Here is a 63142-nt window from a genome sequence, read left to right on the forward strand (position 1 = left end):
TAGCGTCTCTTCTGGAACTCTGGGAAAAGGCTATTTAGGGGCTGGACCCCAATAGCTTTTGATACTGTTTGCTTTTGGAGACAAAGTCTTTCTGTGTAGTCCAGGCTGGCCTCCAATTCAAGATATTTCTTCCATAGCACTCCACACCAGGTAGCTGGGATGCAGGCGTGCACCACCGTATCCAGCTGACTCTAGATTTTTTAAAATTTTATTTTATTTTATTTTACAATATAATTTAGTTCTACATATCGGCCACGGATTCCCCTGTTCTCCCCCCTCCTGGTCCCCTCCCCTTCCCCCCAGCCCACCCCCCCATTCCCATCTCCTCCAGGGCAAAGCCTCCCCTGAGGACTGAGATCAACCTGGTAGACTCAGTCCAGGCAGGTCCAGTCCCCTCCTCCCAGGCTGAGCCAAGCGCCCCTGCATAAGCCCCAGGTTTCAAACAGCCAACTCATGCACTGAGCACAGGACCAGGTCCCACTGCCTGGATGCCTCCCAAACAGAACAAGCTAATCAACTGTCTCACCTATGCAGAGGGCCTGATCCAGTTGGGGGCCCCTCAGCCACATAGTTCATGTGTTTCCATTCGTTTGGCTATTTGTCCCTGTGCTTTATCCAACCTTGGTTTCAACAATTCTCGCTTATATAAACCCTCCTCTTTCTCGCCAATTGGACTCCTGGAGCTCCACCCGGGGCCTGGCCATGGATATAATAACGCAATGGCAGCTACGGATAGAACTGAGAGTTCCCTTCTGTCTTCGGTAGGGGGCGCCCTGTCACTACAATTCTCTTACTGTCCCAGATCCAGCAGGGGGATCTCAGGAGCTTTTTCTTTTCTTTTCTCTTCCTCCCTCCCTCCCTCTCCTTCCTTCTTTCCTTCTTTCCTTCCTCCCTCCCTTCCTCCCTTTTTTCCTTTTCTTCCTTTTTTTTTCTGTTTTGTTTGTTTTTGTTTCTGAGCCTTAAGGGATAGAGACTGGGTGGTGGCTTCCTGTCTTCTCCACTCAAAACTGGATGTGCTTCTCATTTGTGACTGGAACCAAGCAATGTTTCTTGTCCTTATATTGCTAGTAAATAACGCCTTTAAGAACTGCCCAAACTCTCGGTTCTGAAGTACATCTTCTTCTTCTTTTTTTTTTTTCCGAGGCAGCGTTTCTTTGTGTAGCTTTGCACCTTTTCCTGGAACTTACTTGGTAGTCCAGGCTGGCCTCGAACTCACAGAGATCCGCCTGGCTCTGCCTCCTGAGTGCTGGGACTAAAGGCGTGCACCACCACCGCCTGGCTCCTGAAGTACATCTTAAAGGTATAATGCTATGGCCAGGACAACAGAAAAGTGCGTTATAAAGCACATCTACATCAGCACCAATTGCAACAGGATGGTGATGGGGCCCAGGTCATTCAGAGGGCAAAGGGAGTTGGTGAAAGTTGGAATTCAGCACTGTAAATCTGGTCAAAAGCCTGAGGCTGCGGACGTCATAGGCCTTGATGGTGAAGGTACTGCTGAACAGATGTGATGTGCCCATCAAACTGCCTTCTAAACAGCTATGTTTATCCCCAAAGATCAGCACTGCTCTCAGCTTTGGCCAGAGAAACTTCCATTTGCAGCAGGCAGTGGTTACTGCAGAGACTTTTAGCTGGTCACAGTGCTGAGAACTAGAGGCTGTCGAATGTTCAGGCCTAAAAGGGACATCCATGTCACCCCTTGAAGGCTCAGGGAGCACCAGGAAGGGACACAAAGAGAGTAACAGTGAGCGGAAGGAGAGGGATGCTGTGGAATGCCATCTTCCAGGCTGCTGCACTCTCAGACTCACAGTAGCTTTGGGTATCTGTGCAGCAGGTGTACAAGACTGGGCCCACCAACATCTGTCACGGAGCGGGGAGAGGCGTACCAGGACCTGCCCCTCCCTCAGGATGTATGGACGCTTAATGGATGCTGGGAGAGGGAGAGACATTTTCTTCAGTGGTACAGTGGCTGGTAAGCTGTCCAGGCTCCAGCAAGCCTCTCACTCCTGCTCCTGCAAGCAATCCTAATTAAACTCATCAGACTCATTGGGTCACCCCCCCCCCCACAGCAAAGACACAGAAGGGGGACTGAAGGAGAAGAGGAGGTTAGTGGGAGTGGGAGGAAAGAGAGGGTAATGAGAGTGAATGTAATAAAAACATGTGCATATGTGAAAATATATTAAACCTATTTTAATGTATAATTCTATACATTATTAAAACTGCTACTTAATTCTTTCTTTTTGAGACAGGGTTTCACTATGTAGCCCTGCCTTGTCTGGAACTTACTAGACCAGGCTGGCCTTAAAGTCACAGAGTTTCATCTGTCTCTGCCTCTGGGGTGCTGGAATTAAAGATGTGCATCTCTAGGCCCAGCTTCAGTTCTGTGACTGCTTCGTTGACATTATTTCAATTAGTCTTTTATAACAGAGGTTGACACACTGTGACTCAAAGATAAAATCCAGCTAGCCGATCCTGTTCTGCAAATAAAGTTTTATTAGAATATAGCTATCCTCGCTTGTTTACGTATTGCTCAAGTGCTTTCCGCCATGCACTGCCAGAAAACTGTGGCCTACAGGAAAGAAAATATCTACCATCTGGCCCATCAAAATGAAGCTGGCACATTCGGGCTTCAGAACTGTGTGTGATGGGAACTGCTCACATTTTACTCATGGATAAACTGAAAGAGAAATTAAACAAGTAGCCCACAGTCACACTGCTGGTTATTGGCGGAGCTGGGATTTGGTTTGAAGTCCCCCTTCTCTCTGAAGCTCTTAGTCTTTCTGCTTGGGTTGCACAACAGCCTCCAGAGTTGTCAAGGCCCTACACAGGCCCTGGGGTGGGCACCGTTGTTCTTGTTTATTGTAATGAAATCAAATGGCCATGCCCTGTGTTTAAGATCTGCACCCTCTGACCTTGGCTTGCCCTTCCCGGACTCACCTCTCTAGGCTCGTTGTGATCAACCTGGCGCTTTATCTCCAACCACCCATTTCATGATCCCACTACTCCCAGATAAATACCTCCTCCAGTCCAGAGCCTGACTTCTCCACAGTGAATGCTCCCAGCTTTCTTTCCTTGTCTAGTACGAAGCACAGTCAATTTCATGTTGCTTTGGTTCACCTTCTAATATGCATAGTTTCTTTTCTACAATCAGCTTCGAATCCCCTGCCAGTGAGGACTGTACACACCCATGCTGTACACTGGTAGAGCTTCGCATCTGCACTGGGCTATGTAAGAGCAAGTTGATGAAATTGATGGTTATCCCTCCCTGATTGCGCAGGATCCAAGTGCAGTGCTCTCATCTGGATGAAGGGTGGAAAGCATGATATAATGAGGAAAACCGAGGGGTCAGACACCAGGGAGTAAGCATCACGCCTCTACTTTGACTGCTTAGCCTGCAGGCTTTTACAATGCCAGAGTTTCCTTTCTTTCCCGCTCTGTGAGCTGATGGTGTCTTTCTCAGGACAGTATCGTGCCATGTGGAGTCAGACCTCTCTGTGTTGATTGCCAGCTCAGGTTCCTAAACTTCTCTGGCCCCCACTGTCCTCGAAGAAGAGAAAGTCGCAACTGCTGGATCTGATGATGGTGGGGAGGGAGGGAAAATTAGGAAGGAAATTAGTGGGAGAATAAGAGAGTTTGTAGTGGGGTTGAATACGATAAAAAAAATATGCATAAACGAAAATGTCATAATGAAACTTGTTTTGTATGTAATTAGATATGTTAAAATCATTAAAAATGTTATAATGGCTATTTATTTATTTATCTATTTATTTATTTTTGAGACAGGGTATCACTACATAGTCCTGCCTGGTCTGGAACTTATTATACAGACCAGGCTGGCCTTGAAGTCACAGAGATTCTGCCTCTGCCTCTGGCGTGCTGGATTAATTTATTTCACTTTTAGCTGAGACTCTAGAAGATATGAAGCCCTTCATAGTTACTAGACATCCTTTTCCTGAAGCCCTGTCCCCAGACAGACGTCAGGACTAGACATTGAGGACAGGTGGATTTGGACCCTGCCCAGCTATGGTTGTACGTTAGCCCTCTTGCCTGGCCGCGTCATCGGACCACAGGACTCCAAAGCGGCCCATCGGGGCTGAGGGCTTACCAGGAAAGTTGATGATGAATGCCCTGCCCACAGCACCTGCACTTCAATGGTGACATGGGAAGCCCAAAGCCAGGCATCTCACCTCTTCCCCTTCTTCCCAAATACTACTTCTGGCAGACATGGGATTCCAAGCTGGAGACAGAGTTAAGAACTATCAGACCGCCTGGTCGGCTATGGAAGTGCCCCCAGGGTATCTTGAGTAAGCTTAGTTGAGGACACATTCCTTCACCTGCCACTTTGTAGCCAGTCCGGTACTGCTGGTTTCCTGGGGGCTTCCCGAGAGCCTGGCTTATTTACTCTTTTCTTTCAGTTAAAAAGAAAAAAAGATACGAATTTATCACACATTTTCAAACATGATCTGTTTTAAAAGCGAGAGTTAAAGTATAACACCTAGACACAGTTAAGCAAGGCACTGAAGTCCAAGTGTACTCTCAACAGATTAATCCAGGGGCCAGTGGACTGTGCTGTCAGGGTCCTGGCCCTGGCCAACTGCTTTTGTAACTAAAGCTTTATTGGAACATAATCATGTAGATTCATTTTTTTATTGTCATCTCTACTTCTGCCCTTAAAATTTCAGAGTGAAGGAGCTGGCAAAGACCATGTGACTACAAAGTCTGAAACATTTACTGTCTGGCCCTTAACAGAAAAGGTGGTTGCTTCCACTTCCTCTGTTCATCACCGTGATTCACTAAATGTCAACGGTCAGGATACACTCACAACTCCTGGAGCCAGGGATGCATACACTGGAGCTCCAGGCTCGAGAACTAAGCACAGATCAGGATGAGGAATGAGGGTTGATGTAACAGCGTGCGGGGAGAGCAGCTGTGGGAACTGACCAGAGGTGGTGAATTAAGCCTGATTAGCAGAGGTCTGGCTTTTATCTCTCTCCATCATGCTTGGTCAGCCAGCCTTCAAGAAGCTCATTGGGAACTTCATTTATTATTGTTATTATTAATTAAATTTCTTCATTTATTTTACATCCCAACCACAGTTTCCTCTCCCTCCTCTCGTCCCATTCACTCCCCCCACCTCCTTCCCCCCTGCCCCCCAATCCAGTCCTCCTCTGTTGCTGTTCAGAAAGAGGCAGGTCTCTCATGGGTATCAACAAAGCATGGCATATGAAAGTTGAGGTAGGACTAAGCTCCTCCCCTTGTATTAAGGCGGGGCAAGGCAACCCAGTATGAGGAATAGGTTCTCAAAAGCCAGTCAAAAATGTTAGGGACAGCCCCCGCTCCCACTGCTAGGAGTCCCACAAGTAGACCAAGCTACACAACTATAACATATATGCAGAGGGCCTAGGTCAGTCCCATGCATGTTCCCTGCTGTCGGTCCAGACTCTGCGTTCCTATGAGCCCAGGTTAGGTGATTTTATGGATTTTCATGTGATGCCCTTGACTCCCCTGTCTCATACAATCCTTCCTTTGTCTCTTCAGCAGGTCCTGAGCTTGGTCTATCCATCCACCCCTCTACCCAATCCCTCATGTTTCCATCTCCACGTGCCCCCAGTCCACCTACTAGATATCTTCTCTTTCCCTTCCCCTGGGAGATCTGTGCAGCAACCCCCCTCCCCTTCAGCCCTCCTTGTTACTTAGCCTCCCTGGGTCTGCGGATTGTAGCCTGGTTATCCTTTACTTTACAGCTAATATCCACTTATGAGTGAGTGCATACCATGTTTGTCTTTCTGGGTCTGGGTTACCTCACTCAGCATGATCTTTTTTCTAGTTCCATTTGCCTTCAAATTTCATGAAGCCATTGTTTTTAAAAGCTGAGTATACTCCATTGTGTAAATGTACCACATTTTCTTTATCAGTTCTTTGGTTGAGTGGGTGTCTAGGTTGTTTCTAGGTTCTGGCTATTATGAACAAAACTGCTATGAACATAATTAAGTAAGTGTCTTTGTGGTATGTTCAAGCATCCTTTGGGTATATGCCCAAGATTGGTATAGCTGGGTCGTGAGGTAGGTTGATTCCCAATTTTCTGATAAACTGCCATATTGATTTCCTAGTGGCTGTACAGAAACTTCATTCTCTGTGGTGGTCTCATCCTGTGATTTCGAAGATCCCAGCTTTGCATAAACGTTTTTCTAATTTCCGGTCTCTTTATATGGAGGAGACCTAAATATCACAGCAGATGTGGCTAATGGCAGAATCTTAACCACTTGCCTCTTGATTCACCCTGTAGCCCTTTCTCATTAAAAATGTCCTCCGTAGAGACAATAACTTCTATTTATATTTAACAGGTATACAGGTGGACTGGTTCCTTTTTCAGCTGACCTTTTGAAGTTGTTAAGCTGGTTTATTTAACAATGAACATGAATAAAACCTCACACCAAAAGTGAAGTGTCCATGGAAAACATTCTGGTGTGACCCAGAAACTGACCCAACTCCTGGGACAGGAATGCCCTCTGTGTGGGCCTGGCTGGCCTCAGTAACCATATAACTAACAGAAATGTTAATAATGAAAACAACCTTTAAAGAGCATGTTGGCAATGGTTAATGTGTCTGGAGGCTGCCTACAGAAATGAATTCATAGAGTGAGCTGAGCCCTGGGGTAGGAAGGCAAGCATGATTTATTAAGTAAGAAAGTGAATGTGGTTAGAGCTGTGGCTAAGGAAGGATTTCTGGTTGAGAATAGCCAGGAACTGAGGGCAGTCGGGATGCTACCAAGAAGACTGGAGATCGGGGCCAGGAAGAGGTTTGAGGGGAGGAACATTCCCAGTGGCTGAGTGCCAAAGGCTTCTGCATTTCATAGACAAGAAAAGGGAGGAACAGACTCCTTGTTCTAATTTTTTGTATTTATATTTATGAGTGTGTGTATGATTATGTGTGTGTGAACATGCACGAGAACATGCATGTGTGTGGGGTGTGTGTGCGTGTGTGTCTGTATACACCTGTGGAAGTCAAGGACAACTTATGAGTTTGTTTTCTCTTTCCACCGCGTGGAGCCCAGGAACTGAGTTGCTTTTATCAAGCTTGGCAGCAAGTGTCTTTATCCACTGGGCCATCTCACTAGTCCAGGAACATGTTCTTTCAGGGTCTTGGAAACTACTCCACTACCAAGCAGAGTGGAAAAGGCAGGCAGAGGTCAAGCCTGGGGCAGAATCCTTTACCACACATTCCTACTCACGTGGAAGCTGAAACAGTTGAGCTTAGAGAGGAAGAGAGGATCGTTGTCCCTGGAGCAGTGGTCCTCAGCCTTCCTAAGGCTGCGACCCTTTAATACGGTCCCTCATGCTGTGGTGACCCCAAACCATAAGCTTATTTTCGTTGCAACTTCGTAACTACAATTTTGCTACTGTTATTAGTCATAATGTAAATATCTGATACACAGGCTATCTGCTATGTGACCCCCGTGAAAGGGTCATGCAACCCCCAAAGAGGCTGAGACGGGAAGCAGATGGAGGGAGGCGGGATAATGGGTGGCAAAGGTCATTCCAACAGGGAGAGTGAGTTCTATACCTTAGAAGGGCAGCAATAGTTTGTGTCACCTATTTGTTTGTTTGTTTACTTGCTTATTTGGGCAGTGAGATGGTGGTGAGCAGGTTCTCATGTATCTGTATCACGGGCTGTCTTCAAACTTGCTCTGTAGCTGAGGATGGCCATAAACGCCTGACTTCTTGCCTCTGTCTCCCAAGTCCTGAGGTTACGTATCCGATTCATGACAGTTTTATTATGTATTCTGCAAGGAACTAAAAGAGAGGAGTTTGCAGGCTTCAGACACGTGTCTGACTTTTCGACAGTTTATTATATATTACAATACAAGAGAGGGTTTTGAAGTCTTCAAACACAAAGAAAGAGAATACATTGTAGGAGATGAAAATGCCAATTACCTTGATTTGTTCATCAGACATTTTACACGTGCGCTGAATGGTCATATTAGAGTCTGTAAGCATGCATAATTATGATAGGTCGATCGGAAACAAAATGAAAAAATGTACAAGACAGCTTTGCGTCCAGTTGGGGAGATGAAAGCAGAACATTGCAGAGAACATCTCACAAACCAATGGAAAGAGGATAAAATAGAACACAGTGTTATGTGGTACAGAAGATGGAGACTACAGGCATCTATAGGTGTGGGAGCCCACAGAGGTGTCCTATTGAGATCTGAGCTTGCTTTACCCAGTAGGGCTGCTTAAGAGGATGATTAGACCGCAGGCCTGGGTACCAGGTGTTTGGAAGGATCTACACTTGGTTGTATCTAGCAAGGGGGAGGTCTTTTGCCTTGTCCCAATGCATTGTTATAAGAAGTCCTTTAGAATAAAGTTCTGGGCCGGTGGATAAGAATCCTCCCGAGGCTATCCTGTGTTTCTATCTTTCTCTCTCCCTTCTATATTTCTATCTAAATCTCTTATTCCTCACTCCTCAAGAGTACCCAGGTAAACGTGGGGGTGGGCCCCCCACAATAGAGTTTTGAAATACGTTTATAAATCATCACAGAAGTAGAGGGGGAGAAAACAGTAAAAGAATGGAGGTTCGGCCACTGACAGATGCCTCATGAGCCAGAGCCAGACCCTGGCTGAGTGAATGACTCTTCAAATTAATATCCATAAACACAAAAGGGTGGGGCTGCCGATGACCGTTTCCATCAGGAAAAACAAAGTTTCCCTTCATGATCACATACTGACTTTACATATACACTAAGTCCCCCACAGTGTTCTGCTTCTTTGGTATTGTCCTTTGTTTCAGTCTCTCCAGCACTTGTAGCTGGAAAGCATGAGTCACTCACATTCACCCACAGTAGAGACAACCTACCTGGATGTAGTTACTTAGTCCTGTTCAAGATCTGTCTTCTTTGAAAAAGGCCGTTTGTAGGTCACCAGGAGGACAGGCAGACTAGTGCTGTGAGGACTGATGTGGTAGTTTGAAAGAGGATGGTCCACACTGGTGAACATGTTTGAAACCATCGATTAAATGCTTTCTTTTATAAGTTGCCTTGGTCATGATGTTTTGTTACAACAGTAGAGAAAGAACTAAAACAAATGGCTTCTAGCATTTATTCCACATGATTTTTATAATTCTTTGATAGCTGGGATATGTTATACATACCATTTGTGTAATTATCTATCTATCTATCTATCTATCTATCTATCTATCTATCTATCTATCTATCTATCTATCTACTCTTCCATCCATCTATCATTGGTATTTTGAGGCAGAATATTGTTTTGTAGCCAAGTTGGCCTCAAATTCATGATCCTTCTGCCTCACTTTCCCGAGTGCTGGGATTATAGGCATGCACTCCACCCATACCCAGCAAACACTGGCCAAATACTTGGGAAGTGGAAACAGGAAGATCAGGAATTCAAGGCCCACTTTGGCTATCCCACTGAGCTTCAGGCTAGTCTGGTCTGTAGGAGGTGCTATCTCAAACAAAACAAAACAAAACAAAACAAAACAAAACAAAACAAAACAAAACAAAAATGGCCATTTTACATCTTAAATGTTTGCTCTTGAAAAACAGAAGAAATCAAACAAAGCAATGAATGAAGCTAAATTCCTGAAAATTCTGAATTCAAACATTAGATGCCTTTCTATTTATGGCAACCTTTTTTTCTTTTCTTCTTAAAACCAAATTCAGAGGCTGGAGAGAGAGCTGAGTGGTTAAGAGCATTTACTGCTCTTGCAGAGGATGTGGGTTCAGTTTTTAGCACTATGTCAGGTTGTTTACAACAGTCTGTAACTCTGGTTCCAGGGCATCCAATACCACCTTCTGGCCTCTGTGGGCACCAGCATGCACATGGTGCACCAGGCATGCGTGAAGGCAAAACACTCATTTATACACATAAAAATAGAAATAAACACTTCTGAAAATGACGTGGTAGTCACCTGTTAAGCTTATGAGTTAATTTAGATAGGTCTTAGAAAAGCTGTTTGTTTTTTAGGGTGTATTCTTACTATTTATCCTAGACCGGCCTCAAGTGCTCATTCCTCGGGAAGATGGTGAGTTTGTGTTCCACAGCAACACTGGCTCTCAAAAAGCCAACAAAACACCCAACAGCAATGAGAGAAAGACAGGAAGACAAAAACCCCATTCACTTTTACTCTGCTCCCTTCTCACCCCACCCCTGCCTCTTGGCCTCCTTTTTTTTTTTTTGCCTTCCATGATGCTCTGTAGTCTTCTGTAAGACAATCTGCTTCTGGGCTGGAGATCATTGCTCATAAGGTTCCTTTGGCTCAGAATCACCCCGCTCCCTTCCTCTGTGCCTAGCTCACAGCCTCCCAGGCTCAGTTTAAAAGCTTCTCAGAATGTACTTCCTGGCCCCTACAACTCAGGGGCCAGAGCACCTTGGATATTGCTCTACGGAAAGTGTCCTTGTCAGGTCTTTCACCACAGTGGACTGCTGTTCAGGCCATCACTGGGGTTACAGTCCTAGGGGTTCAAGCCAACTGCAAGGTGACCCAGGGAAGGAAGATAACGATAGGAACTACTCCATGGGGTGGCTGGGGACAGAAAATGACTGAGGGGTTCATATGTCCCAGCACATTCACAGTACTATCAAATGTTCATGACTCCTGTTAGTGTAAACCGCGGTGGTCAACTTGAGCCCGCAAGCTCTTTGAGAACAGGATCCATGTTTTGTTCACTGACATATTTCTCACATGACGCATGCTTATAAATGTCTAGGGAATGAACAGGTTTGTCTTTTCTCCTGTGCAAAAGCTGTAGCTAGTGGTAAAGTAACTGCTGAATGAGATGACTGGCAGACGGTGGGGCGGGGGGGGGGGGGGGGGGGGAGTTTTACTCAGAGTAGGATCCGGTTTTGGTGACACCCGTGAAAAAGCTGTGGTCAGGCTGGCGTAAACTACAGGAAGCTAGCGTGTTGACACACGTGATAACTGACACCACCGAGTGTAGACACAACCAAAGAAGCAGAAAACAAAGTGTGTTAACTCTACCTCCCCACTCGACCTACAGGGCCTGAGTCATTTACCTGTCAGCCTGTCTGTCAGCGCAGGTATTTCCTTTTCCAGTCAGGGTCTTATTGCAACACTGCTGTCTCAATTATTCACACTTCTTTCCTTAACATACGATGGCCTTCTGAGTCTAGCCCGCCTCTCTGGTCTCAAGCTCTGCCATTGTGCATGTATAACCACTTTGTCTCACGCCCCTGCCTTACGGTATCTCAGGGTTTTGCCATTATTTGAGATGTCCAGAAAGCCCAGTTCCACCCTGTATGTAGATCCATGTCACCACGGGAGAAAGCTGAATCTCTGAAAGCTCCAAATGTCTTGTGTGGCCCCTAGCCGGCCCTGGCAGTTCACTGACAGCACCGAGGGCTCACAGGATTATTGTTCTTGTGCGACTGCTCTCAGGCCACTGTCTTTCATAGTGGGGGCCCCTGGACCGCAGTGATGCGCAGAAAAGAGAGAGGACGCAGGCTAACACAGAGAGTGTCAGGCTGTCGAATGGATGGGTGGATGACAGGGTGGGTGGATGGGGCTTCCTGGATCTCCCCTTCCCACTCCCGTCCTGAGTGTCCCTATACCAGTGATTCTCAACCTCCCTAATGCCGTGACCCTTTAATACAGTTCCTCACGTTGTGGTGAGCCCCCACCATACAATTATTTTCATTGCTACTTAATAACTGTAACTTTGCTACTGTTGCGAATTGTAATGTAAATCTGATATGCCAGATATCTGATATGTGACCCCTGTGAAAGGGTCGTTTAACCCCCAAGGGGTTGTGCCCCACAGGTTGAGAATCGCTGTCCTATACAGTAATAATTCTTGTCTTGTGTTGAAGCTCAGTCCCCAATGCTTATTGATGAGCAGCCTGGGGTACACTCAGCTTCTTAGAGCCCATCTCTCCTCATTTTAAAAAACAGCAAAACTCAAGACTGTTTGTGAAAATTCAATAGATGAGCGGGCGTTTGGCTTACGGTGAGTTCCACGCAGATGGCCCTGGCTTCTGCAAACCACAGCCGGGGGCTCTTCCCTTCCAATCTCAGCATCTCGAGGGTCTTCTCTTGTTGGGGTGTCATGGATTTCCAACACAATTCCATAGCAATGGCAAGGGCCATTCTTATCCTGAGCTGCCTCTTGGTGGCAGAGAACCTCACGTTCCTCCTTTTAAATCAGATAAAGGTTTGTTTTTAAGACCCGGGAATCGAAATACATTTAGTCTTGGGAGTGTTGAGTCGAGAGGAATCTCTGAGTCTGGCCTTTCCCGTGACTCAGGGTTTCCTCCTCTTCCCAGCCTTTCAGATCCGACATCCAAACGGAGATGAAGCCCACCCAGTGCTGGGCATTTGCTCTGGGAAACAATGCGGGCAGGAGGCTATTTTAGGGATAGCCTTTAATCAGCCGGGCACATCCCAGTGATAACATTCTTCACCGACAGCCCCGCCCAATTCCTTTGACCACGTGGGAAATCTTTTCAACTTTCCATTTCCCCAAAGTCTCTGGGGAACAAGATATACTTTAAAAATATGAACATGTTAATGAAATACCCACCTTCATACCGTGCACTTCAACAGGAAGCTTACTTCGGGAAAGCATGGACAAGACCAGCTCATGCCTGTGGGTGAAAAGCGACGTTCCTCAAGGCTGCTGATGCATGAAGTCATTGTTAGATAGAGTCCATCAGTGTTCTTGGTTTTATTCTTCAAAAGCTACTCTGGACAGAAGCACGAGTATAAGACATAGTCACAAATCTCATTTCATCAGAATAGCCGATAAAGTTGAAGTCGTTTCAAATATGAAGAAAACAAAGGGCTAACAAAGAGTGAGAAGATCTCAGAGGCGATGATGATGCTGCTGAGCTTAGTCACTCCCTTCCTCTACCCCTGAGCTGCACTCTCCATCTGGACGTTTGGGTGGGATGAGAAGGAACTGCCCACAGAAAGGCTGGCCTGCAGTTGGAATGCTGACATCAGGCAGAAGACAGGGGTGGGGGTATGCGTGTCCTGGTGTGTCACAGAATGCTTGCGACTCTTGGGATTTAAAAGAGAAATGCTAAATGCCTCGAGGAAATAAACAAAGCCTAGGCTACATATTACTCACGAATAAGCCAGCCAAGAGAACAGGAGCTTTAAGGCTTAAACTGAATTTTTCAGGGGCTGGAGATGTAGCTCAGTTGGTAGAACGCTCAGTATGCTCGAGGCCCTGTGTTTAAAAAAAAAAGAAAAAGACTTCCTTTAAGCAAATGAAGTGATAGGATATACGATAGTGAAAACACAGCCAGCCGAGCTCACCGAACAGCTAGGCTCTGGCTGATGGCTCTCACATCATTCCAGTCCCTCATGGTGGCCGCTGAGTGGTTCACCACACGCAGCCGGAACCCTCCAACGCTGAGCTGAGTGTGTCTCCCAAGGAAAAGTGCCTGGTTGGTGGCTGCCTTCACGTAAACCCATCCTTTTGTGCCACCTTGTTCTTCCTCCCTCTTTTGTGAGGAGCATTGCCACACACACACACACACACACACACACACACACACACACACACACACACAGCGTAGTTCAAACTCTCTTAGGTCACGTGGAATAGTTCCTGTTGATAGTAGATTAAAAATAAAATGACAGGGGAAGACACTGACTGATTCATGTGACTGAAAAGGGGGACAGATAGGACAGGTGCGTTGAACTCAAAGGAGTTCCTGCTCTTCCCTTCTCCTCTTGACTCTGCACACAGGCTAGACCTTCTGCATGTTCAGCCACATGTTATCTTATGTTTTTTTTAAAGTAAGAGTACAAGTACTCCTTTTTGAAAACATGGTATTTATTTATTTGATGTGTGTGGATGTTTTGTCTATATTTAAGCATGTGTACCATGTGTGTGCCTGTTGCTTGCAGAGGCAGAAGAAGTTGTTACATTCCCTGGAACTGGAGTTACAGGCAGCTGTGAGCCGCTGTGTGGGTGTTGAGAAGGGAACTCGGGTTCTCTGAAAGAGCAGCCAGTGTTCTTAACCACTGATTCCTCTTTCCAGCCACTTGTGTCATAGTTTTGATTAGCATATTCAACATATTACAGAGAGAGGGAGGGAGGGAGGGAGAAAGAGAACGGAGGTGGGGGAGAGAATGAGGGGGAGAGCAAGTGGGAGAGAGAGAGTTTTCTTTGACTTGGCTTCCTGGTCACTTGACTATCCCTAATCCCATCATGGATGAGAGTGGTCAGTGCTAGAAGTCAAGCCTCCAGTTGAAGAGAAGTGACTCTTTAGAGAGGAAAACTTAAGCCACTATTAACAAGGAAGAGGAGAATTGGATGTTGAACCTTCAGAAAACAGTATCCGCCAGCTGTGGTCCACTTCTCGACTTCCCCTCCACTGTACATGTACTTTTAAATATGCCTGCATGGGACAGCAAGCTTTCACGCTACATGTGCATGGAGTGCATTCACTCACACTTGAAAGGGAACCCTCTCATCTTGTCCTGGTGTCTAGGCCCCCTGACAGCCTAAAACTAGACTGCAAGGGCAATCACTCTGCACATAGTCAGTGGAGGGAAATCCTTTTTGTTTTTCCCCAACAATACTAGATAACCTTCCATGTGCTTCAGCTCCTTGGGACAATGACAAGCACACATGTAACAGAGTCAGGTGTTCTAGTTGTTTCCTTTTGACTAAGAATGATGAGGATTTATGCCAAGAGAACTCTTGATGGAGATGCAGAAGCAGACCAACAACCAGCAGACTCTCCCACAGGAAGTCTTTCAGGCCACTGGGAAGAAACAGTGAAGATTGCCAGGTGTAGTGCTGAAGGGCTGTGGTTCTTATGTTTGGGAGGCAGGAACAGCAGAGTCTTGAGTTCAAGGTCACCCTGGACTATATAGTGTACTTGCTTCATACACACACACACACACACACACACACACACACACACACACACACACACAGAGTTAGAATACAGGTGGAGTTTCTCTGTATCTCGGCAACAGCTCCCAAATAATCATTCGGAGACTTATTATTAATTATAAATGCTCGGCTGATAGCTCAGGCTGGTTACTAGCTAACTCTTACATTTTTAAATGAATTCTTATTTCTTTTTTTCCTTTTATTTTATTTTACAATACCATTCAGTTCTACATAACAGCCACAGATTCCCTTGTTCTCCCCCTTCCTGCCCCCTCCCCTTCCCCCCACCCCACCCCCCATTCTCACCTCCTCCAGGGCAAAGCCTCCCCCAGGACTGAGATCGACCTGGTAGACTCAGTCCGGGCAGGTCCAGTCCCCTCCTCCCAGGTCCTGTGCTCATTGCATGAGTTAGCTGTTTGAATTCTTATTTCTTATCTACCATCTGCCACATGGCGATATCTTCCTTCAACACGGCATGTTCATCTTGCTTCTTTCTGCAGCTCTTGAGACTCCTGAGACTCTGCCCTTCTTCTTCCCAATGTCCTCTGTCTTGTCCTGCCTATAAAGACACATCTTCAAGGTGTACAAAAAGATTATTCCATAACACAGGAGAGAAGGCTCTGTAGTTAGGAGCACTTCCTGCTCTTGCAGAGGGCCAGGGTTCAGTTCCCAGCACCCACATGGAGGCTCAAAACCACCTGTAACTCCAGTTTCAGGAGATTTAACACCCTCTTCTGACCTTCATAGGCTCTTACATGCATGTGGTGCAAATGTACACTCAGGCATACGCACACCCATACACAGAGAGAGATAAAACAAATAAACTTTAAAATAATAATAAAACCCCCCACACAAAACAAAACGTGACACAAGAAGAAAACGAACAGGAAGCCTGGTGACTCTCACCTAGAATTCTGTCTGCTAGGGAGACTGAGTCAGGAGGATTATAAGTTCAAGTCTGGGAAAGACAGTGAGATCCTGCTTCAAAATAAAACATAACAGAAGGGGGTAGCCTGGTAGACTGCTTGCCTAGCATGTGCAAGACCCTTGGTTCAATCCCCTACAACACCCCATCCCATCCAAGCAAAAATTACCTACCCCAAAGAGAGAGGTTTCTGGCCCATTTCCAGTTTACCCGTAGTCTTCCTCTCCAGAAGGATCCTTGCCACATTCTCTGACTGGACTGTGATGGGGACTTCGGAGAGTCCCCTTCTTGGGAGGCATGATCTCAGCCACTACTGGCCATTGCATTTCAGAGTACAGAACTCATCTGCACTCTAACCCTTAGTCCTGGCGCTGTCTCTTATGGAAAGGCTCAGGGCTAGTTCCTTCTCCAGTCCTTGCCGCCATCTTGGCCTCTACCAGGGCCAACCAGAAACAATTGTCTGGTGGTGAGGAGGACTATGGGGTTGGCTTTTTGATGTGAGACTATGTCCTAGTGACAGCCCTTTTAATTAGGGTGACCTGCTTTGGCGATATCAGCTAGGTCTAATTATTAATAGTACCCCCTTCACACTCATAATTGCCTCATTTACATGACAAACCATGTGGCCATCCTACTTAAAAGGGGGTCAGCTCTTCCCCTCCTCGGGCATGGATGGCACAGAAGGAGGAAGTTGATTGAGACCAGGGCTTCTCAACCCGTGGGTTGTGACTCCTTTGAAAGACCCTTTCACGGGTGTTGCATATCAGATCTCCTGCATATCAAATAGTTACATTATGATTCGCCACAGTATCAACATTACAGTTACAAAGCAACAACAGAAATAATGTTATGGTTGGGGTCACCACAACACGAGGAACTGTATTAGGGGTCACAGCATTAGGAAGGTTGAGAACCACTGCTTTAGACCCAGGAGCGAGTCTTTCCAGGATCAGTGTTTACTCTCCTATCATTCCTGTCATCGCAGGGGGCGGAGAATGCTTTGTAGCCTGGCTTGGATCAACGTATTTGACAGTTTGCCGCTTAGGTTTTCTGGGGACAGGAAGACAGGGCACCTTGGAGCCAGGCTGTCCTTCCTGCCTCTCTGCTTCTACAGCAGCCAGTTTCCCACGCCCCTTTCTTTAGCTTCTTTGTGAAACCATCAGTGACCAGCTCCTCTAAAATTCTAACATCTGTCTGTTGGGACGGCTCAGACTCACCTCTCAAATGTTGGCTTGATGCTCCTCGTTCAGTCCCTTGGTCCTCACATCACAAGGATCCAATTCCTGACTCCGGCACAGAGAGAACCTTCCTGTTCTCACCTATCCACCACTCAGCCAATTGCTACACTACGACCTCCCATGTCCAGCTACGTAGAACTCTCAACTGCAAGGCACAGGACTTTACTCAAAATAGCTGGAGCCCCAGGTTCTGGCTCAAGAAACCAAAAAAGCCAATGGATGTGTAAGCCTCAGGCACAACCCAACAATATCACAAAGACTTCCTGGGGTCTTTCTCTCTCCCTTGCCTCAGTTTTGCTTCTTCTTCTTTTTTTTTTTTTTATCATTCTGTCCTTGTACAGCATTGAAGCTGGTGCATCTTGGTCACATTCTTCCATTGAAATGGAAACAGGCAACGTCTGCCTCTCTCTCAACTGCAAGGACTTGGGCTTGGAAAGGGGTCATTTCTCAAAGGTGCTGCTATCCAATTAAGGGGAGATGGTTACTTCCTAGGTTCAGAAAAACAAGGCATCTCCCTTATACTTGCAAGCTTCTAAGGTGTCTGCACCCTGGCTCCTTTCCTCTTTACTGGGTGTTCTCTATGCTATGGCTACAAAAGCAGCCTCTTTGGTCATGCATTCAACCCTTCGCTGGAATATGGATGGCTGCCCTAAAGGACCTCAAGACCACCCTTGAAGGAGATGTGCATGTTTGATCTCAGGCTGTTCCCAGTCTAGAAGCCAGACAGGTAGACAGTTGCCTTTGGGAAGCCCTGGGGCACAGTGGCCAAGGTTCACATTAGCTATGTCATTGTGACTGTCATCACTAGGCTGCAAAACAAAGAGCACAGGACAAAGCCCTATGCCTGGGTCCTAGTCATTGTCTCTGGCCACCAGAAGACTCACATTTCAGAGAAATGGGGTTTACCAAGTTTAATGAAGATAAATTTGGTAATGTGATGGATGACAAGTGGCTTATCCCCAATGGCTACGGGATTAAATATATCCCCAGTTGTCATCCCTTGTACAAGTGTTAGGCCCTGCATTTGAGAAGCCACCTCCAGCAACCCTATCTTTTATAACCCTCACCACCAGTAAGCCCTACTTCCTGTCCACCTAAAATAACTATAACAATAATGATAGTAATACAAAGCACAAGGGCTATTTGACCTAAAAATGCTGTTGGCTAATCTTTCTAAGCTCAACTCCCCTCTCTGAAAGGCAAGGATGAGAATAGCGATTTATTGTACTTCAAGGTGGTGAAGTAACAAAATGAGCAGGGACTGGCAGCACAGACTGGTTATCCCAGATTGTCTGGAGGCTGAGGCAGGAGGACCATAAATGTTCAAGGCCACGCTGGGCAACTTAGTGCCAGACATGGCCTTGAAATCAAAAGGGAAAAGAGTGTGCTGGGATGTAACTCAGTTACAGAACTTGCTTCATATTCAAGATGCTTTTTCAATAACCACAACCAGAAAGAAAAATAAAAGGCAAGGGTAGGGTGAAATATTTATTTAAAGATAAGTAAAATAAAAATCCCGAGGCTTCGACTGATCTGAAGTTGCTGTGTCCTTTTTAAATCTATCCTTAAATCAGAGAAGGCTTGTCCTCCAGCACCAGGGAGGCTTGAGTCTCTCCCTCATTCATCATCTTCCCTTGGGGATGTGGAGGGCAGAGAAGGGAGTATGACCAGGGAGAAAGGAATGCCATTTCTGTCTGGTCTCAGACTCTGTGAGTCTCAGTGGGAATGTGCACTTTGTCTGTTTCAATGACAACATCACCAATCACACTACTTTGCAGGAATTTGTTAGTTCAACGAGTATTTGTTGGATGCTAATCCCTCATCCTTCCTCTCTCCCTCTGTCTTTACCATCTGCTGTTCCTTTCCAGCCAAAATCTGAATATCCCCTGATCTGTGCATGTTGAAAGTCAAACAAGGAAAACTCCGTGAACAACACTTAGTTTGGAGCCCACTCCCATTGATGTCACCATCCTTCAGAAACCAAGTTCACACCTCGTCTGTTTCTTCCTTCCCATTTCTATTCCCACCTCAAAGAGCAGCCATTCTCAACCTGTCCATCAAATGACACTTTCACGGGGTCACCTAAGACTGTCGGAAAACACAGATATACATAACGATTCATAACAGTAGCAGAATTACCGTTATGAAGTAGCAACATATAATTTTGTGGTTGGGGGTCACCATTACATGAGGAACTGTATTAAAGGGTCACAGCATTAGGAAGGCTGAGAACCACTGCCTTCGGGAGACAAAAGGGCTTATGGGAAGACCAGAATCTTCTGAGAACACAAATTCCTATATAGAACTTCTTGCACCACTGGACTTGGATGCTGCGTAGTGATTGTGTGAGCTGTATCATGTCAACTGGGGTGTGGGATCTGGAAGATAACACATACTTTTAATTACTCAGTAACCTACAGAAGACCTCACAGACCCTTGTTAGTCTGGAAGCAAAGATCCAGTTTTATGGCTAGTGTCCTTCCCCTCACCTCTCAGAGCACACACACACACACACACACACACACACACACACACACACACACACACATCCCACACCACACCACACCTTACATGCAGTGACCACAGGTTTCACGGGACTCAGTTACAACAGAGAGATCACTGTTGAAAGCTATAAAGGCATGAGTATGTTTAAAAAGAAACTTTCCCAAAATAATGAACTAACTACATTGGAAACAAACAGAGAAGGGGCAGGTGTGATATGGCGTGGTGGAGGCAATGAGTCAAGTTTCAGCATCATCAACAAAAGTGAGAAATGTAGGAGAGAGCAATGTCAGAGAAAGGGGAGCAAACAGCTTTGGCGAGGGGGGAGTAGCCAGTGTTCGGTGCCGCCGGCAAGCCTGCTGCCTTCGGACCGAGCACTGCAAGGCTGCGTCCGTCCGTGATGTGATGAACGGCTATGAGTTCTTCCCTAGGGGGAGAGTGGGAAGCTTTTTTTCCACTGGAATGGTCCAAGGCTACAAATGTGAAGGGGCAGCACTTTGTGCGACTAATTTAGATGGATAGGCAACAGATCCACCCGGACTTCTGGGAAGTAAACCATCTATCGGTTTGTCAGCAGCTCTACACCTCGAATTAAACCAGCCATCCTATCCCTGTGACTAAAGGGCTCTAGAAGAAGGATTGCAGTATTCTTAGAAGAGAACTGTTCTTTACACAGACTAAAGCCCTCACTCAGATGTCCCTACTTAGGCAGATTCGAAATGTGAGATGACAGATGGAAATGACGGGTAGTTGTGACCTTCTGATGGTGTATGTATGCGTGCATTACCTATGGACAGGGTCTTGCTAGGTAGCCCACATTAGCTTTGAACTCTGCACCCTCCTGCCCCAGCCTCCTGGGTGGTGCTATTGCCAGATTATTTTTCAAGTTGTCTAAGGAGAGCTCTTAGGACTTGTCCTTTCCTGGACTGGTTCATCATCCCCTTCACACCATCCTTTGGGAAGCACAGCTTTTCCTCATTTAGTTTTTACGTTGGTCTACCTCAACTTTCCCACAAGGTTCTGAGCCCCACAAATCGATGGCAACACATGGAAGACTCACAGACCTGGCCAGGCTGGAAGTGGAGTCCCTTTCTGGCTGCCGCTGTCCTTCCTGCCCAAACACACATTCCATGGCATGTTCCACTGGGCTGAGAAAGCTGAATCCTAACAGTGAGTGAGGGTAAGACAGAAAGTCCAGAATGTTCCTAATTCAGGGTTTTCACATATCTAATTCATGAAGTTTATTTTCTATCTCTCAGTTCAATTAATTTTCTTGAAAAGAAGCCTGGGCGGAGGCCAACAGTGAAGGAAAGGAATGTCACCGGGCCAGGATCTGGGAATGATCAGCTCCTTATGGTTTTAGGGACAAAATGCCAAGACCGTAAGGATCTGGACTCTAGGAGGGCAGTCCAGTTCTTTTCTTTAACGTGCCGCAGCTGAATCCTGACTGGGTAGCACAGTGGTTCTCAACCTTCTTAATGTTGTGACCCTTAAATACAGTTTCATGTTGCAGTGACCCCCAACAATGAAATTATTTTTGTTGCTACTTTGTAACTGTAACTTTGCTACTGTTATGAATCATAATGTAAATATCTGTGTTTTCCAATGGTCTTAGGTGACCCCTGTGAAAATGTCGTTCGACTTCTGAAGGGGTCGGGACTCACAGGTGGAGAACCTCTGGGTTAGAGACACGGGGAGGTGGAAAAGTTGGTAGATCGACAGAGCACTTGCCTAGCATGTAGGGGGGCTTTAAGGCAGAGCCTTGGCACACTAGAGAAACAATCAAAACAACAAACTCGGTTTGGTACACGCCTGAAGCTGAGGAATGAGAACCGCGGTGAGTGGTCCAGGTGAGTTCCAGGCTACGCTGGGTGTCAGAGTGTGTCCCCATCTCCGTCTCCCCTCATGGAAGAGGGGGGAAGTCTACTTAAAGAGAACCCATCGCAAACTTAATTTCTAAAGAAAAGGCCGCTCGCACGGCGCGCACAGCACAGTGAACCCGTGCACGCAACACACATCTGCAGGACCGCGCGACTCTGCCACTGGCGCCCGGTGGGTCAGCCATGAGCCACGCACCATTCCCGCCCAGCAGTGTCCAGGGACGCAGTGAGCACGTCTCCTCCAGTCCTGGGGTCTGAGTAGGGGACCCTGCTGCTGCTGCGGTGGCAGGAAGTCCCCGTGAACTACAAATCGAGGCATGCTGGGAACATTCCCCCGCTCCTCCCAGGAAATGTCCTTTGTCCAGCCCCACAGGAAGCCCCAGCGAGGAGGCAGCGGGCAGCTAGCCCGAGTGCCAGCCCGCGGCCGCACCGCCGCTGCACCCGGCAGACGCGCGGGCGCCAGGCTCCGGCATTGCGCTCGGAGCCGCCCGGCGCATCGCAGGTAGGAGCGCCGCGAGGCTGGGCGCGCCCCTTCGGGGATGGGGAGCTGGGCACTGGAACTGACCACCTTGGGGTTGGGGTGTATGCTGTGGCTGAGCTGCCGCGCGAAGCTGTGTCCCACACACCAGGTCGTGGTCTGCCATCCCGTGGGCTCAGGAACCGTGGACGCACGGGGAGCCCTCGCGTCCCTAAAGCCCAGCTGAGCTCCCTGTGGGCTCAGTGATGAGGGGCGGGGAGGAAGAGGTTGAGACTGCGCTGCTAGAGCGAGTCGGACCGTCCCACAGACCACCGAAGGGGGCATCAGAGACCCTAGGAGACCAAACCCAGGGAGGAGCTTCCAAGGCGAGCAGAAGGTGAAGGGCTTTGTGTGCAGCGGTTCACAAGCTTAGATCGCGCTCCCTTTGCCTGCTCAGTCAGCGCCCCCAGCCCCACCGCGAGGAAAAGGGATGAGGGTGGGGACTTTGCGAGGGGCAGCAGGTTAATTTGGGTCCGTGTGAAATGTGTGTCTGTACCTCTCCTCTCATCTGTCTGCCCGACTCGGATTACCGTTTAGGGGCTGCGACCAGACGGGGCAAAAGGCACAATAAGGACCTGCGGATGGAAGAAGGCTGGGCTAGGCAGCAGCTGGTGGCCCAAGAGGGGTCGTTGTCTGACGTTGCTAGAATTCCCAGTCACAAATGTCCACGTTGGCTGGCCCTGGGCAGGTGGTGGACAGAGCTGGAGCCTGCAGCCAGAGGGCTTACTCAGGTGGCCTGGGGTGAGGCATATGTTTGGATAAGGGAGGGTGAAGAGGAGCCGTAACACAGGGGCCTTGGGTGTATCTTACAGCCAGAGTACACAATAACAGGACTCTCGAATGTGACTTTACGACTTCCTCTGGGACTTTCCATGATTAACCATTTTCTTACCCCCCTCCCCTCCCCCAGTGAATCGGCTGCCCCTCTACATGAGCATGAGGCATACTTTAATTTGGTGGTGCTGTAATCCTGCCTGTTGAGTCAGGCACAGTTGGCTGTCAGCATTCCCGTACAGTGGGTCTCTTCCCAAGAGACCGCTGTGGTAAATGCGGTGAGGCAACGGCTAGCAAGCTCGTGGTCTTGGAGAGCTGTGGTGGACAAGTGGGCAAGTTTGAACACAGCTGGAGTGTGACTCTTGCTCTTCCACGTCTATCCAAATGTATCCCTTCCCTTAGGGAAACGCTTGGTTGTTACTTAATGTTCAACACACTTTAAAGCCAAGTGACTGTCTCTTAAGTAGGGAGAAGGGTTTACCTAAAGTTCACAGGAGGAAGGATGCTCTGGACCCCCGGGCAAAAGGCTTGGAGGGGGAGAAAGGTTTCCCACTGGTGTTGCTAGTTAGATAAAACATGGGAACTAAGTTGGAAGGAACTAACTGGCGTTGTCCAGGCAGCTAGAATTAGAATATGAAATGAAGAAAATGTTCAAATGGAACGAAACGCATTGAAAAAGGTCTCCAGTTGCACACACTGGCTGTGTGTAGGAGGAGGTAGGATCCTTGGAGGAAATTGATGGCTCAAGAGAGAGTGAGATAACCTGAGATTGAACCAAGGGAAAGTCAAGCTGCCTTCTAGGTCATGCAGGATACACACACACACTGGCATTCAAAAACTACAGGAATAAAGGAACGAGTGACAAGAAATCAGAAAACTCAGAGGATGCAGCCAGATGGAAGGAACCAGGGTGACCTCACTGGAGGCTGCATGTCTGAGGCTGATGAATTTGCATAACATTTCCTCTTCCTCCTGCCAAAAGCTCTTTGGATTTCTGCAGAATCTACTTATCTGCCTAATTTTTTTAGTGTCCTGGGAAAGGAAGGAGAAAGTGTAAAAGTTGGTTACTAAAAAGGATACAGCCAGACAAGAAAGAACTTGTCTCCTTCCAAAGCAAGAACACAGAAAGCCTCATGAAGAAGTCCAGATCGCAGCCGTGTGGGTGCCTCGAGTGCCGTTTGAGAAGTTCTCTCTAAGGCGTTGTTTTCCCTTTCCTTGCCTCTTGGCAGGTTTCTGGGTATACCACATGCTACTTAGTGTTAATGTAACTGACAAAGGTTAAAAACTTAAATTTGACATTCAGAGTTCTTGACATATCCAGCGCCTACCCCTTTCTCTACTGTATCTACGTTATCTACTGGTCCTTGCAACAAACAGCTTTCATCCCAAGATACAACACACATTCTTGAGCATTGGTTACTCAGGTCACACCACATGCCTGTAGCACATTCCTGCGCTGCCTCTCATTATTTTTGTTCCAATCCACAACTCCCTCATGGGAGCCTTTCAAGAATTCCTAGTTGGTATTCGTCTTATCCTCGTGGCATTTTGGTGACATCTCTCCCAGTCTGTCGTGAGAGCTGTTCATCTTGTTCTCCCTCTAAATTGCAACACCCCCCGAGGACAATGATTTTTTTTTTCCTGCCTGATGCTTTATAACAAACTAGCAGATGCACAAAGGATGTTTGATTTGAAGTTCATAAATAAATGAAAGCAGTGAAAAATTACACACATCTTGTATTTATTTATAGATCAGGTCTCATGTAGCCCAGGCTGGCTTCCAACTCACGGTGTAGCCAAGGATGACTGAACAGCAACGCGGCTCCCATCCTTCTTGCCTCCATCTCCTGAATGCTGCGGAAAGAGGTGTGCTTCAGGACACCTAATTTTATGCTGTCCTGGGAATCCAACCCAGGCCTCGGTGAAAACTTGGCAAGTACTTTACCAACTGAGCTCCATCCCCAGCCCACGTACGGCTTATTTTATCTCTTACTTGGTTTCTATAGTAAAGCCATGGAGTCTTTCTCATAGACTTGGGAGGACTCATCACGATGGGAAATAAACCCTCTAGTTCATGGTGTACCGAAACTCTTCCTTTTCCCCGGTTTTACAAGACCCTAAAAGCATTTGTCACGGTGTCTAGTAAAAGATGTTCATGGGAACCATGTTACTGAGCCTCTTTGCCAACCTGGATTTCAAACTCTAGCAACATATGGAATGGATTAATGCAAGTGCATAGTCAGTTATTTTTATAGGTCTACACCGAAGAAGGTGATTTTCTTCTCAGTATTAAAGTGTTTATGAGAAGGCAAGATGCCAAGGACTATCCTGCTCTTTGCCACCAAGTCAGGCATCGAACATGCCTCTTCCCTTTCACAGACTAAGCCGACTACTAGGGCCAAAATATAGCAGTAGAAGAACAGGGCCGATTAAGTCCTCAAACTTTGTTTCCTTCCAGTTCAGTTTTTGTCCCCACTGGTGAATAATTGAATATTTTTCTTGCTTTCTTTTCATGTGATTCATAGCCATCACCATTTACGAAATACATTATTGAATACGTCAGTGATTACAGTAAGACATTTGGGCTGGGGACATTCGTGCCTTAGTTGGTATAGTGCTTGCTTTGCAGGTACAAGGACATGAAATTGATCCCCAGAACCCACGTTAAAAAAGCCAGGCATGGTGGCATGTGCCCTGGGGAGGCAGAGGCAGGAGGATCCCTGAAGCCAGCCGGCCTAGCCTACTTGGTGAGTTTCAGTTTTACCGAGAGATCTGGCTCATAAACAGATGGGTAGCACCTGGGTCATGACACCCAAGGCTGTCCTGTGGCCTCCATATTTATTCACCTGTGTCCATGTGCACCTCTGCACGTACACAGAACAAATTAGACAGCTTACATGAGTTGCCTCATTTCATCTGGTAACTGCCGTCATCTCCATTCTAAAAACGAGGAAACCGGAGGTCAGAGAGACGTCAAGAAACTTGCCTGGAGCCCCGGATTCTGAACTGGAGATGCATTGGAATGTAGGTCTGCTGATCGGCACAACTTTCAGAACTGCTTTCTATGGGAGGGACTTGCTCCACATTTGCAGGTTTCCTGCTGGGAGCATCATCGGGCTTCTAAAATCATCTGACTGGCTCTCATTCTGAGAAGTGAAGTTCTTTCTTTACAAACAAAACAACAACAACAACAACAACAATAACCAACCACATTTTCTTCAAGCCTTTAATTTCCTATGGCCATCAGTTGGAAAGACCAAATTTAGAATCCTTAAGGCCTTTGGGCACAGAACTTTGCCCTGAATTACTGTTCTTTTTTGTTTTATGTTTACTTCCAGCCTATCTGAATTTTTTTTTCTGTTCTCTCCAGGCGAAGTCTCTTCTCTTCCAGGTAGATTGTCTTGGTCATGCCAGGCCATTCTTAGCCTCTCCTTCAGTCTCTGGCATTGCCTGAAATGCCCGGGTTTCATTGACTTCTTCATGAAAATTCAACTGCACACGTGGCAGGGACTGTCTGTCCAGAACACAGCATGGCATTTGGTGGACTTTCAGAACTCTGTTCACGATGAATCATTAGTCATGGGTAAATGCAGACATGGAGGCATGAAACATCTTAATGCTGGCAGTTGTCTTCTATCGTAGAAGGAAGACAAGAAAGAAACTGGTTTTCTTAGTTATTGTTCACGTTTTTTCAGTGGGACTGACTGCTAAGCTCCAGCTGGAAGATGCAGAGCTGCGCCGTGCTTTGGTGTGGTTGTGCTAGCATCCTTGCTGAAAGGTGGTGGAGGGTAATGACTTCAGGTTGTGTGGGTGGGGCCACTGCCTCAGCTATGTCCTTGCTGGCCTGTCCACCCTCACTGGAACTAGGGAGAGCCTTTTTACTGTCCATGTAAGAAAACCATAGGGGTTCCCTGAGTGCCAGTAGGAAGGGGAATAAAAAAAGAGAAAGTCTGGGGTGAGGAAGCATTTCTGCTAACACCTCTGAGAGAGTGAAGAGGGATTTGGGCTTTACTTCAGCAAGTATGGATGGCGGAGCAGCCTCTCCTCCTAGAGTGGACAGGACCGTCAGCTGTCATGAGGTCGAACCCGACTTCCGACAGGCGGTTCATGGGATAGCTGTGTCTATCTACACAGCAGATCATGTTCTGTGCATCTGTCTCCCAAGCTAGGTGTGGCCATTCTTCAAGGAGGCATATTACATCCCTGTGGCCTTCTGAGACCTTTGTCAGGATCCTGCTGTAAATCACAAGGCAGCAACCTTTATTTCTGGGTTTTATTTCTAGGAAATGTCGCAGTTTGGATTCACTGCCGTGCACTGCCGTGTGGTGAGCACATTTTGCTTGATGCTTGATGAAGGGCATTACTGAAAAGTCTCCCCTTTCCAATCGACTGTTTTGCTTTCCTGTCATACTTGGGAACCTTGGTAAAGAGTCACATTTTCTCCCTGCGCCTTTGGTAACCCCTCAGCAGATATGAATAAAGATTTCTGACAATGGTAGGTGGTTTTGAAAACTGAACTGAAATATAAATCCGATAGATAGACCTAATCTCTAGCAACACAGAACCTGGAAGAATGGTAGCTTATGGCACGTTCAATAGATATTTTTGATTGTGCGTTTATTAAACACATAGCCTATTTTTAAATATTTCATTTTCCTTCTTGCCTAGTATGAGGGTACTACCAACTTTCTACAAGGTCATGTGGGGAAGAGCAAATGCTTGTAATCTGAGCTGGAGCAGTTTTCCGGTTCCTGGGAGAGTTGAGCAGAAGGTCCGGGATCTCGTGTGCCTCCTGTCCCACCACTCTCAGCGCCCTGTACCAGCACGGTGCGTTTGTTACGCTCGGGAAGCCCCCGTTACTGCCTCTTCACCTAAGGTCTCCTGTCCACTTCTGGCTTCCTCTTGGTGGTGTGCACTCTGTGAACCGACACATGTATAATGACCTGTGTACCACTGTGATAGTGTACAGGACAGTGTGACGTCAGCTCCTGAAGTCACCGGCGCTCTAATCTTTTGCCCATCACTCCCTTGAAATCCTTGGCAACCACTGGTTTGCTTTTTGTTTTGTTCCAACTCTCTCTCCATAGTTTTGCCTTTTTCCAGAGTCATAGACATGGGACTGAAGTGTGTAGTCATTTTCACATTGTCTTCTTTCGGTAGTACACATTTTTTTATAGATTGGTAGATGTGTTTGTGTGAGTGTGTGGGTGAGTGTATGTGTGTGTGCCTGTATACTTGCATGTGTGTGTAACATTTCATTGGAATGTCATAGTTTATCTAGTCACGTCTTCAAAGACATTTTAGTCGTCTCCAAGTTTAAGATCAAAGCTGCTGTAAGGGATTTATGTGCAGTTTTTTTTTTTGTTTTTGTTTTTTGACAGACTTTCATCTTGTTTGGATAAATACCAAGGCATGTAAATGTGGGTCTTATGGTAAGACTATGCTTAGTTTTGTAAAGAATGTACTGTGTTTTCCCCCAGAGAATGCAGTTCTCTGCAGTTCTGTTTACATCAGCACCAGGTGCAGGAGTTTTAGGTTTGCACATCCCTGAAGGTGGGAGCAATGTCTCACAGCTGGATTGCCATTTCCCAGAGCCCATGATATTGAACACTTTTTTATATGTGCATCTGGCATCTGTTTGGATTTTTTTTGATAGATGTCTGTTCAGATCTTTTGTCCATTTTTAATCCGTGTTGGTAATTGTGTGTGTGTGTGTGTGTGTGTGTGTGTGTGTGTGTGCAGAGGCCAGAGGTGGATGCTGGCTGTCTTCCTTAATTGTTCTCCATCTGATTTATTTTCTTAAACAAATGTCAGTGATGGCTTAACATTTATTTATTGATTTTATGTGTATGGGTATTTTATCTGTATGTCTGAGGCCCTAGGACTGGACTTACAGATGACTGTGAGCCACCATGTGGGTGCTGGGAATAGAACCTAGGTCCCCTGAAAGAGCAACCACTGAGCAGTCTCCTTTGTCTCTTCTACCTTAATTTTTGAGACAAGGTCTTTCACTGAGCCTGGAGCTCACTGATCTGACTAGGGTGGATGGCCAGAGTCCCAGGGATCCTCCTGTCTGTTAGATTATTTAAAAGATTATTCTGCTGGACAGAGCAGAAGGCCAAAAGGGGGGCTTGGTCTGACCTTAGGCGGGACCATGTTTACTTATGGCAAGTGGGTGTCTTTGTCATCCGTATGTGATGATGGCCAAAATGCCCTCAGAGGAAGATGGTATGTGGGCCCCTTATAGGGGCAGAAAGACTTCAGTAGTCCATAAGGGGAACTGGGAAGTGCATTTCTTCAGCAGAAAACTAGCACTCCTGGCTCCGAGAGGATATAAACAAAATACAGGGTAGGGATACTACAGTTGTGTTCTGCTGAGGAGGGTCTTTGTTGGAGGGGGTAGTTGTGCGTCTATTGAGACGGGGTCCTCAGGTCACATAGCAGGGGGAGTCTTAACCTGATCAGCTGCATTGGATCATGCTATTGTTGTCCTGCATTCCTGTGGAGACGTGGGAAATAATTCTTAGAGGGCTGGAAATAGATGATTTGGTTACAGAGTAAAACTGAGAGATTTTTCTGGAAAGGTTAAGGGATAGGGAGGAGCAGAGGTGGGCCAGTGAGAGAAAGTGGGCAGAGAGCTGATTCAGGTTGACAGTGACTAGCTCCATTGTCGTCAAAATGAACCAGGAAGAAGCAGCTTCAAAGGAAGGGGATAGGAGGAAATAGAAGAATCATGTAACAAGTTGTATCTGGCTTGGGGTGAAAGGATGAAGGGCCCTCTTACCTAGAGTTTCTCCACAGCGTTTAAAAGGTCTTTTTGCAGATGTATCAGAACAAATGGAGCTGTTGTAGGGCGAGAGCTATTGTGAGAGCTTACATAGGACATTTTGTTTGGGTAGAGGATGAAGTTCCATAAGTAAAACACTTTATAGAGACAGTGTAAAAACATAAGTATGGGGTTAATAGGAGGGGAAGAAGTGATCAGGGGAGGAGCCAGGGTGGGAGGGAACCAGGAGCCCTTACATAGGAGGAGGTTTGTGGTTGATTTTTTCCTGGTTCCTGCCTCTCCGCTCCATCTCAAACCAGTTAGGATTCGTTGGTGTGGAAGCAACATCTTTTGTGGAGATGGCACAGACCTCACCTCAGTGGTCCAGATCCAGTCCTTTTTTAATCTTAGAGGATCTCAGCAGGCATGGAGTCTGCAGGTCCTGAAGGTTCTTGAGCTGGTCTGAGCTGGTGAGGCTGGGGGCGGGGGCGGGGAAGGGGGGGGGCTCATGGATGAAGGGAGACTCCAGTCCAGCTGCTTTAGTTCTGAATTCCCAAAACAATGGCCAGAGTGACAAGAAGAGGGACGAGTTGGGTGGCCCACGGCCCATTAGCCCCCTTTTAGAGGTCACCTAAACTGCTTTTAGGGATTTGGGGGTGTCGATCTCTAAGTAAGGCTGACGGAAGGGCAGCGAGGGGAGGAGCAGTTAGAGTGTCCATCCAAGGGGCCATGAGAAAACTTTAACAGTTGGCAAAGATCCAGAACGTAAGCCGGGATGTGCAACTTTGTGGGGAACGTTAAGAGACAAAGTTACCTGAGGAAAACTTTTGCGTCAAGATTAACAGGAGTTAAAAGGCAGTTGTACCACTGGCTGGGCCATGCACTAGAGCTCTACTGAAGGACAAGGTGACTGTAAGCAGCTGTTTGTCATGGCTGACTTCTGCCTAAGCAACAAGCACCTGGAAGCTGTGTATGAGAAGTCAGTTAGAGTCGGCATCCAAGGGATGAATCTGAACAGAATGTGTCTAAGAGATATCCCTTGCTTTTTTTTTTTTTTTTTTTTTTTACATATGATGAACTTGATATATTTGTTTTCAGTATTAACAATACCAGCCATTATTTAATGAACAAAAATAGTATCTTAAGTAAAACAAAAGTCTTGGTTAGAAACAATTTGATAAAGGTAAAATTTTTAAAAATTTGGACTGGTACTTTAAGTGGCCATAGCTGGTATTTGAAACCATGGTAATACATATTTTTGTTAACATCAAATTGTGAGACCTAGAGATAATTTAATTGTAATTTGTATTTCCCCCAAAGAAATGATTTTTCATTTCCAATTTAAACATACTTTCAGCGACAATGACTGCCTTGCTCTATCCTCAGCAGGCACATCTTTAGAATATTCGAGAACAGTCATTCTCAACCTCCTAATGCTGTGACCCTTTAGTACTGTCCCTCATGTTGTGGTGACCAGCGACCATGATTTTTTTTTGTTGTTGTTGCTACTTCATAACTGTAGGTTTGCTATTGTTTGGAATCATAATAAAAATATCTGATATGCAGGGTATCTGATATGTGACCCTCAAAGGGGTCGGGACCTACAGGTTGAGAACCCCTGTTGTAGAAAGCATCCTAAGTTACCACCCAAGTTAGTGACTGCTGTGTCAGTAAATGATTCACTTTACAAAGTTTTCTAAAACTAACCCTATTAACAGAACTGTTAAAAACTACTTTCTCATTCCATGCACTCAACCAACAGATGACAGATGAAAGCAGTCAGTCATGTCAAATCTGTAAGAAATAATTTACACCATAGACCGAATTAGCCACGAAGGCTAAAGCCAGCTCTTTGCTCCTTCTCCAGGTCACCACACACTGACCGCAGTAAGCATATTTCTTAACACCATTCCATTTAAAGATAGATTGGTTGTTCAGAGGCATAATTTATAAAGCCAGATAACCAAATTAAATGAGCTATGGCAGATATTGGCTTTGGGAATTGCTTAGAAAACATCCACAGACTTCACTGTCAAAGCCTGTGTACGCCTTGTAGGCTTCAGGTTGCAGGCTCCGGCTGTGGAGCTCTCTGTCTGTGTAGAGACTAGATTATGCTCTCAAAGCGCCACAGGTGAGCCCGGGTTGGAGCGACTCTCCTCATCTAAGTTATCTCCTCCGGAAGAATCTAAAGGCTTGGAATATCATTCAATAGAATCATTTGTTCACTCTACAGATATAAAACCAAACTGTCAAAGACTCTGCCAGGATGTTCTGAATAACTTTCCAAAGTTGTGAGTTTGGTAACAGAGTATCTGGCAGCTTCTTTTAATGAGGGAACATGAGTGCTTAGGGTGTAGATGCTGGAATTAGCTTTTGCTAAGAAGAATTAAATGCCAGGGTAAAGGGCATGACCAGTTGAATTAGCATGCAGATGCCTGCCGGATAGCAGGCTTAGGTACAAAGTTCTCCTGTTCACAGCATCCTTGCATGTCAGTTTGGGAGACATTGAGGGCAGAGCGATTATTATTTGCCTCTCTGTTGTTTTGGATGTAGGTGCTGACTCTGAGATCCTGGTCCCTTTACAGTGCACTGCTCCGTATGTTAAATTATCTAGAGGCAGCTGTAGAGGACGGAAAGGGAAAGAAAGAGAGTCTTGATGTGACCTCAGGCTCAACCATATTTGTTGACAGCAAGGGGGTAACTTTGTCACCCAGGTGTGCTGATGGCCAAAATGTACACAGAGAAATATGGGGTGCGGCCCCTTATGGGGTGGAAACGACTTATGTAGTCCACAGGGAAGCTGGGAAATGTAGTCTTTCAGCAGGAAACCATCTGGGTTCTGCCTCTACAGTGTAGTTAAGGGAGCATTCCAGCCTCTGGCTCTCATATGTTGTGCTGGGTACTAAACCCAAGCCCTTGTGTTTGTGGAGCAAGGATGTTACTGACTGAGCCATCTCCTCAGACCTATTGTTGAGAACTCTATGTATTTTGGGTGATGGTCCTTTATCAGGTACATCTTTGCAAATATTCTCTCCAAGTATAAAGCTTATCTTTTTTTTTTGTTTTGATACATCTGTACCTGTATCTATATTTGTATCTGAACATTCCTCATCTTTTTCTTCTCTGAGAGTGCGGGTGTACCAGATACAAAACCTGCTTTATTCTAGAAACAGGAGACAAAACTGTGAGCTAGACTTGAAGAAATACCTGCTTCTTACTCATTTTTGGTTTTTTAATGATGGTCTGGAAGGATGGCTCAGCAATGAAGAGCACTCAGTGCTCTTGCAGAGGACCCAAATTAAATTCATGTTGGCTCACAATCCCTTGTAACTCCAGTTCTGGGAGGTCCAGTACCCTCTTCTGGCCTTCCAGGGCACCATACAAGCACATGGTACACATACATATATGTAGGCAAAATGCTCAGACACTTAAAATAAAATAAGAATACCAATGGATTGTAACCACCCAGTGGTTACCATAGGAACCTTTTGTTTCCATTTCCCTAATTCCTAAGGGATGGTTGGGTTTATTGGTTGAGTCTGTAGTTTGTTGGCTATTTCCAGTTACCACCTCCTCTGTGGCACGTAATCTTTTCACACTTCTTTGAGAGCTTGTGGTTGCTGCACTGCTGGTCACTGCTGTCCTCACCATCAGTGAGACTCAGAGCATCTGCATCGCCACAGGCACCTCTGGCATCAGAGCTTAATTCTAGACCCTTGGGAGAAGGGTTTTCTTGATTGGCAATTGGACATAGGAATGTGAGAAATTAGGACATCCATACCTTTGTAATTGTAGTAAGACAAACAAAACAGAACTGTCAGAGAATGGCTTCCCTTCACACAGACACTCCACGTTAAACACAGGTGCCTCCTGGAGTTTGCATTGTGCCTGTCCTCTTCCTCGTCCCGCGACTTTTTTACTCTCATCGTTACTCTGGAATGGTTGTGTGTTGGTCTCTTCTCATTTGTCATCTGATTGCTGCTGTTGCTTGTCCTATCTGTTCATGAGAGAGAAGCAGCTGAGTTGTCAGGGCTGGGGAGTGTTGGGGCGCTTTGCATGCTGGGCCATTTGATATAAGCAAGAGGTGATGGACTAATGATGCAGAGTTCCTTTTGGAGATAGTTCTGTCATGTTTTAAGTTAACTACCAGTCTCTGTAGCGACTGCCTCTGTAGTGGGGTAATTTGACATGTTTGGCTCCATGTTTGGATCTGCTTAAGAATGCCAAGTTAGCTGGGTATCGTGGCACACACCTTTAATCTCAACACTTGGGAGGCAGAGGCAGGTGGATCTCTGTGAGGTTGAGGCCAGTCTGGTCTTTATAATGAGTTCCAGGACAGGCAGAGCTACATAGTAAGACTCTACCCCAGAAAACAAACAAAATGAGCTTTAAAAAAAAAAAAAAGAAAGAAAGAAAAACAGTTGTTTTCATGGTTCTAGCTTACTTGATGTGATCTTGGCCAGGTCACTGGATTTCCTAGTTTTTTTTCTTAGTTTTTCCTTTTAAGACAGAGGCAATTAGATAATTATACCAAATTTTATATGTTTCAACAAACATTTGTGAACTCCTGTGGAGGAAGCACCAAAGTGAATAAAACCCAACTTGTTTACCCAAAGAACTTACAGCTAGTTGAAAAGGCGGTAGGGAAAGGAAGAGCCAGCAGGTAGATATGACTCGTTATAAATTTATTATATATACACGTTCATATATATTTGTTGTTTTGTAGTGACACTGAGTGTCAGTCCCCAGTGCCCTTTGCCTGATAGCCAATTATGCTGCTACTAAACTACATCCTTAGTCAATTATAAATATGACCATAATTAACAACGGATGTTAGGCAGAATAAGACAAGGAAAGGTACTTCAAAGAGCTGGTGTCAACTGTGTGAAGTTAGCATTCTACAGAAATTAGCGGCCACGCTGGTCTAGAAACATTAAACATCGTTTTCTATTTGTAAAGTGGTAACACCTTATCAAATATGCAAGGTCTTAACTATGTGGGTTTGGTTACAGAAATAATAAAGTCTTCCCTACATAAAACAAGAGTCAGTCATAGTGAAATAAAAACCAGTGAAATAATTCTGTCTGCACCATTACCAATAATCCTATAAGGGAAGTTAAATGTGTTTTTCCTATTTTATAAATGAAGCAAACAGAGGCTCAGAGAGCTCCAGCCGAGGATGTGACTCTGTGGTAGAGCGCCTGCCTGCCTACCAACCTGCCTCAGGCTAGCATTAAAGGCTAGATTCCCATGAGCAGTCTGGCTGCAGAGGCAGAGCTCTGACCACTACAGGTGGGAAGAAAGAGAGAGACATCTCTTGTGTTTCTTGCAAAGGGCAGCATGCGATAGCACACAGTGAGAACCTTCTGCGGGACTCTGAGCAGGAGTAGAGTCTTGGGCTCAATCATTGAGCCCTAGAATCTGTGCTCTGCTGTGCCACTTAGGGGTTTCTGAGCCCAAGAATAAACAGTGGCAAGTGTGTTTCGGATTGATTCTGCAGACTTGTAGGCGTGTGTATCTAGTGTGAGCGTCCCCTGCCGTGACAGTGGCACCAAAAAGGAGGAGAAAGGTCAAAGAAAGGAAAGGGCAGCTGATTTGATTGAAGGGCATTAGGGATGGTGAGAGTTGGCTCCTCCAGGTTTTGAGGCTGCCCGGTGAGAACAAAGGCAGCTTTGACAGAAGCAGCTCTGTCAGGAGGAGCCGGCTAACAAGGCTTCCAGAAGTGCTTTCTGATACGACCCAGCCTAGATATGTGAATTACAAAATGGAAATTAATTTAGTCTTTATAACCACTTTTCAAGGTGACTGTTTTTCATGAAAACATTTATACAATATATTTTGATCACCATCTTTCTCTTCCCCCAAATCTGCCCAGCTCCTCCCCACCTCCCTAGTCTCTTAACTTCTTTCCCTCAAAAGAAAAACAAAACACACACACAAAAAACCATGAAAACAAACAAAAACCATAACAACCATATACATGTATACACACACACACACAAGAGGAAAAAAAGCACATAGGAAAAAAGTCTGTTTTGTGTTGGTTATCTACTTCTGGGCAAGGGGGGCCTGCCTTGGACTGTGATTGACATATCCAGTGTCACTCCATTGGAGAAAACTGGTTTTCCCTTTCCCAGTAGGTATCAATTTCAAATGACTTCTTGGTTAGGGATGGGAATTTGTACCACTTCCCCTTCTCAGTGCTGGGATTTTGTCTGGTTCAACCTCTGCAGGCCTTGTGCGTGCCATCCCTGTCTCTGTGACTTCATGTGTATTGGCTCTGTTGTATCTAGAGACACCGTTTCATTGGAGTAATCCATCACCCCTGGCTCATACACTCTTTCTAACTCTGCTTCTCAATAAGTCACTGAGCCTTGAGGGGAGGCATTTAGAGCTGAGTCCTCACTCTTTGCACATTGCTCAGTTATGGGTTTCTGTGTTAATGCCCATCTACTGCAAGAAGAGCCTTCTCTAATAAGCACTGAGTGATACCCTGATCAATGTGTATAGCAGGATGTCATCAAGAGTCATTTTACTGCTCTGTTCCTTTAGCAGAATAATAGTAGATTTTCCCCTAGGGCCCATGACCTGTCTAGTCTCATGTTCTTGGCCTCCACAAGCCAAGAGTCAGAGGATATTAATAGAATCAGATGTGTATCCCATCTCATAGAGTGGGCCTTAAATTCAATTTTTAAAAAGGTGGCTGGTGACTCCCATATCATTTGCACCACTAGTACATCAGTATATCTTGCTGACAGGTCCCTATTGTAAGTCATGAGATTCATACAGCTGGGTGAGTTTGATGATTACTTTTCTCCTCTGGTAACTTGTGTAGTACCTTTTAGCACAATGAATGTTAGTCAGCAGGGATAAAGCTTCTAATATGGCACCAGCTCAATTTCTTCATGTTTGATGACTTTAGTAAGTGGTGCCTACAGGTTGTGGAGGCTATCCAATAGCATTGGTAGTAGCTTTATTTGGTTTGTTTGGTAGGTTTATGAGGCCCCTTTGCCAACAACTCAACAAGATATAACCAATTCCTGAACCTGGGGTTTCTATGTGGTACGATAGAACGTTTAGTAGGGGCGTTGTCTCCCCCATTATATGTTAAGTCCATAACTCCATTTAAATTCTTTTTGCATGTTGTGTAGAAGAGGGGACCGAGTCTTAAAGGCATGAAATAGTAACTGTCCCACTGTCCCAGGGCTTACAGTGTGAACCCAGGCCTGTTGATTCCTCAGCTCGTGATTTCTCCAGCACATGGGCCATGTTAGGCAGCACTTCTGGACTGGAAGGTGCTTCAGGTCCCTTAGCTATAACACAAGAGCATGGTTAAGGCATGGCTGTGTAGGGCAGGACAGGGTTTGGAGTGAAAGACCCACATCTGTGCCATCCGTGATTTACAACTGGGGGAAGAAATGAACTGATTGGGCCGAGTGACTGCAGAAAATATAGGAAACACCATCAAAGGTTGCTGTGGCATGTTAGGAATTAAGAAGAGTATTGGTGAAATTATTAAGGCCACTCCACGTAGTTAAAAGGGAGGTTTATTTTGTGGGGTAACTTACAAGTGAAGGGATAGGTAGGTTGCAGGGTCTGGGAAAGGTGTAGCGCAGTCCGGCAGTGTTCTCTGGAGAACTCTGCTCCGTCTACCTTCTGCATCCAGGGTCCAGGAACCAGGAGGGATGGCGCATATGGATCTCGGGTCTTCAGGGGTCCTCTCTCGGCCCCGCCTTGTAGGCATGACAGTTACCGAAGCCTCAATGGGGGTTGGAACTTCCAGATCAAAGCTGGAATGGCTACCCACTACAGAAGAGCAGGTGGGTGGAGAGTGAGGCGTGGGGATAGTGAGGGCAGTGCAGCTTCACAGACGCCACAAAGGAAGAATTTCCAGGTAGAATTCAGCAGGAACCCAGAGGCCGGCTATTGAGTCCTGGTTCCAAGGTAAGCACTTCGTGCTGCTGGTGAGATGGAAGGGCAAGACCCCACTGCATCTGGAAGACAGCAGAACAAAGCTGCTATCCTTGTGAGCCTGCCCACTCGGTGCTAGCAATTGCTGCCATGTGCCAAGCCAACTCACACCTGAACACCCAAGCTCCATCTGGGGAACTAGGGTGCGTGGTAGTGATGCTAGCTGTGAACACGTGCCTTGGTAATGTTGCTTCATCTCCCAGTGGGTAGTGTGCAAGATTTGTTTTTGGAAAAAAAGAAGATGCTTTAGGAAGATGTGCAGTGAAGTTTGATGACTGGTTTTTGGTAAATGATACTGCGGAATTAGGAAGTTCTCAGCCCCCTTCTAATGAGAAGAGTTCATAGTTTGAATGGAAGAATGGCTGAAAGGTTCTTTTGGATGGGGCTGTGTGTGCAGCTCAGTGTTGGGGGCGCTTGCCTAGCATGGTTGAAGGCCTGGGTTCAATCACCAGCATTGAAGCAGGCGGGGGCGGGGTGAGGGGGGGGGGAGATATGATCTAAGATGGCCTAGCCAGCACTGTTTACAGATCTATTCTCTCTATGGTTATATTCCAACCCCCCAACTTTTCTGTCACACATTACACAAAGGACTTAGAGTTTACCGTAATACTTCTGTAAGTCAATGTCAATTCAAATAGCTTAACAGTCAACAAGACTTGTTTCTTGAGTGTTGATAATCCAAAACCTAAGGGTTTGTCAGAGCCCGTTTTAGAGGTTCTCATGAAACATTTAAAATTATTTCCTGTTTTAATAAATAGGAAGTTAAGCCGGATGGTGGTGGCACACGCCTTTAATCCCAACACTCAGGAGGCAGAGGCAGGTGGATCTTTGTGAGGCCAGTTTGGTCTACAAAATGAGATCTAGGACAGGCACCAAAACTACACAGAGAAGCCCTGGCTCAAAACAACAACAACAACAAAAAGTTAATCATGATTATAATAGGAACATAAAAATAGAAGTTGGCAGAAGTCTGGAAGAGAACATGAAAATAGAAAGAACAAAGGTGTTGCCCACAAAATGTGGTGACTGCAGCTAGAGTACCAAACCGTGAAGATGACCGACGGGGGTCAGGAGAGAATCCGATGCAAAAGAGATTGTGAAAGAACCAGGTGACTCTGGGTGGCTGTCTCAGTGCCTCACCTACCCACTCACTACCTTTGTGTGTTCAAACCAAGAAGTTTCTTTGTTGGGCCTCCTTTTTCTTCCCTGGGAAATAATGTTTTTTTTTTTTTTTCTCTCTTTTAAATGTAGGAAATGTGGCAGGCTTTCTCATTACCAATGAGTATAGTCATACTATAGTCATAGAATTTAGTGTGTGGCCATCTGCCCTTGCCCACTTACTTACTGCTCCGGAACCTCCCAGATTGGGAGGAGCTTGCTATTAAAATGGAAGCAAAAAGATGCCATGAATCCGAGGTGAATCCAAAGACTTGTTCATTGCAGATTGGACGAACTCAATTCTTGATCTGGTGTATTTTCTAGTTTATGGTCTTGCTATCTTGAAGGGTTTTGTGTAGTTCTTAGAACCCCCCTCTAGGGGCTGGAGCGATTGTTCAGTGGTTAAGAGGTCTTACAGTTCTTGCAGAAAACCTGAGTTGGCTTCCCAGCACCCTCACTGGGTGGCTCAGAGCTGCCTGTAACTCCAGCTTTAGGGGATCCACCTCCTTCTTCTGAATTCCATGGGCACCTGTACATCCCCACCCCCAGACACACGTATGCACATAATTAAAGAATAATAAAAATAAGTATTTAAAAAACAATCTCCCTCTTGACCAGGTATCTCAGGATGTCATTTGCAGGTAAGATGATTTGTGCGGAATGAGTTGGTGACGTTGGCAAGATTTTAATTCCTTTTCCTATGACAAGGACGGAGATTACCTATCTAAGGCATCTATGTGCTGGGTAGACTATGAGTTGATCCATGTTATCTGACTCACTGTCAGCAGCTAACAGAAGCTACACATTCCAGGGCCACATTTGTAAATTTGGTTTATCCCAGAGAGGTAGTCAGTTAGGGATGCGGGGAGCAGCTTTCTTCTCGGAGGGCACCTGTTACTCAAAAGTGATTAGGAGGTGAAAAGCGGGCACGTCAGTGGTGCTGGAAGGCTCACTTCCCCACTGCGATTAGCCAGGGAACACTGGTGACATTGGTGGAGATTCAAGGGTGATTGGAGCCAAAGTTGATGTGCCAGGCATTTAGGCTCCTGCCTGCTCGTCGGTTGTGTGTTCCCGGACAATTCACTCAGCCTCTGGATCTCCATTGTCTGGCTAAGACACCACAGGCTGCTAGCTGAGGTTTCTGGGAGTGCTCAGGCAGTTCACACTTCCTTGACTCTTCTTTCTCTAGCCCATTTGAACCTGCTGGTATTTTTGGCTGTAACTGTCTGGATTTGGATTAGCTGCTATTATTTTCCCTCTTCCACTAGCCCAACCAAACATCTTGCTGAACATCATGGTAAAATTGTTCCCCCTCTTCTCCAAACCACCCTTGCCCATTTCTGAAATATTTTAAAGATAAGAAATGTATTAGGAGGCTTTTGGAGTAGTGGTGGTGGCTTATAAGAGGGTTTTATTTTGTTTTGCTTTTGTTCCATGCATCCTTTCAGAGTCCCAGGAAAAGCTGTGGGCCTTTTCACTAGATGAAAGTATCTACAGGGGACTCATGGACTCTGGTGGACTTGGAGGGTTTCTAAACAATGCCCAAGAATAAAAGCCGTTACCATGTTTATGAGTTTGTGTAGTGCTGTTGCTCCCCTCTGGAATACAAAGAGCCGGGGTAGTAGAACATGAGGAACCCAGGAAGACACAGCCTGCTGAATGAATTAGTAACTGTGGTGTTCGAGTTGTGAATGAGCCCTGAACACTCTGAGACAGATGCATCACTTCCTGGAGGAGAGCCGAGTCCTGTGAGCACATCTTCGCACCAGAAACTGTGAGCTTTCGCTGTCTACAGTGGGGACATACTTTCCAACCGCTTTGTTTGTGACACAGAAGGATTCAGTCTGGTTCATAGCTCCTAAGTGTCTCCAAGGAGGACATGAAAAGTTCCCCCGGAGTCAGGCACGGTGGTGCACACCTCTAATTCTGGCACCCGAGAGGCAGAATCAGGGGAGTCAAGAGTTTGAGGCTAGCCTGGGCTACATAGTGAGAGTCTCAGAAAGAAGACCAACAAAACCCCCAGGTTTAGCTAGTAAAGTAAATGTGCCCTACTAGGGTTTGTCTCATGGAGATCCTGTTTTTCACAAACTGCTTCTGTAAATTTTCTTTTCTTCTATGTATGCCTTTACCATCCACTTAGAAGATCATTCTGGAGACGACCAATTATTGATGGACCTCCTCTGTTGGACACTCACATCAGATCATCAGTTTGACAGTCTCAGGGCTAAAGCAATCTCTTTGCACAACTGTCACCTGTACTCATAACCCAGTTTACCGCCCCTGCCCCCCCTGCCTGCCCCTCCCAACTCCCCCCCCCCCCATTGGTTTTGAGTACAGAGTTGCTGAGTGCGTGGTAGAGGTAGTAAGCTCCGAGCTGACAGCATTCTTCTCTGGATTGTTGAATGATGTAAATGTAGCTGAAAGTAGGAACAGGGTCCCAGTACTCTTTTGTACACAACAGCTATTAAAATTTTTTTTTTAGTTTTTAAAATTTTTATTTGTGTATCTACGCGTATGCTGTTATGACGTGTGTCCGGATGCCTGCAGAGGTCAGAAGTGGGTGCTGATTCCATTGGTGCTGAAGTTATAAGTGGTGGTGAGCAGCCCGACATGGGTGCTAGGAACTGAAGTAGGGTCCTCTGAAAGAGCAACGAGTGCCAATAACCTCGGAGCCATCTCTCCAGCCCAACAATACCAATTTGTATATCTCACGAAAGAGGTCAAAAAGCGTCAGACTCTTTTTCCTCCTAGTCTCTTTCCTTCGCTGTCCCCATGCCTCAGTTCCCAGGAGCTCTGTTCAATAGCAAGCATAATGGTCACTACTGATTTGCCACAATGTTTAGAAACAGACCATTCCTTTCGTGGAAATCTCTGACATTTTATTATGTTTGGCTCTTAATTTGAATGACTATAACCCTATCTCAGTGTCAGAAAAATGGTCTGTTTCCTTTTATGATAGAGTATCTTTTATGTATTTTTTGACAGTTTCATACATGTAAAGAAAATGCATCTTGATCATAGGCACCCCAACTTCCCCTTCTACTCCTCCAGGAACCCCCACCTCTTCCCTCTCCCCTTCTTGTCCTCTCTTTTTGGTTAATAACCAACCGGGTCCACTTGGTGCTGCCCATTGGGGATGCTGACTGGTCTTGTTAACTTGGTCTTGTACAAGTAACCGTAACTGCAGTGGGTTCATGAGGGCAAGGGCCAGGTCATGACCTGAGACAGCATTTCACAGCTCTCCCCCACATCCTCTGGTTCTTGTTTTCCACCCTTCTTCTTCAGTGTTCCCTGAGCCTTGATGGGCGGGGCTTGATACAGGTATCCCATTTAGGGCAGACACTCAGTAGACACCTGCTCAGCACTATGGTCAATTATGAGTCTGTATTAACGGCTGCCCACTGGAGAGAGAAGCTTCCCTGGCCACAGTCAGCAGCAGCACTAACCTATGGGTATAAGCAGGTTTTCTTTCTAACAAATACAAAGGTAGGTAGAATAGTGTAACAAACTTAGATAATATTTTACCAGTGGCTGATACATGGCCGATGCTGTTCGTCCGCACCCCTGCCTAATCCTCTTTGCCTTGGAACTGTGTGTGTTGAAGCAAATTCCAGATGCATTATCTCATCTGTAAATACTTCATATATTGAAGATAAAGAACTCTGTAAACATATCCAAATACCAGCATCGTGAAAAATGAACGGTTCTTGATATCAAATACCTAATGAGCATTCACAGTTCCTTAGTTGTCTCAATTTGTTTTGTTTTTGGTTTTTGAGAGTGTTTCACGGTGGAGCTCAGGCTGGCCTTGAATTTTTGTTCTTGTTTTTCTTTTTTTTTTTTTTTTTTTTTTTTTTTTGGTTTTTTTCGAGACAGGGTTTCTCTGCGTAGTTTTGTGCCTTTCCTGGAGCTCACTTGGTAGCCCAGGCTGGCCTCGAACTCACAGCGATCCGCCTGCCTCTGCCTCCCGAGTGCTGGGATTAAAGGCGTGCGCCACCACCGCCCGGCTTGTTCTTGTTTTTCAAGACAGGGTTTCTCTGTGCAGCCCTAGCTGTCCAGAACTATCTCTGTAGACCAAGTTGACCTCGAACTCTCAGAGATCCACCTTCCTATGCCCTCTCCCCCAAGTGCTGGAATTAAAGGCGTGCATCACCACCGCTCACTGGCCTTGATTTTTAATGTCCGTCTCTTCATGTAACTCACCCAACCACTTAGAACTTGCTTTTGTCGCTTGTTAATTGAGTTGGGGTTCTGTAAGGAATGTATGTGGAGGTTGGTTGATATATTACTTAAGTTTTTGACCTTTGGAATTCCTCCTTTCTGCTTTTTATTATCTTTTCCTTGCTGTTTTTGTCACTGTTGTCTTGGTAAAGAAACTGGATCGTGTGTCTTTTGCAGTTTCTTATGATCTGGGTTTTGTGGACTCTGATAACTTTAAGGAAATAAAAGTAAAAGTGAGTCATGTTTTTAGAAGTGTTTCCCAGTGTATGCAAGGGTTTTTACTTTGAGTTTAAACAGTCTAGCTGTGGAGTGTTAAGACTTGATGAGGCAGGAGCATTTAGGCATCACAGAGCGTTGTGTTTTCTCTCTGTTTCCCATGGGTTGGACACTCCCCTGGCTGATTATACATAGAGGTGTCACTGACCCAGCTGAAAGGCACCCAGCCGGAAAACGACAGCCATTCCTCATCAGCGACACCGCGCAGTTATTTTGGGCAGTGGAGTGGAATGGCAGTTTTTCCTGTTGAATCTGCATGGGAAGCTGAGTGACAGAATGTCTACCCACCTTTCCTTCTTTACTGTGAAGAACACTTCTCCCATAACTGCTCATTCCAGGGGAAACAGGATCACAGAATCATCTGGATTGGGAAAGACTTGCTGAGGTCACCTGGCCTCACCCAGAAACCTTAACATGGAACCCCCAGCACCAGTACTTCCAGAACAAGGCTGTTGATGAGCAAGTCTCATCGGACACACACCTCCTGCATTCCAAGGCTGCTCTGCCCTGAGCAAAGTTATTTATTAAACTGTGCCTCTCTCTGCTTCGTACACCATGCACGTCTAGGAAGCTGTCCCCTACTTTGAGGATTTTTGTTAGTTTCGCAACCAAGTCCTGCTCCATGGTTCTGCCTAGCTCGGCTCTTGCTATATAACCCACGTTGGCCATGTTCTTTTGCCTCAGCCTCTCTTAGGTTGGGCTTACAGGCCTGTACTACCAGGCCTGTCTGAGGATCTTTAAGATTAATCTTGAGTCTCCCTCCCTGTCCTTTTTATCACATGACACACAAACCACACCCAAGGGTGCATTGTGGTTTTCCGTGACAAAAACAATGCTTTTATAGGAAGATTAGAAGTGTGAAGGGATTATGTCAGATGGCTTTGTAGCTAGGGCCTGTGGTAGTTAACCATATGTGTCAGTTTGTCTGGGCCACAGGGTGTCCAAGATACATTATCACACGTTTTTTATGGATATTTCTGTAAGGATGGCCTTTTAGGGGCTGTTGAGATGACTCAGTGGGTGCTTGCTGCCAAGTTGGATGACCTGAGTTCCATCCTCATGGTTGGAAGGAGAGAACCCACTCCCACAATCTCACAGGTTTTCCTCTGACCACACACACACAGTGCATGCATACACAGAGAGAGAGAGAGAGAGAGAGAGAGAGAGAGAGAGAGAGAGAGAGAGAGAGAGAGAGAGAGAGAGAGGGAGGGAGGGAGGGAGGGAGGGAGGGAGGGAGGGAGGGAGGGAGGGAGGGAGAGAGGGAGAGAGAAGAAAGAAATGCATGCAATTTTTAAGTTTTCTTTTTTAGGTTAGCCCACAAAGTTTCATCATGGCATCTTCATACATATATGCCGTTAGACTCTGTTTGCAGTCGCTCCATGCGTGTGGTTTGGGATGCAGTTAACATTTAAGACAGTGGACTTTGGGTAAAGGAGACCAGCATCTACCATGGAGTTGGGCCTCCTCCTGCCAGGGAAAGGCCTGAGTAGATCAAAAGCCTGATCTTCAGGAGCAAGGAGGATATTCCCAGCTGCTTGCTTTTGGTATCTGCTCTCCAGGGCAGATTTTTGAAGCTGTCAGCCTCCAGAGCTGCATAAAGCTATTTCTTTATTATAAATCTCCTTCTAAATATACATACAGCCTACTGCTTCTGCTTCCCCTGGAAAAACCCTGACGAACATAGCGTAGGACTTTGGAAGGCCAGAGTATGTCATAGATTTATCTTGAATCTCCTTTTTTTTTTTTTTTTTGGAGATGGGGGTGTCTTGCTATGTAGGCTGGCCTTAAAATCTCAATCCTCCTGCCTCAGCCTCTCCATGACAAGACCATTGGAGTGTGCTGCAGCACCTGGGCCCAGCTGTCTGTTTTTAATCGGTATTTTGTGTTAAAGGGATGTCAAGATTATTGGAGGGACCATCAGGAGGCTGAGATTTAAGACACACCTCTTCTAACTGTCTGCTTGCTAGTCTCTAGCCCAGGCATTTGCTCAGTTTGTTTTCATAAAAGTTCAAGAGATTTTCAAGATCCATGAGTCTATGAAAAATATATTGAATAGATAATTCAGCAGCTGAGCAGGCATGAGAAGACGAGTCTGCTGAGAACAGCCCAGGGTTTCTGTTACTAAATAAGAAAAAAAAAAAACAAACAAAAAACAAAACAAAAAAAACCAAACAGCAGATAATAAAATGCCAATCACCAGGGAGGAAAATTACAAACATTATATATCCCCGTATAGCAGGGAGACTATTTTAATCAGTAAAACAGAACATATGGATGAATAGGTTGCCTGCATGAACATCTTGAACTTTTATGACTGTTTTATCTTGAGTCAGGGTCTCACTATGTAGTCCAGACTGGCCTCCTGCCGCAGCCTTTCAAATGCTGGAATTATTTTGTGCACGTCCAGCTTGTGACTTCTCATTTGAAGGTAGAAAATCTAATTTTCACGTAGGATCTGTCTTTGTGTTGCAATAATTCTTGTTTACAAGGAGCTGGATGATGGTCACGTGGTGGAGGTTTGACAGGTGTGTCAAGTGGTGCAAACTGAGGGGGCCTGCCCCAGACATAGACCGGAAAACCTGGTCCCTAGGACAGGTTTTTTGTTTCTCTTTGTCTCTCTGGTTCTGTTTCTCGCTGTCTTTCTGTCTGCCTGTCTGTCTGCTTCTCTCTCTCTCTCTCTCTCTCTCTCTCTCTCTCTCTCTCTCTCTCTATCTATCTCATGTGTGTGTGTGTGTGTGTGTGTGTGTGTGTGTGTGTGTCTAGAGACTGAACTCAGGGCCTCCCACTACCTGTGTTCTTCTTTGAGCTTCCCTCTCCAGGAGAAAAGGCAGGAACCACAGAGCAGAAACCGTATCATTCTGGCTCCTGTCTGGAGAATGGTCAGCACTTGGTTGCGGTCATCTTTTGCTGATGTTCTCTGTCTGGAACTCGGGTTCACCTTGCACAGCAGCAGGCTGCCACTTTGGAGGCTGGCACTGGGGATTGTGTGGTCCACATCTATGCAAGCCAGCCAAGCGGAGGATCAGGTGGCCTCTTTGGATGTGACATGTAGGAGGAGGGTGATAAAGCGGCTGCTCCTTGCTCACCGGAGACATCCCCTGTCCAGTGAGGTAACTCTTAGCCCTGGGTCCTGACTGTGAGCTGGCCAGGAAGGAGGCAAGTTTCTGAGACATAGCCCCCAGAGGCAATTCGACTGTTTACTCTTTTACTTGGTTGCTGCTGAAGATGGACAAATGATTAACCCTTGCAGTCCCTAGTTGGACCTTGCTGATTGTCTTGAATTCAACCTTTTGAACCTCTGGCTGGAGTTGTTTCACTAGCTTCTTTCAAATCAAGTGTCTTGACTATCTTCTGGGGAGAGACTGGCCAGCGCAGTGGGAAGCAGCAGGAAGAAGGTTCTAGACGCTGCTGCTGGCTCCCTGGCTTCCCCCCTTGAGGAGGTAAGGAAGGGGCCCTGAGGTGAGGAGGAGACAGGAAAGGTGCTTCAGTCTGGAGGCTGCTGAATGGAGCCACTCCTGGCCCTCTGCCCAGCAACCACTTCCTGTCCCTGACAAGACCGCTCTGCTGGCCTGGCTGCCTGCCACCTGGCAGTGGCCTCAGCACATGACTCCTGTCCACCCAAGGTCTGAGGGAGTGGGCAGGAGGTTCCAGGTTTAGCCTGTCTCTTCTGAGTCACAAGGCTGTCTTGCCAGCCGCCTTCATTTGCCATGAGACAGGTGAGTCCTAACTCTACCTAGGGGACGGACCATGTGCTCAGTGTTCCTGACACACAGAATGAGTCACCCACTTTCCTGATAGTTGCTAGAATCAATGGAAAGGGACTGGACCACCTGTACGGTAAGTTGCATAGGTCTGTTCAAAGGGGACACTGCCCTCCAGCCTGGGACTGTCAGAGCTGGTTTCTGATCTCTACCATGCCCATGCTGTCCCACCGGTGGCCGGGCCAGGTGGGGCCCTGGACGCCACTGGAGGGTGGGAGTTGCTAGGGCTTTGTCACTTGGTGCTATTTCTGGCCTTGGTTTCTCTCTGGAAAATCCAGAAAGGTGGGAGGGTGGTATGGGCCTGACTGCTGATCTAAAAAGCGGGGGTGGGGGGTGGGGTGGGGTGGGATGGGTCGGGGGTGGGGGGTGGGAGGGGCTTGATCAAAAGGAATAATTTGCAGAAATTCTGGAGGGGGCTAAATATGTCAGTGAACCCAGGTCCACGTCTGATTTCTGCCTTGCTCCTGGCTTCCTCTCCCTCTTGCTCTATCCTTCTTCTCTTCCTTTTTTAAGGGATAGTTTGTGGGCAGAGGATGCACCTCAGTCGACTGTGGGCTTGTGAAGCATGCTTGAGCTCCTGGGTTTGGTCTTCAGCACCGTATAAGCCTGGCATGATAGTGCCTGTAATCTCAGGATCAGAAATTCAGGGATTTTTTTTTGGCTATGCAGGAAGTTCAAGGCCAGCTTGGGCTAGAGACCATATTGTTAACTAATAACAACAGAACACCCAAAAGTTACCGGGTTACATTCTCCTCCATTCTGTGGCAGCATCTTCCAGGTGCACTGACTGGACATTTCAGACATCTGTGAGATGAAGTTTGGATTTGTCTAGAAGCTCTCGAGCATTTTTCTGGTTACTTTAAGGGTATAAACGTTCTTTTTAAGTTGGGACCATGGTGGAGGAGCAAAGGACATGAACATGTATATATTCTAGAAACTTGGATGTGAGCAGTGTCAGGGACGTGCCCAGCCCCTCCCCGGTCTTTAGGAGAAAGGCAGTACAAAGGTGGTAGTGGAGACATGTTTGGGGTGCTGTGAGGTGATGAGGTGGAGCTGAAATTGTCTAGTAAAACTGACTTAGTGCCTTCTGGATCAACTCACCTGTTTATCAAGGACTCAGGCACACTCTATTTCCTTTTCTTTTTTAAAAATGATTTATTTATTTTTATGGCATGTAAGTCTGTGTGAGGGTGTCGGATCCCCTAGAACTGAAGTTACAGACAGTTGTGAGCTGCGTCTCCTAGAAGAGCGGCTGGTGCTCTTAATGGCTGAGCCATCTCTCCACCCTCACCAACCCCCACCCCGAACATTCAAATTCTTATTGAGAAGAAGCCAGGAGAGGACACACAGCACATGGCGGTACTGGCTGCACCCTGAACCCTGTCCGTCCGCACTTGCCGCTCCTTTGCCTCTGTGAAGCCGCTGGAACTAAATGTGGAATTAATGTTTCCTGCTAGACCCTTCCCTTTACTCTGTTCCTTTCCCTGATCAGACTTCTGTCTGTTCCAACCCGGGGGAGCAGGCTCCCTTAGACATGGTGTGAACTGGGGTTTGCTGAGCCACACGCTCACTCCTCCCTCAGGCTTAGACCCATGTTCTCTGCTTACAATGGGTGTTTAGCAACTACCAACTTTTTGCCCAGCCTCCAGCTCCCTTAAGCAACCGCCCCCTCCTTGATTCCTGTCTTCACATGGGTGAGTTGTTTATTAACGGCGGCAAGGCTGTTTGACTGGAAGGGAAGTTTTACTCGAAGCGGAAAAAGGCTTTTTCCCAGGGAACACAGCTGTGGATAGTGACCTTAGTTTACTGAGCAATTGTTTAAATCAAGACGTTGACCTGGAATGTCATAATAAAGTCTATTTACTCTGCACCTAATGTGTCATCAGTGTTAACAAATGTAATTTCACAGGCTCTCAGCCTGTATTGTAAGTGGCAGCATCCTTGTTCTTGTGGATGCAGAATTAGAGCTCCTACAAGGTCATGTGACTCACACAAAGTCAAGGAGCCGGTTAAGAGCAGACAGTTCAAGCGTGGGTCAGTCTGGCTACAAAGGCATCACTCTGCCATGCTGCCGCAGCCTACTCATTATCCAAGCCTGGCTGAGCCTAAAAAAAAAAAGTTGCTAGTTTTTGAGAATGAGTAGGAAAGGTGTTGGAACAAAATGTGCCTGAATAGATGCATTGGTTGCCCCACAGTGAGTAGACAGCACTTCTGAAAATTAAGTCCTCAGGATGACGGAATCACAACGGCTCTGCTTGTCTTTCTGTTGCTTCCAGAACAATTGTAGGTTTTTCTTTAACATATTTGACCATACCAAAAATAAAGGTAGCTGTCTTTCCTTGTCCAAAAAAGAATACATGTTTACTGTAGGAAATGCAGACGCATACATAATTGTCCACCATGTCCCAAAGCACCAGAAGCTGTCCGAGAAGGTCCAGTCCTATGCTGCCATTCACTGTGTGTAGGGTCTTGGTGTAATCTCTTCTGTTCTTGTTTCTGGTCTGTGAAGTTGGAAATAGCCTCCTCCATCATTGGATTTTGGTAAGACAAGAGTTAAAAGCCAGAAGCCTCCGAGAAGTGACCCAGAAACAGTTGACATTTTAATAATGATCTTCTGGCTTTCCTTCCTGAGCCTGTGCGTATGTGTTAAGGTATATGCTACTGTGTCTATATTAATGAAAATAAGATATTTTAAAACCAGTTGTAGCTTTTTAACCAATTAACCTATCCTGACCACCTATCCTTACCTCTACATAGTTTCTACCATTGCCTACAATCTAGGATGAGCTGGTGCCAGTGGAAGGAAATCTGTGTTATTGCAGGTGTGTGTGTGTGGGGGTGGGGTGGGGTGGGGGCGGTGGAGGGGCGGCAGGCACATACTTCTAGTCTCTCGATAACAGGCATTTTAAAACAAAAATGTGAACATGGCCTCTTTGGGTCATAGAGGCTCTCTTCCTTTCCAGAGCATTCCTAAACTTCCCTCCCTGGGAGGTAAGGATCAGGAAGGATTCCTTTCGGAGCCCAGAGCCTGTCTTGATTCAGTGTGGCAGTACTGTGAATCCAGATGCCAGGCCTCAGTGGGGGAACTTGGATTCTGGCCCTCTTTAAAGTTAGAAAAACGGTGCTACTGCATTTGATCTGTTCTCTGGGCGTACAGGAAGTCACCAGTCAGAGCGCCTTCTGGCTCCAAGAAGCAGCCATTTAAAGGGTTTGGAGGTAAAGCTGTACCCTTGCTTCCCAGGCTGGACTGCCATGCTCCAGCCTTCAGCGAGGCGGGCTGCAGTCACCGGCCTTTAGTTGGGGGAGTTCCTGGTGATGTGCTTACTGATTGATACCTTTCCTCTTGCTACCTTCAGACTCTTGGAAAACATTGATCCATTCTCTTTTTAAACCCTTCCCCTTCTAGCAAACCAACACGCCACATTTGCAAGCCTCCTCTTGCCTCTCCACACCCCACCTTCAGCTGCATTGAGTATGTAGACTCTAGGGATGTCCTTGTCCATTCAGTCCGACTGACCTTCAGAAGGCTAAAGAGTGCTGGGCAGTGTGACTGGGGACAGAAGCCTCGTGTGGTTCATGGCTGTAATAATATCCCTTTCTTCTATCCTAAAACATCTGTTGGAGACTCGGCAGCCTAGTTGAGCTACCTTCCAAAGGAACCCACCTGTCCTGCAGGATACTGTTGACTGAGTTCAGACACAGCCGCTTCCCCAGGACATTTAAGGGAAGGAAGGGCTCGATCTTGACGCTCTCATCGTTATTGAGAAAGATCTAAGATGCTGTTTGGTGTGCCTACCAAAGTGACAGCGCAGCCGCTGTGTCTGTGAGAGGTATGCTGAGATGGCTGAGAGGAACAGTGCACATATTTCCCAGCAGTGAAACTCAAAGCGTTAATGACTCTCTCCAGTGTTTCCCAAAGTGCCTTTTAATTCGTTTCCTTCTGACACCCTCCCTGTGAAAAGGTTAAGTAGCAATACCCTCTTTCCACTGATGAGGCTCTGAAACTAGGAGAGGTTAATCGACTTGCCTTGGGCCAGCCTGACCCAGTGGAGGGATTTCCTGTACCCATAACTCCTGCTCTTCATGCCAAAGCCAGGGTTGCCTCTGGAAGGGCCTCGGTAGAGCAGGGAAGGCTCCTTGCCAAGGGTGGAATATCCTTGCTCACTGTACCTTTTTTTGCTCTTTATATTTTATCCTTTATTTTTTTGAGGCAGGGTCTCTCATGTAGCCCAGCTGCCTTCTGACTCGCTGTATGAGCGTCTGATCCCCCTGCCTCCAACTTCTGAGTGCTGGCATCACAGTGACACACGGGCACATCAGGTTTTATGTGCCTGGGACTGAACTCAGGGTTTGTGTTGTGTATGTCAGGCAAATACTCTATAAACTGTACCACATCTCCAGCCACCGCTCCTCCCACTTCTTCTGATGCAAGGGAGCCAGTCTATCGGCTTTTACTCTTGCCGTCCTGTTTGGGATTGCTGAGGCAGTGGTTGAAGTGGTATCCTTCAAATCACAGACCAGGATCCTTGACCTGGATGTGGCTTTGCTTCCTTGGGCCAAGCTGCAAGCGTGACGGATAGCAGAAAAGAATTATTACTGGCTCAATTGCCCAGTCTTGACAGGCGGCCCTTTGGGTTTGAGATGCAAACCTGATATCCACAGAGAGCTTCAGAATCTGGTGTTGTTTTCTCCCTGTAATTTCATTTGTTGGGCTTTTTGGTAGAAGGGCTGCCAGGTTGTCCCTGGTACACATTCCTTTTAAAGTTCTGTAACGGACACATGGCAATGTATGTAGCTAGACTCTGGAGATGGCTTGTGTCACAGCGGGCCCTAGCATCTCGCCCTCTTGCTTCCAACAAAGCTGCTGCAGCTTGAATCATCTTGGCTTACTTCTCCTAGAGGTACAGCAGAGCCTTGCCACAAAGCCAGGCTGAATGTGCCTTTGCGGACACCGTCTTAGATAAGAAGTTGCCATACTGATGTTTGTTATTCTTGAGGACTGAGTGTACTTTCCTTCTGGCTCCATAAAGGCCCTCCAATAATTCGCTAACTACTTGGAGGAATGTTACAGGCTTGTGTAGGGCAGGCTTCACGCAGAGGAGGAAAGCATGGGGGTTTGAGACAGCAAAATGGGCTTCCTGTCTATACTAGAGTTTTCATAGACTAGGATTGTTATTAGGGCTTTTCTTTCCGTTTCAGCTTTAACTCCGCCCCCCCCCCCCCCAGCTGTAAAGTATTTTGTTTTTGTTTTTTCCTCCTCTGGGGACAGTGTTTAGAACTATCCAGAGTGGTCTAGGGTTTAATATGCCATCATAGACTTTTCTACCCCCAACCCCCTAGCAAGAGAATTGCTTACCTTTATACCAAGGAGGTTGTAGAAAAACATTCAGTGTGTGCTCAGGTGGACAGGGCCTGTGGTGATTGCATGTGTGCCAAATGTGTCAGCCGTGGATCAAGCTTGCTTTCCTCATGGTGAAAGCGTGTCGAAGGCATGAGCACAGAGTCAGGAAGCTAAATAAACGTGAAAGGATTTTAAACAATGAAAAGAGGCATGTCACAGTCCTAGAACCCCAGCCACTCAGGAGGCTGATGCAGAGGTTGGGAAGTTCAAGACCTACCGGCGATACAGAATGAGTTCAAGGCCAGCCTGGGTAACCCAGCGAGACCTCGTTCCAAAAATAACAACTAAGTAGCTGGAGAGATTGCTCAGTCGTAGAGTGCTTTCAGTCCCAGGTTCAATCCCCTGCACCGCAGAAATAAATAAAGCAAAAGTTAAAAAAAAAAAAAAAGCAATGCTTACTTCAATGTTGAGGTGTAAACTCACACCCAGACATTTACTTCATAGACACTTCACAGACTGACCTGATCTGGGATCTTTGGTCCCAGGAGTGTTGGCATGTGGTCTCAGGATGTGGCCACTGTTCCTCCTCCAGCCAAATGTCCCCCTTCACACAGCTGTTTAGCCTGAGTGTCCATGTGGTAGGGAGTTAAGTAGATTTATTGTTGGCGCTTGCAGTTCTAGCTGTTTTATTGGATGGGAAAATCAAGACCATGTGTAGTAAAGGGTTAGATCCAGGTTGATGTAACCTTTCTTTCTCCATGCTTTGTCTGAGCAGATATCCTTGGTTACCTCGCCCTTTTCTTGCTGGATGGAACAGGAAGATAATCAGGGTGTGTGTGAACCCCAGAATTCCGAAGATAGAGGTATGGGTTCTGACTGGGAGAACTCTGAGGACAGAGAAGGGGACCCAGAAGAAAGAGGAATGGGCTCCAATCCACGCGACACAGAAGAGAGGGGCCACCTGGAGCAGGAGTTGGACTCCAACCCACGTGATGATGATCTAAGAGGGGACTCACAGGAGAGGGAAATAGTGTCCGCTGTCTGTCCAGGTGAGAAGACTGGAGTGTCCACGGAAGTTACCACACTCACATTTACACTTGGTGCCTCTGTCATACAACCAGGGCCGGCACCCTGGGAGTCTAGGGGGAGGGCTCTCTAGAGACCAATGAGCAGCAGGATTCTCAACTGCCTTGGCTCTCCTAATGTCAGTCTTCTGAGCATCTTTTTCTTTGATCTCACCCACCATTGAGGCCGCGCTGGTAAGTGAAGGGTCACTCATGGGTGCTGCCCTTTGGTACAGATGACTACTTGTAACATTATAGTGGAACCACGGGCAATGCCGGAGGTGGGGGTGGGGGAGCTACCTCACAGACGTTGGGGAGTGACATGACATGTTGGATTTAGAGCATGACTTGGGAGCCTGGAGAGATGGCTCAGTGGTTAAGAGCACTTACTACTTTTGTGGAGGACCTGAGTTTGGTTCTAAGCACCCATATCAGTCGGCTCACAACCAACTGGAATCAGGTCCAGGGAATCCAATGTCCTCTTCTGGTCTCTGCAGGCACCTGTACGAATGTGGTACACACAAACTCACATACATACATAATAGATGAATACATGGTTTTTAAAAATTTTCAAAAGTGACAGCACACTGCTAGGCAAAGTATATGGATGTTTCTAGTTAAATCATCACCTCCCCCTCTAGATAAGCAAATTCAGTGGTTAAATGACCTACCTGTGTTCTTGAGGCTGGTTATCCAAAGGCCTAAGTTCCTGGTTACCACCCTTGCTATTTCTGACCTGGAAGCAAATGCTGGGTCTCCAGCCACTTCCTTGTTCCTGTCTTTGGACACTGGTTGCTTTGTCCTGTTCAGGGTATACAGCAGGGACAGAAAAGAGCTGAAGCACCCTATGGCCAGGACTGTGTGGTTACATTTCTTTCCCTGTGACAAAGTCCCAGATCCCCTGCCGCCCTCCTCCACAGTGCATGCAATCCTGTGGCCTTCACTTTCCAGTAACTTCAAGTGCCCTCTGTTTGAGGAGAAAGCAGCCAGAGACGGACAGGTATATATTCTCTACCAGTTTATAACTTGGTCTTACCAGTTCTGGGCTGTCTGCCATCCCGTACACATCTTCCAATGTTGAGTTCAGTTTGCTCCTGAGTGTGACCATCCTGCTGCTGAGGACAGCTGGGAATGCTACCCCTTATGAAATTGTAAGTGTAATTAAAACTCGAAAGTGTGTGTGTGTGTGTACATCTGTGGTTGTTATATGTGTCAGCCAGAGGTCAATCTCAGGCATTGTTCCTTAGGAGTCATCTAACTTGAATTTTTAGGTGGAGGTCTCTATGGCCTAGAGCTCACCAAGGTAGGCTAGGCTGGCTGGCCAGCAAGTGCCAGGGAGATCTGCCTGCACCCTACTAGAATTGCAAGCACTGTGCATCCCACTTGGCCTTTTTTTGGGGGGGGGGTATCAAAATCAGGCCCTCATGCTTGCACAGCACTTTAGAAATAACTCATCTTTCCTGATCCCCCCCCCCCTTTAATACTTGACGGTTTGCTTCTTGAGCACAGACTTTTGTAGATTGCAACAGGGTGTTGCAAAGTCAAAGGTTGGAAATGCTCTCATGCTGGTCCAGATTGACCAAATGGTTTTTTGCTTTTGTTTTAAAATCAGTTCTGGACCTAATGCACTCAAATGGTCTCTTACTTTTCATGATTAACCTGATTTGTGTTTTGAGGCTCTAACTTTACAAAGTATGGTTGAGTAAATAAAGGTTTTTTTTTTTTTTTTTTTCCTTCCTTTTCTGGAGACACAACTCTATCTCCTGAGTTCCCGTATGGTACAAACCTGGCTACATGCAGACTGCCAGTGTTTCAGCTAAACAAAGCCTGGGGTATATAGTAGATGCGGTCTGCCAAAAGTCTGGTTGGCAGCCTCGAAGAGTGCACTGTCCTTTAGGTCTTACTTGGAGGAGACCGCTGGGAAAGAGGCTGGAGTATAAGGAGGCGAGGGAACCGGGGTGGAGTGGTTTGGGGAGTACCTGGGACGAACGAGCATTACTTCTTTGGCTCACAATCTTTGAAGGGCAGTTCTCCTAGAATACCTCTGCACGCCAGGTCTAACTGACCCCCCATTGCCAACTTGTCTGTTGCAGAGGGGCTGCTGAGTGAGGAAGAAGGGGCTGTCCTCCGTGAGGAAGAGGACAACCAGTCTGGTGTGGCTGACATGGCACTGTTCCCAGGTCTGTCAGAATCTGACAGTATATCCCAGAGTCCCCGCGGAGAAGAGGAGGAGGAAGAGGAGGAGGAGGAGGAAGAGAAAGAGGAGGAAAACGTTGGGGAGAACCAGCTGATGGAGGAAGATGAGCAGTTGCCTCCACCGGTGCTTCCCTGGAGGCGTCACCTTTCCCTGGGGGGTCGACACCAAGGTGACAAACCTGCCCACCGCCGCTTCCACCGGCTCCATCACCCCATGGCCATGGACCTCGGGGAACTCGACAGCCTGATGGCCAGCATCATGGACGCGCCCACCATCTGCCCGGACTGCGGGGAGAGCTTCAGTCCGGGTGCCGCCTTTCTGCAGCACCAGCGCATCCACCGCCTGGCGGAGGCCGCCGCGGTGGCCAGCCTGGAGCCCTTCGGCTTGGCGGCCGAGTGCGGTGGGGTGGTGGGGATGATGGGCATGGGCGTGGCCGGCGGCTTCGGGGCGGGGCCCGCGCTGGCCCGGCCCCCCCGCGAGAAGCCCTTCCGCTGCGGGGAGTGCGGCAAAGGCTTCAGCCGCAACACCTACCTGACCAACCACCTGCGGCTGCACACGGGCGAGCGGCCCAACCTGTGCGCGGACTGCGGCAAGAGCTTCAGCTGGCGCGCCGACCTGCTCAAGCACCGGCGCCTGCACACCGGCGAGAAGCCCTACCCGTGCCCGGAGTGCGGCGAGGCCTTCAGCCTCAGCTCGCACTTGCTCAGCCACCGGCGCGCGCACGCGGCGGCCAGCGGCGCGGGCTCGGCGGCGCTGCGGCCCTTCGCGTGCGGGGAGTGCGGCAAGGGGTTCGTGCGCCGCTCGCACCTGGCCAACCACCAGCGCATCCACACCGGCGAGAAGCCGCACGGCTGCGGCGAGTGCGGCAAGCGCTTCAGCTGGCGCTCGGACCTGGTGAAGCACCAGCGCGTGCACACGGGCGAGAAGCCCTACATGTGCTCCGAGTGCGGCGAGACCTTCAGCGTCAGCTCGCACCTCTTCACGCACAAGCGCACGCACTCGGGCGAGCGGCCCTACGTGTGCCGCGAGTGTGGCAAGGGCTTCGGCCGCAACTCGCACCTCGTCAACCACCTGCGCGTGCACACGGGCGAGAAGCCGTTCCGCTGCGGCCAGTGCGAGAAGCGCTTCAGCGACTTCTCCACGCTCACGCAGCACCAGCGCACGCACACGGGCGAGAAGCCCTACACGTGCATCGAGTGCGGCAAGAGCTTCATCCAGAGCTCCCACCTCATCCGCCACCGCCGCATCCACACCGGCAACAAGCCCCACAAGTGCGCGGGCTGCGGCAAGGGCTTCCGCTACAAGACGCACCTTGCGCAGCACCAGAAGTTGCACGTGTGCTAGGGCGGCGGGGTCCCAAAGGAGGCGGCGCCGGGAGTAGATGGCTTGGTTACTGATCCTGTAGATGTGGGGGAAGGGACGGGAGGGACAGCCCGAGAGTGTCGGGGGGCGGGTGTGCTTTTAATGTTTGCCCCCAGCCCGCCTCACAGGGGGACGGTTACTAAGAGTGGTTATTTCGAGGTACCTACCTCCTCCATGGAAGTAACTCTTAGGAGATGTGCTTGAGTTGATGGCTTACTTAAATACACACTGTAAGGAGTGAAGAGCTTGGGGGAACAGATGCTTGGAGGACCCCCACACATACCAGGAAGGGGATGTGGGTGGAGAGGGTCAGGCTGCCATGTTTGTGGGAGCCGAGAGGGGTGGCTGGTTTAGAGTTGTGGGGGTACATACAGTAAAGCGCGGGTAGGAATAAGCCTGTGACACCTCTCACCCTCAGCTCTAGCCAGACCCTTCTCATCCCTTCCCATGAGCCACAGTTAGCTGCTATTTTGAGACATCCAGGGAAAGTCGAGCAGAGAAACTGCACAATTACTTCCAGGGTCAACCTCGGGTTTAGAAATCCACTCATAACTGGTTCCCGGATTTCTTAGGAAACCCTGCACTTGGTTCTTCCTGTTGGGTCTCGGGTGCCTAGGTGGATGGATGACCCTGACCCGCGTGTAAGCCAGGACTTGCCCCGTCTTGGTCCGGCTTCAGGAGGACTGAAGACCACCTTCAGCAGCGGCCTGAGCAACCTGTTCACAAAAGTCAGCCCGCTCAGTTTTGCTGGTTTTGTGTGGCAAACGCAAGAAAGCTGAGTTCCCAGGATGGGATGCCTTTCTTGGCATGTGTGTGCCCTGACCCCAAGAACCCCAACTTCTGCACAAATTAATGAGGGATCTAGTCCAGACAGGGGTTTCCTTTCTCCCTTCCGTGTGAGAGGCACGGATTTACACATGGAGGGTTCAGACAAGGAGAGGCGGGAATGTAAAATTGCCAAATAGCACAAACAACGAATGTTTTCTAGTTAGATGCCAAAATAGCACTTTTGTATTTACCAAGTGTTTTACGCTTTCTAACGATTGCTAGTGTTTCTCGCGTGCTTGCGAGGTAAATCAGTATTACAGACTATGTCTCGGGGAAGGTCTGGGGTGGGAGTGTGACGAGCCTCTCGAATGAAGGCTGAGGACCGTGGATGGTAGAGCCTGACCTTTGTGTTCTCCAGCTCCGTTGCTAGGATGAGTTACGTCCTCTGACTTATACAATACGGTAAGAACACTGAGCATTCTTGCGCTTGACGGAAGACATAAAGCCTAGAAGGACCAAAGATGTCCTTATTGACAAAGCTGGCCTTTGTCACCCGATTACAGTGTCCTCACTATGTTCTGTTCCTGGGAAGGAGCTGTAGTCAAATGACTTGTACAGATTTTGGTACACTGAAAATGCCTCCCCTAGATTAGCCTGTAGAAGTTAGTGTTGTGGCAGGCGGTGAGGTTTTCTTCACTGAAAGTGTATTGCCCTAGACTGTTCATGGGAGTCTCAAACTGTTGGACACAGTTGAAGGGGGGAGGGGGAGAACTATACAATTGTTTCTACAGTTTTAGTGAAGTTTCTGTGAATGCTAGTGATTTATACTTGATCATTTATATTTTAGTAATAATCTTTCTTTGGGGGCTGTAGGAAAGCATGTTTTTTTGTCATTCTAAGTACACTTAAAAAAATCTGGAGAACACCCGGGCTTGTGTATTGCCTGCTGATCTTGACCACTAAATCTGTGTATTGTTGTTCACAGATGGAAATCAGCCACTCACACTAGGGATAGTTTTGTAAAACTCTAATTCTCTTCCAGTTTTCTTCTAGCGAAGAGTTAACACATGCAAAGTCTGTGCCCATGATTTATTCTGACCCTTGCAGTCTGAATGCCAAGTGTATGAGACCTACTTAAAACAACACAGCCAATCTGTAAGTGATCTTTAATTTTTTTTCTTTTGAGACAAGGTCTCTCTACATAGCCCTGGCTGTCTTAGAACTCACTATGTAGACCAGGCTGACCTTGGACTCAGAGATCTGCCTGCCTCTGCCCCCCAAGTGCCAGGATTAGAGGCAGGTGCCACTATGACCGGCTTATTACTATTATTATTATTATTATTTTGTACACATCTACCTCTTCTGGCTGTTTTAAGTTCTCTCAAGTGTGTGCCAATGAAATTGCATCCAACTTTTGATTCTTCATGTATTTTCCGGCCACTTGATGGGCTTTGTTTTGTGGTTTTTCCTTCTGTCGTTACCATTACGCACAGTCCAGCCGCTGTCATGTGCTGCATTTCAGCAGCTTTAGAAAGCGGGTTCAGTGGGGGAGTGCAGCTTCAAGCTGGTGTGAAGTCATGGCCTTCTCCTCTTCTTTCCATTGCCACGGGTAACAGACTCCGCTCTTTTGTTATCCCTTGGCAGGGCAAACCCTTCAGCACTGACCATGCACTGCTCCAGGGGTGTATTTAAGATGTGATTCCCTTTCTCTTCCTTCTTCAGGGAACATACCCGCAGTAAGTGAGATTCCACACACCCAGGTGGTTAGTTCCCGTCTTCCGACTTAGCATACTAGTGTTTCTTCAGGATCCCCTGGTGACTGTGGTTCATGCTTGAAAGGATTCCTCCCTCCAACTCACTACTGATGTTGGAGGCCGTTGCACTGTTTATTTCCTGGGGAGTTTGGTCAAAAGCAGGTTCCCTTTGCTGTCCTTTACTAAGCAAAACTCGGTGCAGTTTATGGGCTTAAATGACTTAGTTCTGAGGTGGGAGAAGATGAGCAGCCCTTTGAGCCACGTGGTGTCTTTACAGTCTCGAGGCTGTATATATGTGAAAAGTAAAAATTAAAAAAAAAACAACTATGTTCATAGACAATCTGAACTGTGTTTCTGACGTTTGTGCACACATTTCATGGTAGTGCTATTTTACACTTGTTTGTTAAAGTAGTAAGTAATTTAATGATCCTAAGAGTACCAGATTCTGTGTGAGTGTGCTCGTGTATGTGAGAATTGCCTCGTTTTCAGGCTGTTTTATTTAATGATGGTCCCTTGGACAGCATCCTGGTGTTCAGCAACGAATATGGGATATTTGTCATTAAATTCCTATCAGTCTTTTATCATTCTTCTTTATTATCTGTCTCACATATGACTCTTTGTAAATGAAATTTTATTGGAATACAGTTGCACTCAGGCAGCCATGTGTCTACGGAGACCTTCGTGTAGCGGGGGGGGGGGTGTGTGTGTGTCTAGTGGGGTGTAGGGGGCATGCAACAAGAGCCTGCGACAGGATGGGTGCTGGTGTGAGGCCAGCCTCATCTGTGTAGTAAGGCACTGACGCAGAATTGGTTTCTGTTAATTTGTAGCTGTATTTATGCGCACATACGTCCTAGTTTGCTTTCTGTGGCTGTGATAAAACACCCTGACCAAAACCAGTGTGGGCAGGAAAGGGTTTACATGACTTCTTCCAGTCACAGTCCATCATGAAAGGAGGACAGGCCAGGAACCTGGAGGTGGGGACCGAAGCAGAGGCTGTGGAGGAACATTGCTTGCTGGCTGTTGGCTTGCTCTGCTTGTCCTGAATTACTTTTTAACTCGGGACCACCTGCCCTAGGGTGGTACCAAGCACAGTGGGTTGCTCCCCCCCCCCTGCCAGTCATTATTAAGAAAATGCCTCAGAGACTTGCCCACTGGCCAACCTTGCGGAGGCATTTTTTTCTCAGTCGAGGTTTCCTCTTCCCAGGTGACTCTATCTTGTGTCAAACTGAAACAACCTAACCAGCACCATTGGCCCCTTGTTCTTGACACAGGCACACCGCTCTTAAACCAATGCTGTCTCCATCATTTGTTACCAAGATCTTGTTCATGTCATCATATAAAACATAACTTTAGCCGGGTGGTGGTGGCGCACACCTTTAATCCCAGCACTCTGGGAGGCAGAGGCAGGCGGATCTCTGTGAGTTTGAGGCCAGCCTGGTCTACAGAGTGAGTTCCAGGAAAGGCACAAAGCTACACAGGGAAATCCTGTCTCGAAAAACCAAAACCAAAACCAAAAAACATAACTTTAAAAGCCCCACCATCTGTAAAATATTCAAACACTTCGAAATCTCCAGCTCTTTAAAATATCCAAAGCCTCTCAATTGTGGGCTCCTGTAAAACAAAAATAAGGTCCGTACTTTCTTATTCCAAAGAGGAAAAACCAGGGCACACTTTGAATTAGACCAAGGCAAATCCTGAATCCACCAGCATAAATACCTCAGTGTTGGCTGTCTGGAACTCACGCATCATCTTTGGGTCTCCAAAAGGCTTACGTATACACACCGTTGCTGGAGTTGCCGAGTCCTGCACCAGAACCCTGGGGGGGTCCCCGATCATCCTGGAAATAGTTCATGGCTGACGTTCAAATAGTTTGCACATTCTTAGCAGTGACTCCGTGCAGCACAGTGAGGCTAGTGTGCCTTTGGAGTACTGGGGATGTTTTCATGCCGTTTACCACTGCTCTCCATTCCCAAAGAACCGCTTTCACTCTTACCAGTGTGGCAATGGTAGTGGTGGAGGTGATGTGATGGAAGGTTCAAGAAAAATTAGTTATTGAGAAGGGAAGAGACAATGCTATGTATTCCTGAATCTCAGAACAGGATTTCTCTTGCTTTGATTCTCAATAATTCAAATGAATGATTATTGATAATACCCAAGGGACCTTGCCAGCTAGACTGAACTTTTGCTTAAAAAAAAAAAAAAAAAAACAACTTAGCTCAATGGTTCTCAATCTGTGGGTCATGACCCCCTTGGGGGTTAAATGACCCTTTCTCAGGGTCACCTAAAAACATCGGAAAACACAGATATTTGTGATTCCTAACAGCAGCAAAATTACAGTTACAAAGTAGTGATGAAAATTTTCTGGTTAGGGGGTCACCACAGCATGAAGAACTGCATTGAAGGGTTGGGAATCATTGCCTTAGCTCGTCGGGGCCTAGCCACCTGAAAACACTGACTTGGCAGCTCCTAGGGAAGATACCTGGAAAGCAGAAAAAGAAGAATTATGAGAATGTATCACCTTATCTTTCAGCGTTTCACAGTGACCTCCTTGTTTAGACGATCCAGAGTCCTTTCCCTACTCAACAGGGCCATGGGAAGGCAAAGAGAGCTAGGTTTCTCGCCAAGCCTGACTTGGCTTGAAGCATTAGCCAGAGCAGCTACTGGTCCACAAGCATCTCAGGAAAAGGAAATTGAACCCAGAGCTTTGGCATGGGTGAGTCTAGTAAAGGATGGCCTTGCACTTGTGATTCTAGCTCCCAAGTACTGGGATGACAGCTGTATACTATCACATCTGATTTTATGCATGGCTAGTGATTGAACCAACCAGGGTTTCATCTAGGCTAAATAAGCACTGTACCAACTGAATTAATCCCCAACCCACAGGTAAGCCTCTCTTAATGGAGGGCAGCAGGGCCAGTGAGGTATGGTGGCATAAACTTGTGGTCCTATCACTCAGGAGACTGGTACTGGAGTATCATGAATTTTAGGCTTCAAATAACAATTGGAAGACTGCAAAACAAACAACATCAGGAAATTGTTGTTTCCTGGGATCGGTGTAGAGTTTCCCAGATGTTGATGGGGGCAACCTCTGCATGGTGCAGAATTACTTTGCACGCCTTGGAATTCTCCAGTTTGATGAACTGAGGCTAGACATGCTTTAACTAAACTTGGGGAGGTTTTTGTGACTTCATTATCTAAATCTGGATGTCAGTCAATTGAGGTGAGCAGGGTAGGTTTTCACCATCAAGTAGCAGGTGTCTCGAGCAAGACTCTGGCCTTTCTATGAGCCTGTTTGATAGGCAGATACCACCGTTATTGCCTATCCCCTCTGTGACTGTCTAGTGACTGTCTCACCCAGGAAAGACCAGAGCTCATGACCCGCTGATGTGAGCAGTCAGTGCCACCATTTAGGAGTCTGTGTATCAGACCATGGACTGGCTTTCCTGAGCTCCTTCTTGCCCCAGGCCCTTCACAGTCCTTGGAGGAGTATGATGGGTTTTTTTTTTTTTTGCGTTCATGCGACACTCCAACTTAAAGATTCAGGACGTAAGAGAAAAACCGAGCTTCACTATTTTGGAGGAGGCAGAACATGTAAACCATCTTTTAGTCGCCCAGTGCCTTCGAGGCCCCCAGGAAGCAAGGCCTCACCTACTCTCTTCTTAGCTGAGGGCTGGCAGAGCAGCATTCTAGGTGGGGTCAGAGTCCATTGTGGAGCATCCCACCAGACAGCCTCTGAACTATTTCCCAACACCCTGTTCATCTTGTCCCTCAGGT

At 46.9% G+C, this 63142-nt stretch overlaps 1 protein-coding gene across 6 annotated transcripts; it reads left to right on the plus strand.

Annotated features, from left to right (window-relative positions):
* Nucleotides 1–21789: 21789 nt before the first annotated feature.
* On the plus strand, nucleotides 21790–59962 carry Znf697 (zinc finger protein 697). 6 transcript variants are annotated; one of them, XM_076574660.1, is made up of 3 exons: nucleotides 21790–21940; nucleotides 52999–53272; nucleotides 55381–59962. In XM_076574660.1, exons 2-3 carry the CDS (start codon nucleotides 53032–53034, stop codon nucleotides 56826–56828), a joined length of 1689 nt encoding a protein of 562 aa, XP_076430775.1. In that variant the 5' UTR covers nucleotides 21790–21940; nucleotides 52999–53031; the 3' UTR covers nucleotides 56829–59962. The 6 variants fall into 6 exon arrangements, with proteins under 6 accessions (XP_076430775.1, XP_076430773.1, XP_076430771.1 ...); XM_076574658.1 differs by lacking the exon at nucleotides 21790–21940 and adding an exon at nucleotides 45863–46561; XM_076574656.1 differs by lacking the exon at nucleotides 21790–21940 and adding an exon at nucleotides 46572–46837.
* Nucleotides 59963–63142: the final 3180 nt, after the last annotated feature.

Source organism: Peromyscus maniculatus, chromosome 6, assembly GCF_049852395.1.
Source record: "Peromyscus maniculatus bairdii isolate BWxNUB_F1_BW_parent chromosome 6, HU_Pman_BW_mat_3.1, whole genome shotgun sequence".
Lineage (NCBI taxonomy): Eukaryota > Metazoa > Chordata > Mammalia > Rodentia > Cricetidae > Peromyscus > Peromyscus maniculatus.

Excerpts from the sequence above, each read along its gene's own strand:
- Znf697 (XM_076574655.1), top strand. The coding sequence starts at position 46,932 with ATGGAAAGGGACTGGACCACCTGTACG. Across the intron at positions 46,959-52,998 it reads GGGACTGGACCACCTGTACG|ATATCCTTGGTTACCTCGCC; the intron begins GTAAGTTGCATA and ends TTGTCTGAGCAG. Across the intron at positions 53,273-55,380 it reads AGTGTCCGCTGTCTGTCCAG|AGGGGCTGCTGAGTGAGGAA; the intron begins GTGAGAAGACTG and ends TGTCTGTTGCAG.